General features: G+C 41.0%; 1 protein-coding gene and 1 long non-coding RNA gene across 3 annotated transcripts; one reads left to right on the top strand and one right to left on the bottom strand.

Moving 5' to 3' along the window:
• Window positions 1-7,467: 7,467 nt before the first annotated feature.
• ZNF326 (zinc finger protein 326) lies at window positions 7,468-28,958 on the top strand. 2 transcript variants are annotated; one of them, XM_077333064.1, is made up of 10 exons: window positions 7,468-7,634; window positions 10,395-10,487; window positions 12,210-12,631; window positions 14,975-15,170; window positions 20,634-20,748; window positions 23,384-23,531; window positions 24,036-24,135; window positions 25,880-26,010; window positions 27,507-27,602; window positions 28,223-28,958. In XM_077333064.1, exons 1-10 carry the CDS (start codon window positions 7,619-7,621, stop codon window positions 28,442-28,444), a joined length of 1,539 nt encoding a protein of 512 aa, XP_077189179.1. In that variant the 5' UTR covers window positions 7,468-7,618; the 3' UTR covers window positions 28,445-28,958. The 2 variants fall into 2 exon arrangements, with proteins under 2 accessions (XP_077189179.1, XP_077189178.1); XM_077333063.1 differs by lacking the exons at window positions 7,468-7,634; window positions 10,395-10,487 and having other exon boundaries at window positions 10,520-12,631; window positions 20,634-20,763.
• A 3,496-nt stretch (window positions 28,959-32,454) lies between these two features.
• LOC143835446 (uncharacterized) lies at window positions 32,455-35,387 on the bottom strand. The gene is made up of 2 exons (XR_013230151.1): window positions 34,902-35,387; window positions 32,455-34,096 (listed from the first exon to the last, which is right to left on the bottom strand). It is a non-coding gene; the product is annotated as an uncharacterized LOC143835446 (long non-coding RNA).
• Between the last annotated feature and the right edge of the window lie 17,343 nt (window positions 35,388-52,730).

Here is a 52,730-nt window from a genome sequence, read left to right as displayed (position 1 = left end):
CCAACTTGTCCCTCTCTCTACATCCTCTTGGAGACAAATGCTTTAATTAAAACCAACTCTCCTTACCCCATTTGCCAAACTCCTCCCTGCTTCCCCTCTCATAGTCAGCTATATGCTTTCCACTTGATCGTAGTTCCAGCTTTTTTTGAAACAGTGATGCCATGGAAAAATGTACATCTTCAGAGGTAGCGAGGTATGAGCAATAGTGATGTTATCAAACCTAAGCTTTATTCCTTTAAGAATAGAAAATGTATCATTTGCAACTTGCTGATATACAAAATTCTACTATTGGACACAGTTATGAAACATGTCCCCTTAGTTTTGTTCACATGAAACTGCAAATAACACTATGCCAGAGACAGCCGTAAACTTCTGGATCCACCATGTTACATGAGCCATGTGAGAAACAGGACTCCCAGAAACTATTTCAGGGGGTGACAGTGGGGGAGGGAAATGGCAAGTGCTGCTCTGTTTTGGGAGTGGATCTTGATGGATACAAGCCCAAATGTCAGAATAACTGTGAACAAATGTACCCACATTTGAGCAACAAACTTGAAAAACTTTCAAAATACTGAAAACATTATGTTTGCAGCATACACAGAGATTGTTACTGCAGAATGCTGGAAAGTTTTACATAAAAATAATCATAGAAAACATTTTGAATAATACCTTGGTTTTTAATCATTACATTTATTCCGTAAAATAACATATTTACTACATGGAAACATGCTTGTGCAGTTTCCCTCTTTCTTTCTTTCTTTCTTTCTTTCTTTCTTTCTTTCTTTCTTTCTTTCTTTCTTTCTTTCTTTCTTTCTTTCTTTCTTTCTTCTCTGTCCTACCTCTGCTAAAATAAAAGGGACTATCCAAAGGTAAGAATGCACATACACATAATTGAGATAACAGGGTAGACTTGCTTTACTATGTTGGGAATTGGAAGGAGATAGGAGGAGGTTGAGTATATATAATTGAGTATATGGGGGAAAGCATCTCCATATATTTAATGGGACAGGAAAGTGAGCAAGCGAGCGAGCAAGCAGAAGACTTGACACATATTTTGGTGTTCACATGAAACAGCAAATAAACACTACTGGAGACAGACATAAACTTCTGCACCCACTATGTTACGTGAGCCATCTAAGAAACAGGGCACCCTAGTCAAAAATTGGTCCTAGAAGCTACTAACAAATACAACTGAATTTTACTTTCATGAAGATTGACCCCCACTGATCTTTAAAACAGCACCAAACAAACCCAAAGGCTCTTAAAATGGTGGGGCACCACTACTCCATCTGGTGGAGAAAAGATTCCCCTTGCTGAATTTGCCTAGACTCTAGAAACAAGGGTTCTGTCTGTGCCTTTATTACGTGATTGTCATATTGGTGCTTTGTGGCTGTTGGTTAGCAAGAACAAAAAAAACCCTCCTGTGTTGAGTCAGTTAAGGTCAGAGGAAAAGTGGGTGAAGTATTACTCATGCCATTCTGGCAAGGTTCCTGTTAATTAAAAGCAGCCCTTTTATTCATGTGCCAATCAGATAACAGCTGTTGCTGGCGTTCAGAGTGGGCTCTAGCTCAAGTTGGAAATCTAAAATTATTATTGTTAGACATTTTATATGCAAAACTCGGGGCACTTAACATATGTCAGTTGTTCTTCCATTGCTTTGCAACGACTGCTTCCTCTGCCAGCCCAATGTAGCCTTTATCCTGCTATAGGGGATGATCTTTATTAGCACCAATTGGTCAGTGACTGTGACATTACTGCAAAAGCCCTGCCCCTGCCCTTTTGTCCCATCATCCATTTGCATCTGAAATGAAAACAAGGCTATCTTTCCACTTTGTGATTAGTGGCTTTGTTATCCTTATGTCCAGTGGCAGTGAGCAAACCAACATGTAAAACTGATCACCACTTTATAGCAGGACAAGCTTGTCCTTCCCTTTCTTGGAATGAGGAGTTGAGAGTAACTGGCTCACACATGGAAAACCCATGACAGTGATCATTTCCAAATAAAGAACCAATGTAGAAAGGACATTTAAAAAGTGGTGGACATGGCCAGGACTCATTTCATATCGCATCACACAAGACAAGTTAAAATCTTGAAGATACACCTGCAGAATGATTAAGGAATTTCTTGGATACACCCCCCCCCCCCGCACACACACTAAATTTTTATTTGGATAATTTCTTAGTCATCTTTCCAGCAAATTGCTTGAGGTGTTTTAGCATTCCAGCATGTGTAAAATGGTACAAACAACAATCCACAATGTATAATAAGCCAACAGAATGCAAAACAGTCAAGGACAGGCATATGCATGATATGGTACTGACTTTGTGGAACAGACCCCCTCCCCCCAATGTCATGATAATGTTTGTGTTGAATTAACAGTTAAAACACTATAGTAACACATATTTTTCTGGCTTTGTTATGGCTTATGAAGTAGACAAAGGCAAGCCGATTGGTTAACTTTGAAGATATTCATAAAAGGTGTTGGGAAAACAGCAGTTTAAAAGGATGAAAGGCCTTAGGGCAACTAATTTCTACAGGAGCCATTCTCTTTGTGGTTCAAACCCATAGTTTTGGTGCTAAGAGAAATGCAAAGTTGCTCCCCTTTTCTGATCCAGGGGATCCCCCGCTCTGCCCCTTCAGTTACTGGAATAAGGCTCAGACATAGAGCATGAGCAAAGTCAATATCCTGGGAAAGCTGCTCAGTTTAGTAATTTGTGGTGTGAGTCCTTTACCCTGCTGGCGAATACAATCCCGTTGTTATATTCCTTTTAGTCCTCCCATTTCTTTTCTTTCTCCTCCCTCGCCTTTCACTTTTTTTTAAGTCCTGAGGAGAGAAGGAGCCTTTGTTTTGCACAGCTTCCAACCAGCAGAAACCAGTTGATAGCTCCTAAGGCGAAAGCAATACACTTTTGCTGACCTGTTTGTCTCTGACAGTACACCTCCAACACCCTCCATCTGCCTGTGGATCCAGTTTCATGTCACTCTCTTTCTGCTTATCTCGGACAGCGATGCTTAATATCATAGTATGTTCTTGCTATTCTCCGTGCTGGCAACAGCAGAGATAAAATCGCCTCTTGTCCAGGACAATACTGCGTGTGCTGGCTTGCTTTTGCAGCAAGTTTTCTATTGCAGAAACTTTCCATTACTTGCCTAGTTATTCTGTCACCAAACTGCTATTTTTTTCTGCACACAGAATGTGATGATTACTTATGCTTTTGTATTTCATATAAATATCATTTATATCGACAGAACTGATGCATCATTAAAGATAATGGGTTGGATTCTAGACTCTGCTAATGGTAGAAGCTTCTGCCAGCACAAGCTTTTTGTTGGCAGACTACAATCCCACAAGAAAAACTTTCGTGCCTGCAGAAGGCTCTGAGATTTCTGAAATGGGAGTATAAGATCTAATCAAGTAAGTATCAATGATTCTAATGTTCTGATCGGACTCTGTAAGGAAACATGTCATGTGTGCAATCTTAATGAGGCATTTCTTTTTCCTGACATTGTTGGTTTATATATCTTGCCTCTAACTGCCCAAAGGAGTCTCAAAGCAGCTTGCAATCGACTTTCCTTCCTCTCCCACAACAGACACCCTGTGAGGTAGGTCAGGATGAGTGAGAGATAGACTGCTCTGCAAGAACAGCTTCTAAGCGGGGCTGTGACAAGCCCAAAGTCACCCAGCTGGCTTCATGAGGAAGAGTGGGGAATCAAACCAGGCTCTCCAGATTAGAAGTCACCACTCTTAACCACTACACCAAGTGATGGCTCTCAGCGATGAGGCAGCCTAAAGCTGAACCTTATATATGATTAATAGCACAGATCTATGTACTATGGAATTACGATAAAGTAGTAAAAGATTTATCTTGATATGTACTGGACCTAATGTTGATGTTCTTGTATAATTGGTGGTTTTGTCTATTTTATGGTATTTTGATTACAATTTGTTTACTATTTTGTTCTGGAATAAAGAGCCATCTCCATCTTATTATTTATTCACGCTGCCTTTCAATAGGAAAAGAGCATTTTATTGGCTCACCCATTCATCTCTAAGCTCCACTTCAGTGGTCTAGGAAGATTTTAGGTTGTTTTTTTTTTGGGTGGTCGTGGTTGGAAACATGGAGAGTTGAAGCCAGATGATTCCTACTGTACACAGTATATGTGAGGTAGTGGTGTGGTTAAAGAGTGAATACTAAGATGCAGGAGACTGGGGTGTATTATACATCATGGAAAACTCACAAAAAGACTGCCAAAAATGTTTTAATTTTTTAATTCTAGCGTGGCACCTTTTTAGCAGTGTGAATGCTGCTCAGAGTTCTGACAGTGTTTTATCAGCGAGTTTCTGAAATTAGCTTTACGACTTTTCTTGTGTTATGGCACTGAGAACGGTCTTTTTTGATACACAAATATCTGCATATTTTTGGTCTCCTCCCCTTTTCTGCTCACAGTCCTTCATTTACCAATGGGAGCTTGAGTGCCTGCTGCTGATACTTTGTCAGCGATCACGTAAACATACCATTTGCCCTGGTTATCCAGCCAACATTATTGCTATGTAAATTAGTAGAAATTACCCTCTGGTGTGCATTTCCTTCACAGTCTGCAATTTCCGGATCCGAGACAAGGGCAGGCCCATGTAGCGCAAGTTATAGAAGTCTAGTCTGGAGGTGACCATCACATGGATCACCATGGCTAAGTGCTCGGAGGACAGAAAGGGCACTAGTAGCCATGCTTGACAAAGATGCAAAAACACCTGGTGGGATACTTTCTTGACCAGTGCCTCCATGGTCAGTGAGGCATCAAAAGTCACCCCAAGTTCCTGGCCCAGGGCATGGTGGCCCGTCGCACCCCATCCAGGACAGGTAAACACGCTTCCTGTTCTGCCCCCTTCCTCCTCAGCCAAAGGACCGCCAACTTGGAGCGGTTGAGTTTTATCTGCTCAAGCCATCCAGCTATGGCTTCCAAACATCACCAGCCTAACCTTTCTCACAGGGTTATTATTAAAGTAAATCTGACCAAGGAAGAAAGTCAATGGACCTAGACCAAGCTTGTCAGAGGCATGAGGTCACTTCAAAATTTTTTGCATCAACAGCACAGCTGCAATGTGATACCATTTCTAGGGGCTTTCCGCATTCGTCCAAAATAGCACAATGGTTACTAATTGAAATCATTACAGTTTTGCCGTTATGCACAACGTCGTTGACAATCTGCAACACTCCTGAAACCGATCTGCAAAAAGCGCTTCGTTGTAGCGCTTTCAGGGAAATCCCAAAAGGTGGATTCACCCTCCGGAAAGCGCTACAGTCCTGCAACCAATCTGCAACACTAGCGGGAAAGTTCTGTGCGTTACCATTGTTGCGGTTTCTGCAAAGACCCTTCCCCTGGCTCTCTCCTCTGATCTTCCGGTTAAGCGATCGCCATTTTTTTTCTCCGAGCGAGCGGAGATCAATGCACCGGCGAGCCTTCGTTTACCCAGTGAGGCTTCCCCGGCTGCAGTCCCTCTGTTTAAAGTCACCAAGCACAAGCCCGTTTGCTGGTTTATTTTCACTTTATTTACACACTGTTTTCGGCTGAAAATCGCGCCCGTGAGGGGGGGGATTTTTTTTTTCACTCGGGGGGAGCGTGGCAACGATGAAACGGCAGCTCAAACACCACCTGCTAACTGGATGGGTCTCTCCGTTGCAACGAATCAATGCATATTCGTTGCAACGGGTGTGTTTTAAAAAAAAAAACCTTCCTTAAAGGGAAAGGGGCTGTTTGGGAGCATGATAACGGCCGCTGCTTGACGGCCAGGGGCGGGACACAGCTTGGCAATAGCGCTTCCTGGCTAGCGATTTTTGCAGAGACCAGAACCCTGTGGGAAACGATAGAAACGCAACTGGATTCCACTACAAAGGCAGGTATACGTTACGCCGAATTCCACTATTTAAAATGGCGATTTTTCGTTCAGCAAACAATTTGCTACATGGATCCCGGTGCGGAATGGCCCCTAGTATTTGCTGGAATAGTAGTGTCATCCCTGCCTCCCAAGGAGGTGGACTCTACAGATGCATCCCCATGGACCTCAAGGGGCAATATCATTTTAAAAAATTGCTGAGAGAGTTCACATCCATGACAGCCTGATCCCTCCTTGTGACACTTGCATGTATGAAGATAATGAAAAGCAAATGTCAAAAGACAGTATTTGGAACAATAATTCAGCATACGCAACTATCAACACATAAAGCTCTGAACTGTGTTCTTGTCAGGAATTTCTGGCACTCCTGAAATATTAACTCGTAGCTTGTAGAAAGGAGAGCTTCTCCCTGCAGCTTCAGGCCCTCCAACCCCTCACTTAAAATGGCGGCTTTTTAACTTATAAGGACCACCGAATAGACTCGGGGTTACACGAGGTCTCGCCCAAAGCGCCGGGAATTTCCCGAGCCAAAATTGGCAACCCTGACGAAGCTGGGCAAGGGCATCCGCAGGAAGAAACTTCTTGTAGAAGGCCCTACTTCAAAGGCGTTCCTGTCTAGCTCGGCCTTGAACCCGGAAGCGCGCCTCGTGGAGGAAAAGCGCCTTTCGGAGACGGGACGCGCGGGCGGGCGGAGAATCCCTGCCATGATGTCCTTTTCCGAACGAGTCTCTTGCTCCTACTCCCCCCCCCCTCTTATGTCGGTAAGTGCGGGATGGTGTTTGCTGAAGCAAGGAGCGGCCCAGCCCCGCGGCTTTCGGCCGGCCCTCTTCTCTGACGCCCACGACGTGCCCCATTGGCGTTCTTCGCAGCGTCCTGTGAATGAAGGGCCTCCGGGGGAAGAGGAGGTGGCCTGGCTCCCGGAAGACTGCCCCGCGAAGCACCCCCCTGAGGCAGCTGCATCGCAGCTCTACACCTACCCCCCCCCCTTTATTCACTGAGGTTTATCCAGAATCCATGTAGAGTCCAGCGGCACCTTTCAGGCCGCAGAAGTTTTATTCAAGGGTTGAGCTTTCGCGCGCACGCGCACCTCCTCAGGCACAATATCATGGGATGGAAGTCACCTCGTGCACTGAGGGAAGCGAGCGCCCAGTTGCCTCCTGAATAAGACCGGGGGAGCCCGAAGTCTGCCGCAGTGGCTCCGGCGGTGACTTTCTGGAATTGGGTTCCCGAGGGACACAAGACCTGCGCAAGCTCAAAAGTGACACACAATTAGGGTGCGCTTTTTTTGTGTGGGCTGATCATTTGTACTGATTGATGAGGAGCTCGCCCGGCCAGTAGGAGGCGTTTTGCAGGCTCGTAAGGAACAGGATGAAGAAGAAGATTTTGGAAGACGGGGCGGGGGAGCGAGTAGAGGCAGGTCTGCCGCGGCCACGAGGCACACATCTCTCCCTCTTTCTCCCCTGCGCGCGCGGTTCCAGGCTTGCGGCGCGTGTCCGTGGCCCTGACGCACAGCCGGGGCCGACGCAGCCAATCAGGCGGCCAGGAGCCGGGTGGGGGCGGCCGCTGCTGGCTCGACCGCCCCTTTGCCAGCCTCGTTGCGGAGGAAGCGGCGTCACAGAGGCCCGAGGCGGAGAAGCGGCCGCCGCAGCCACAGCAGTCTCCAGGAGGCCCAGGGCGCCGGCGCCGTCCCTACCCACGCTCGGACCGCGAGGGTCGTAGTCGCCATGGATTACGGGGAAGGTGAGCGGCGCCCCTCGTCCCTTCGGAAAGCCGAGCGGCCAGGGAGCGAACAGGCCCCGGGGGGGGGGAGGGGAGAGTTAAGAGGTGGCTCCGGCTCAAAATGGCGGCCGGCGGGAAGCGCTGCGGAGGCGGGAATGGCGGCCTAGGCAAGGCGAGCAGGGTCTCGCGGGTTCTGGGACCGGTTTCCTAGTAGCGGCCTTCTCTGCGGCAGGAGGCTGCAGAGCTCTGTTCTGGCGCCTCGCCTTACTGTTCCCAGCAGCCAGAATAGGCTTCGGGTCTTCATAAATCCCTCCCTTGCGCGACTGTAAATCCCGTGGGGTGTGTAATACGCACAAGGAGTGGAAACCCGCGAGATGGTCTTCTGGCTGCAGCTTCGATGCGCATTCGGCCTTTCAAGCCACGCCATGGTTCTTGATAGAAGCGGTCGGGCGACCGTAAGAGCCGAGGACTCGTAAGGAGAGAATTAAACGGGAGCAGAGGCACCTTCTCTTTGGAGGGGTAACCTCGCTAGCCCATGGGAACCCTTGTCCTGAATGTGCCTCAGCCCTGTGAAAACGGCTTCCTGTCTGCGTTCACTTCCCTTTCAAGGGCATGAGTAGCTTGTCATATTGAGCGTTTAAAAAAAATTCTTTACATGATTTATCTTCTGCCTTTCATTGGGACTCAGCAAAATGGGACATCAAGTAAACAGAACAGTCGGATTTGGGTTTCAGAAATCGAACCAAGAGAAATCTGAAGCGCATCATAATCATTGATATTTGTGGGAATTCTATAGTAGAGTCAGTACAAACTGCATAGAAATACTCTTCTCTTTTTTGAAATTATGCATTAAGGTAAAAGGTAAAGTTATCCCCTGTGCAAGCACCCGGTCATGTCTGACCCTTGAGGTGACGCCCTCTAGCGTTTTCATGGCACACTCAATACGGGGTGGTTTGCCAGTGCCTTCCCCAGTCATTCCCGTTTACCCCCCAGCAAGCTGGGTACTCATTTTACCGGCCTCGGGAGGATGGAAGGCTGAGTCAGCCTTGAGCCGGCTGCTGGGATTGAACTCCCAGCCTCATGGACAGAGCTTTCAGACTGCATGTCTGCTGCCTTACCACTCTGCACCACAAGATGCGCTAATTATGCATTAGAAAGGTGATATTACTTCTGTCCACCAGGTGGCAATCCAAAGCACAAAAGCAGACTAGTAAAGCCATTTTCTTCAGTCCAGGGGTAGCCAAACTGTGGCTCTCCAGATGTCCATGTCTAGATTGCATCTCTCCTCTCAACATGTAATTGAGTATGCCCGTTTGGCTGTTCTGTCCCCACACACCTATTCCATTCCTACCCTGGAACCCAAGGATCCCCAGTGTGGCACCACTAATACATTTTCCGGTGCCTGCCAAGTATTTTTAGAAAGCAGGTGGGGCATTGGCCAAGGAGGCATCTGATTGGTTGTGCAGTGTTATTTTTTAAATGGGAGCACAAAGGATCTCTGCCACTGCAGCACAAGGATCTCTGCACTACGCTACTAAAGCTGTAGTAATCATTTTGTGACTGGCTCTACCTACTGTGACAGCCTTTTTGTTGCTGTGCCCATCATTTTGTGTCAGAATTACAAGTGTGCCGATAGGCTTTAAACAGTTGGAGACCCCTCCTGTAACTGATGTCAGCATGAATCATTTCATTTCTTGTGCACCTGCACTACTGTTGTATTTTCCCTAGGGATGATAATGCCTTTAAACAACAGGCTTTTGTGTTATATTGCATTTAGGTATTTAGGTTACACACACATATACTGGTAACTTTAAAAAAAAAGACTTTTCCACCACAGTATTTAACTTGTAAGTATAAATATCTCAAACTAGTGTTGTAAGGTTTATGAACCTATATTTTTTGTGATTTATTGTAAAAAATGAAATAAAGGCTTACAGAATTGTGCAGCCAAATGCATTAAAAGGTGCATTGAGCAGCTAAAGGTATAGGAAGCTTAGTGCCAGGTAAAACCAAGCTGGTTTAGATTCTGGATATGCAACTGTTAGGGTTGATTATTTAAAAAAAACCCTCATCAAATATTGAACAGTTAATGCTTAAGTATTTTATTAGTTCAACTGAAAAGATTGGTTAACTTGGTACTTGTACTACTTGCTGAAACACATTTGTTAATGTTTGTTCTCTGATTTGTCAATGCCTTAGAAGTTTTAATATTGTAACATTTCTTTAAATATAAATGACTGAAGCATTATTTTGCATTTTTTACCTTGGAAAAAATTAAGCCAACCTACAATTTAAACATTTGGGGGGAAATGTAGAATGGCAATAAAGCCACATAGTGCAAAGGAATGTTTTCATTTTGTTATCAAGCAGAATGCAATTAGGGTAGACCTAGATAATGACAATTAGTAATAATAATTTCTTATGCTGTGCAGTTTGCACTACAGGTTTAGGTGGCAAGCAGCCATCATTGCTACACTTAATAGCAGATGGTATCATAAAGAAAAGACATAGGCAGCTACAGTCCGCAGAGTGGGATTCTTACCTTTGATATAATATTTGACTCTGATAAAACAATTAGATAGTCAATTGACTGACATGCTAGCCCTAGTTCCAATAAAGAAAGATAATGGGAATCTTGTAACATGAAGGTACAGGTTCTTTGCCTGTTGTTGGTGACATTGTATGTGGTGTCATATCATTGATTCTCTCCACTGAGGGAGATGTGTGGCTCCTAAGAATTTTATCTTGTCTTCTTGTTAAAATAAGACCTTTCCTTTTTAGAAATGGATCGTGACTATGGGCATGGTGCCTATGGTGGCCCAAGAGCTATGGACTCTTATATGAATCAGTCATACGGAATGGAGAGTCATGGAGGTGGCGGTGGAGGCGGGTAGCAGGTAAGATGCTGAATTAGTAGCCTTGAGTATTAATTGTAATTGAATTATGTAGTATATATCTTTGGCCCAATTTAAGTGTTCCTTGAGGATGCTGCATTGAGTGAGGCACTGTGCATGTGTTTTAGAATGGTTTTTGCTTTTTAAAATGTACACTGCCGCAGTGCATGTTTTGTTACTACTGTTAGTTTGAATTGATTATATCATTACCATTAATATATGAATATAGAATTTATAGTTTAATTGAATTCAGGTTGATTCAGCATTTTTTTTCTTTTAGCGTTCTGTTTGCAAGGAACACTTAAATTTAACTCAGTTAACGTTAAGTTGCAAGAATATTGGTTGATAGATTGTGTCTCATGTCCAGATTATTTCATTGGCAGGTACTAATTACACTAAAATACATATGTTTGGTCTACTTCACAAATTTTTGGCACAGTGATCTTACAGTTTATGTAGTTAGCGTTGTAGAGATATTTCTGATAAGCTTTTGAATTTGTACTGTGCCTGCAGTTTATCCAAAAGGAGAAATAAAACACTGGATGAAGTATTATAATTAGTTGTGTTCTTATCCCTATGGTTGTGAAAGACTAGATTGGTGATTAATTCTACAAGTTATATATCACTGCACAGTTCTATTCAACAGCTGATTGAAATATCTAATGCTTGGGGGTTTGCTTACCTAACTGTCCTGAAAACTACTGCTTATCTGTACCTACCATTTAGTAATCTGCATATGATTGAAACTGACTAGTCCTCCCGTAATTGACATTGTTTGTTGTAGTGTAGACAGTCTTTCAAAAATGCAAGTCTTGTTTCACTATAGTTTTTTTTTAATGGGGGGAAATTATTATACTATGGTAGGCAAGGGCAGTTCCCTTGGTAGTTTCCCTTTTCTTATTTACTGTGTGTTAATGCTTTGGATAGACTAATGGCCTCCCCTTTCTGCTGTAGTTGTACATGACAGTAATGTCCTCCTGGATGCTCCATTTTCTAATTCTCAGTGACTAAAATGTTGCATTTGACTTTTGGTAACAAGTGTTGCCTGTATATACACAACCAGTTATTATCACTATATTTCAGTCATACTGAAGACCTGTTTGCGTCTTTTCAGTTATGAAATAAGATACCAGCCTTATCCTCAAGCATATACATGTCCTAAATATAATAGTAAAGGATGGGGCATACTGTCAATTGTCACCCTTGCGTTTGGAGGATTATGTTTTGCAAAAATCTAAAATACAAATTAGCAATAAACCTTTCAAGGTTTAAAAGAAAAAGTATATAGTTTATTCATTGCCTCATTATTGGTATCTGTCACGACCTTCCCAGTTAAGGGATAAAGTTATTTTCAATGTTGAACTGTTGTTAGGCATGGCTTTAAAGATAAGAGACATTTAATGAACTTTTAAGTCTGTGCAGATGCCTGCATCTCTTAAGACTAGGTCTGGGCACAAACAATGAGGTTTAAATACTACTGAGAATTAAATTTAATAAAATTCAGGTATTCTGAACTGTAATGTTATATTTATGGAAAAGTGGCTCAGATAGCTTTCTGTCTGGTCACAACTTGGAATTGCCCAGACCTAATCAACATAAACCCTACCAAAGTAAAATATACATTGATTTTAGTTGATAAATGTCAACTGATAAACTGTCTTTTGAAATGTTTAACTTTAGTAAGCTTACTTTTTTTTTCCTCACTGCAACTTTTCCAGGTTTGGACCTTATGAGTCTTATGACTCCGGGTCTTCTCTGGGTGGGCGAGATCTGTACAGATCTGGCTATGGTTATAATGAACCCGAACAAAGCCGCTTCGGAGGTAGTTATGGTGGTCGATTTGACAGCAACTACCGGAATAGCCTTGACTCTTTCGGAGGTAGAAACCAGGGCGGGTCTAGCTGGGAAGCACCTTACTCACGCTCAAAATTGAGGCCTGGGTTTATGGAGGACAGAGGAAGAGAGAGTTACTCTTCCTACAGCAGTTTTTCTTCACCCCATATGAAGCCTGCACCTGTAGGCTCTCGGGGGAGGGGAACGCCTGCTTACCCTGACAGTGGATTTGGAAGCAGAAACTATGATGCTTTTGGAGGACCATCAACAGGCAGAGGCCGTGGCCGAGGAGTAAGTACAGAATCTTTTCAGATTCTTTTCACTAGTCACTCTTTTAAACCCTTTCAAGACCATAGCATTTAAAACAAATGGCACTGTACATCACAGTGCACTTTTGGCCAAACTGTTAGGGCTGATGACCTTCCAATCCCTTTTGGTGTTTACTTAGAACATCATACCCAGTCTCTCTTCATTTGCAAGACATTAGTTGCTAAGGTTTTATCAAATCTCTCCTTTTCTTTGAAAGGTGAAGATTAAGGCAATGGGTTTGGTCTAAAAGGGATTAAAAGGAATTGCATTTTTCCTTGTCAACACTAGCGTCTTGGCTAGTGGGAGAAGTTTTGAATCACTGTAAAGGTTAATTAGAACCTTTCTCAGTTTTGAGTAGGTTAAAGGTGCAATGTATGAATGCTATTAATTTTAAGGAGCGAATGCTACAGGGCAGATTTTGTCTAGGATGACAGGCAATTAGATCTTTATATACATTCCTAATCAAACTTAAGGTCCTCAGACTTATATGGAGGGGGTGGGTCCAATAAAGGTAGGTGATTAAAAAAAGAAGCTGGCTTAAAAATCACAGTTAATCGGACACCATCAACTTGAAATCATTACCAAATGCTAATTTATGAAACAATTTGTTTTTTATAATTGTTTAATGTTGAATGCGATATTTCAGTGAAGCCTCAGATTGTGTAATTGTGCACACCATTAAAAATTCAGATACTTGCAGCAAATTATTAAAAGGTGTTGTACACCTAATAGCATATTTCAGGTTTATGATGATGTCTCATTAACTTTTAAATTTTCTATCTGACTTAAAAGTACAAATAGTTCAGCTAATGAAGTTTTTATTAATCTTATGTATGCTATCTGAAAATTCATAGTATATTTCTTTAAGAAGTCTTAAAGAAAAACAGGTAGCTTACTAGAAGATAACATTTAGGTATTCTGCATGTCTAAGCTGCTTTTTAAAAAAAAAGTTGTACCTGTGTGGCTTTCATGAGGCTATAATTGGCATAATTAGATTTAACTCACAATGATATAAACAGACCCAGTAGCTTTCTTGTAGTTTGATAACAGACTGCTTTGCAGATCTGTGTAGCTCTTGGCTGTCAGACTTAAAAATATATATTTATGAGCTTGAGTAAGTTAAAAATCATAAGGAATACTGACCACTACTTAAACCTTAGCTTGCCTCTCTTGAACCCTGAATACTTTGAGGATACATATGCTAATTCTTACTGTATTTAAAATGCATTGCACCTTTAATAGATTATGGAAATATTTGCTTATGCAAAAATAAATCTAGAAAGTGTCCTTTGATTTATGTACATACTACATGGAGATATTTCTAAAATGTTCTTTACTTAAGGCCTTTTATCATACAATTTGTAGAGAAGCTGAAAGCTGAAATTTAGAACATATGCATGGATTTTGTTAATAGTATATATAATTATATTGTAATTACTTTTAATATGTTGACTGGTAGAATTAAAGGTTAATTACAGTAGAAAAATGTTTTACAGATCTGCTGCCTTAAGTGTTAGTAGGTTTAGCTTTTTAATATTAAAGATGTCTTCATGACATGATACATATTTCTGCTTATATCATTTCACTTATCCAGTCAGTTAAGTTTTCTTGTATAGTACGATCAGTTCCTTCTCCTCAGTTTTCTTCTGTGCCTTTTAAATTGGTTGGTTTTATGGCTTAAAGCATTTGTTTCATTACCTAGATGTCCAAGATGGGGATCAAAAGAGAGAAAATAAAGAGTTTTTATGTCTGTGGCTGCCAAATCTGAATCCTTAATGGCAAAGATCCCTCTACTGCTGCAGAAAGAACTGGATAGAAAATGGATTATATTTTACTGTGCTTACTGCTGACAATCTTCTTGTCCTGTCTTGATATATTAGGGGTGAACAGAAGGGTTTGGTAGTTAGCAGTCTGATATGGGCAATCAATGTATACTGTTCATGTCCAGCACTGGGGAGCTATGCTGTTGCCTCTAAACATACAAGATGGATTTTTACAGATTTACTTGGCACTCAACAGATAGCCCTGTAGAGATGTGGGAGGTGTATTTATTTGAAGAATCTGAAGCGAAGGACTACAACTAAAAAAGTACTGGTGTTTATGACCTGGACTAATGACTTTGAATAAGCAGAAATCAGTTTAATATAAAACATTTATGATCAAGTAACTGAAAAAACCTAATGAGCTTGCTATTTGGGTGTATGTTAATTTACTAGTTGATGTTTTCTTCTAAGTAAAAATGTTCATAAATATGACTATATAGTAATTGCATTGTATCCTGTCAGCCATATCATTTTCTAATACTTGCTATTCACCTATTTGCAGTACATGGGAGACTTTGGAGGCATGCATAGACCTGGAATTGTGGTAGACTATCATAACAAACCCAGTACTGCAGCAGTAGCTGCACGAGGAATAAAGAGAAAAATGATACAGCAGCCGTATAATAAACCAGGTGGGACATTTATCAAGAAACCCAAACTGACAAAACCTAATGTGAAGATGAACCAAAACAAACCTAGTAAGTAATTGAATGAAAGGTGCGAATTATAGAGCTATTTAACTTTTTTCTGAGAGGACACATTTATAATGCTTTGCCATTCTTCATTTTTCAGCCTGAAAGCCCTTCTAATGCCACCTCTTTATAATAGAGGTTGATCGTTGCACAAACTAGAAATTTTAATCTGGTATTTGGAAAATGAGATTATTTTGACAGATTTGTGCCTATTTCCTGTGTTGGTGAAAATTCAGTCCCTTTGGTTATGAATTGATGCATATATTTTGAAACCCATTCTAGCTTCTTTTATTGTGAAGACTGCTTGCTAAATGAAATGATGCAGTAAGGCTGTCAGGCACAGGTTGTTACCAAACATTAGTGAGATTAAATCTGAATGTTTAAGCATAGCTTTCAAGCTAATAATTTAGTGGAAGATGATGGAAAACAAATATCTGGCCTGGTTTTTTTTCCCTCCTGAAGGCATTAATATCTGAACCATATGCAGTGTGGTATGGAATAGGAGCAACCTCTGGACTCTGCTACTCTCTCTTTCTTAAAAGTTCATTGTGTGGAATTTCTTGGAAAAATAAGCTATTTCTAGTCTTACACTGAGAGCACTGCCATAAATGGCATCATCTGCTCATAGGATATGTCTGGCCTGATCACAGTTTAGCTAGAGTGGTTAAATCTGAGAGTTGTGATTAATTAAACATGAACAAACTGGCTTCCCATTAGCTGGCCTCGTGTTGGAAATTGGGTTCCAGTGCCACATGGTTTTTTACCATGCAAGCAGACTATGGCTTTGATATCGTAGAAAAACTTAATTGAAAGCTAGAATATTTCAAGAGCTTAATGAAAACTGAGATGGTAAAACTTGTTCAGATGTAATAGGCAGACCCTTAGGCTCATGATTCAAACAAAAACCTGTGTGGGTGTGTGTCTCTCAGAGAATGTACAGAATGTTTATCTTCAGTTTCACGTATTCTGTGGGAGGTAGGTTTGGCTAGTTAATGGAGATCAACAAAGTATGTGTATGAGTAGGCCCTACTGTGAGGACCAGGCATGCATATTGGTTGCAGCATGTAGTTGGGCACTCCATCATGTATCTCTGATTGTGGAGGCTCATTCCCCATTATAAGTGTTGTCAAGCTGGTGCTGTCCTTTATGATATGACCCCAACATGATTTTTTGAAATTTTACTCCTTTAAATTAATGGCAACTATTTGCTTATATGAATAAGTGAAATAATATTTTAAAGGACACTGAGAGCAAGACCCCAGGCTCTGTATTTAATCAACTTTCTTGTGCATTTGTGAATCATTCAGTAAAATGTTTAGTTTCTTGTTTCCTTCATAGATTCTGTGCCAGGAATAATGCATGTCATAAATGCATGGCCTGTGTAACCCTACTTAACATAGGGTTGGGAAACTTTATACATTCTTTTTGCAGTACGATATACCTGGCTAAGTTAAGAGGCTTCTCTTCTACAAGAAGCAATGTTTCTTCCTTTCTCCCTTAATTTTTCTTCTTAATGACCACAAGAAAAAAGCCTTCCACTTGTGCCTTATAGTTGTAATTTTTCCTTTAAATTTCTTTTTCCTGAAAATAACTTCAAAATTTGGCTTGAAATGTACACCTTTGCAGTGGGGACTAGCTGTTATGCGTTGACTTCAGATTTAAATATTATACTGTATTCAGACACATTGTAATTTTTAAGAGGTTCACTACTACTCCTACACATGTTCCTGTTTTCCTTGCATAGCAAGTTCAGAGAAGTTGTGAGCAAGATTCCATATTATCTGCTCTCACTAGGCTTGATGGTCTATGAAATTATGTTAATTGTTGCATATGATTTTACTGTTGGAATTTGAGATTAAGCATGAAAAATTAAACTGATCATTCCAAAAACAATATGAAGAGAAATGTTTTATGTGTAATACATATGATACTTGTGAATTGAAAATGAGTGGTGTGTATAACAAATGGAAAACCAATTACACAGTATGATGCTATAACCCCACAATTCTATGATGTTTTTTTGTTGTTTTGTTTTGTTTTCATAGACTTGCTTTTTGTAAAAGTTCTTGTGAAGAGAGCTTGGCTAAATCAAATTGTATGTAATTGTTTAATATGAACTGTTACCGCATGCCAACAGTCTTTCTTCACAGTATGTTCTGTTCTCTAAAATAAAGCTTCCTATTTTTCCAGTTTCTCAAGGATTTTAAACAAATTGTTAGGTGAGACAGAATGTGCAGTTTGATACTCTTTAAATTTCTTCCTCCTTTCATGCTAATAGACCCAAAGACGCCAAGCAAGAAAACTACTTATGAGGTAAAGATCTCTAGTTCTGCAAAATGTTTTGCATTCCAAGTACTGCTAGAATGCATCTACTTTATTACAGTAGCAGTCAGCATGCTTCATCTTTGCAGTCCCAGTAAGGCAAATATGTCTACAGGCATGGTAGTCATTGAGTGTCCTTTCTAAGAGCACTTTTCCTTGGAGAACTTGCAAAGCAGCTTTGCTAAACTAGTGTTGGAAACAAGACTGAGAATCCTTGTGTGTGGCTATACTCCAGAGGCTTTTAAACATTTAACATTTTAGAAATACCAGTAATCTTCAGTTATTGATAGCTGGCAGTTGTTAGATGTGCTTCGTGTTTATTTTTAGTAAGGGATTAACAAATACAAGATTAAGTCCATATTCAAAACAAGGTTTCATCTACTTAAAGCTGTAGGTATAAAGACTTAAGTCTGGATATCGTAAAGTATTTTATTGCATTTGTAGCTTCTAGTAGAAGTCAGGCTTCAGGGCCTTATAGTACCTTATGGGATTATAGTTGGATTCTATATAAATGTGTTGTTTTAAAATCTGAATTGTATTGTCAAATAACAGATGTTGAGTCATCGGCCGGATCAACAAATTAGCAGTTTGATTAGTTCCATCTGGTTTATTGAAACCATGTTGCTAGTGTTACCTTCTCTTGAATTATCAATCTAAATAGATCAGAAAATGGTGTATGCTTGATTGTCATTGTAACACATTGGAATTTGAAACACATGCTTATGTTTATGTGAAACTAGTGTCTTATAATATTGCACCCATGAATTCTGAACCATTTTCCAATTCTGTGTATTTTAAAAAATTATATTCCTTGAAATCAGTTTGGAGCTCTTAAGTAAGCAGCTCACACAGTTCTGAACAGCATGATTACAAATCTTAAATAGTCAGATCAGAACGGTGGCACACAGCTTAACTAACGGCATGAACATAATCTTTTCCAAGTTTGAAAGTATTTTAACTTAGTAGAATAAAACCATTTTCATGGTTTTTCTAAAAGCACCAGTTGAGAAAGAATGGTGCACCATGAGACTGACAGAAAAGATCTTTGTTCCAGAAGGATGCATCTGGTTTCATTTTACAGAGGAACAAGGGCTCACTACACCAAACTGTTTAACCATTCCCAGGAAATTGTTCCCTGTTTTTCTGCTGTAGGAAGCTGAGGCTTGGAGAAAGGTCAAAACTGGCTGGTTCAGTTCAGGAAAATTCTGGCTTAGTTTGGGAGTTGCCCCAAACCCCAGATTGGAATTTATGTTCATGCCTATTCCAGCTTACATTTGTACCTAATGAATATTGTATTGGTATTGATTTGAAAGTAGTGCAATAATCAGCTGTTTTTCACCATACATTGGTTGTTTGCACATACTGCGTATTAAAACAGGTAAACTACCTATTTCTAGGTGTAGGCTGAAATCTCATTTAAACCTTTCTCTTGATGTGCCTTAATATTGTATACCATCTGTATGATATAAGGAATACTGTAAGAATGTTACAAATTATATAGACTTTATTTTCTTGAAGAATTGTGGGTATATCTCATACTGTGTAATCGACTTTCCATTAAACTATCATGCACCTTTTGGTTTGTGCCACTATAATTGCTTGGCCAAGTGGAAACTTTTTTGTCCCAAAATTACACTATCCTGTGATCAGAACTTTGGTTTGGTTGAAATTCTAGTGTAGCAATAAACTTGTGGATTCATCAGTCATGGCACCTTAACAAATGCACAAGTCTTTATTTTTAAGTCTTCAAACAAATCATCATACTGGAAAAGAGGACTCTAAAGTTCAGATCTAGACTTAGACTTCCATTCCCCTCGTCTGTATAAGCTAGAAATTTAAAGATGTCTGCTGGCCTTGAGAGGCAGGATGCAGACCATATCTCTACAGAACTCCATGTCAGAAGGCTTATGCAGAAATAAAGCAAGAATTCATTTGCCTGTTCTTTGGGCTTTGGAGGTAAGGTGCCACATTACAAATTTGTCCCTATGGGGTAGTTTGGAGGGGGATGGATTCTTTCTGGTGATGTGGTTTGTGTGTGTGTCTGTCTGTGTGGGGAAAATGTAGTTCTTGTTCTATAAAGTTAGGGAAATAGTACTTGAACCCACCAATATCATTGTGGATGGTTCAGATGCTTAGTCGGTTGTCAGATGCTATTGAGCAGTTAGTGATTTAGTGATTCATAATAATCGGATACCTGTTTTTAATAAGGCAGACTTTTCTTTCAAAGTGAATGCAAAAGAGAACAGCTGTTTTGGCTGCTTGAAAATCAAGTCTGGATTGACACTTTTAAAATCCCATTTCAGCACATGGACTGAAAGCCTGCCACTCCTATAAATGTGGGGGATTCTATTCTGTAACAGTGTTTTGAGATTATTTTTCTACTCTAGTCACAAGTTTGGAAGAATAAGGAAAAGCATTCCGATATTTATGATAATGTCGTCAGACATACAAATGTAGCAAAGTAGGGAAACCATACTTTTGATATTAAATCATACTTGAATTAAAAAGTTGAGTAGTTTGCATACTTTCATGTCATCAGTACTGTGTTTTATTTCCCCAAATTATGCAAGTAGTCTTCACAATAAAGCCAGCATGTGTCTAGCATAGAAAATGTAAATTTTACACTCCAGTAAGCTTCGGAGATCTCCAAAAACATGTACAGCATCCACTTATAGCTCTTTCCCATTGTCTCTGCTAGGCATCTACTGAGAAATGCCTTGGCAATCTAGCCATTATTAGATTATGGTGGTTTAACTCTGGGTTCAACTTTTTCAAAACACAACCCTTAATCACACACTTATGCTAAAATGTTTGAGTGTTTGCTTTTAATTAAATATACCGCACCCCTTGTAGATGCCATTTATATTCATGGCTTGAGTTTATTCCCACTTATGAGACAATAAATCAGGGATAGTCAAACTGCAGCTTTCCAGATGTCCATGGACTACAATTCCCATGAGCCCCTGCTAGCGAATGCTGGCAAGGGCTCATGGAAATTGTAGTCCATGGACATCTGGAGGGCTTGCAGTTTAACTATCCCTGCCATAAAAGATTGTGAGGGAGAGGTAGGTAAGTTGAATTTTATATTTTCTCCCTTGCTAAATTTTGGAATTTACAAGTATTTATTCAGATCTTAACCATTTATAGGTGTCAAACCAGAAGTGAAAAATGAAGAGGAAGAAAAACGTCGGATTGAGGCAAGAAGAGAGAAGCAAAGGCGTAGGAGGGAAAAAAACAGTGAAAAGTATGGTGATGGTTACAGGTTGGTGATAGAAATGTAATTAATATTTTTTACACTATTTTTTATAGTTACAACAGCTACAAGTCCTTTCCCTTTGCTTTGCTTCCCTCCATACTGTCCCATTTCTGAATTCTGATACCACAGGTCTCATCAGTTTCAGACATTTAGGAACAATGTCGTATGGTACAATGTCGTATGGAAAGCATTAATTATGTACCACAATAACCTGTTATAAGAACAGCAGGTCTGTAGGCAGGCAGTGCTGTGGAATCTCCCAAATAGTTAAAACCATTTAGAGAGAGAACCATGACTTTGTCTTGGATAGCTTCCGAAGTGTGACTTAATCGTTGTGATCTGTGAACTGGTAGAATATAATAACAGAATATGAGAAGCTGCTAGCCCTTTTTGTGGACTCCATTCATAGATCTTAGGAGAGCGAACATTAAGAGAACATTTCACTACTGATTATAAATTTGTCAACATTTATATAGAATTCCAGATAAACTCACCAAATGCACTGTTTGTTACGTTGCCAAGCCAAAATTAGAAAAATAGATTACTTAAAAAAATTAGTTTTGATTAGCTGGAAGGTGAAGTAGACAAAAAGCTTTTTTTTTTTCCTTTATATAAAGTAGCTGTAAGGATGAGCCCTGACATGAATAGCCCAGGCCAGGCAGATCTCCTCTCAGACGCTCATCAGGGTTGGTCCTGGTCAGTATTTGGGTGGGAGACCACGAAGGAATACCAGGGTTGGCACGTAGAGGCTAGCAATGATAAACCACATCTGAACATCCCTTTTCTTGAAAACACTACAGGGTTGCTGTAAGTCCACTGTGACTTGGCAGCAGGGAAAAAAGATACTGAGTCAACCTGTCAAATTGTTTTTCTCCTGTTATGTTGTGATTATGACACATATCTTATTCTAGGAGGTGAATTTTGCTGTTCTCTGGTTTACTCAACCTCCAGATTGGAAGCTGTATTCTGTTTCAATAAAAATTTGCAAATTATTGGGGCATTGACTTTTATGACTTAAAATGGGAATTGTTGAGTTCTAGTCAATAAATAGCCTCTTGTGGTGCAGAGTGGTAATGCAGCAGACATGCCGTCTGAAGCTCTGACCATGAGGCTGGGAGTTCGATCCCAGCAGCCGGCTCAAGGTTGACTCAGCCTTGCATCCTTCCGAGGTCGGTAAAGTGAGTACCCAGCTTGCTAGGGGGTAAAACGGTAATGACTGGGGAAGGGAATGGCAAACCACCCCGTATTGAGTCTGCCACAAAAACACTAGAGGGCGTCACCCCAAGGGTCAGACATGACCCAATGCTTGCACAGGGGATATCTTTAATTTTAGTCAATAAATGTTTATGCATGTTAATCCAACAGCAGAAGAAAGAACCTACCTTAAGCTATAATTAACAGTTAAATAATTTAACAATGAATAAAAATAGAGTTTATCTTATCTCTTTTAATAGTAATCAAACAACCAAAATGGACTCCAGATATGTACGGTTTTCAGTGTGGCATTTTCATCAGTGGTTGTTCCAACCAATATGTGCTGAGGATCTATTCCTTCACTAATTCTGTGATCTATTATTCTCTACTTTTAACAATATATATTAACCTTTCGCTCAGAGGTATGGGGAGCAGTCTTTTGACCAAGCTTCCTCATACCTTTGAGCTAAAGGCCTAAGGACTAGATCCCCAGCACATATTAATTGGAACAACCACTGATGAAAATGCCACATTGAAAACGGTGCAAATCCGAGTCCGTTTTGTTTTATTACTATTAAGAGAAGAGATAAGATAAAACAATTTAACAATGAATTAAAATAAGTGTTTAACTGTTAATTCTAGCCTAGGGTAGGTTCTTTCTTCTTCGAATCATCCTTTTCATGGTATGCATGTTAATCCTGCAGATTTTTAAAGTACCCCAAGGCTCATTTTTCCCCCTCCTTCTATGTATAGTGTTCTTTCTATTCGCCTATTCTCAAAATGGTCTGGTATTCTGAGAGAAGCTTTAAGTACCCCTAGTAGGAGCTCCCTCCCATCTCCATAGGTCAGCAGGCCTCGTCGTTGATCTTGAATTGCCGTTGAAATTCATGCATCCAAACCAGTTTGGCTTATGGCATGTGGGATAGCACTTTGAGAAAGGAATTCCAAAGTCTCTGAGTTGTGGAACTAGTTGTAGAACTCTCCAGGACTTAGTTGGATCTCATGGAAAGATGCAAAGAACATGTGGAAAGGCAGTTTTTGCCACTTTTCCTCCTGCTCCAATAGCCCTTCATCTTAGCCCTCATGCTACCCATGGAGGTTCACTGTCCCCTAAAAGTAGCATTGGGGGGCATTTCAGGTTGCATTGGAAAATGGGTGGTTAGGAAATTGTGCTTCTGGGCATGGAATTTAGACAAACTCTAATCTTTTGTGTTATGGCATGATTTTAAGCTAGGTTTGTTCCAAAAGAAGTTCAGTTGTGGTCCATAAGGTTTGCTTCCAAGTGAATTAGAAAAGGATTGTATTAAGAGATCAAAATAATGTAAATCCATTTATATTAAAATGATTGCTTTTAACATTTTGATTAACGCCTAAGCAATTGCATGTAAGGTTAATGAAACAGATTTTGAAATGGAAGACTAATATTTGCGCATATGTCTTCTGCTAGAATGGCATTTACCTGCTCATTCTGTAAGTTTCGGACCTTTGAAGAAAAGGACATTGAAGCTCATCTGGAAAGTCCTGTGCACCAAGAAACTTTAGATCATATTCAGAAACAAACCAAATTTGATAAAGTTGTTATGGAGTTTCTGCATGTAAGTAGCTGTTTTGTGTGAAGTCTGTTAATGAGGATGCTATTTGCATATTACATAAAGAAACACACTGGGATTAACCTTCAGCTTTGAAAAGTGAACAAAGCTACAATGTAGACGGTTTTCCTAAATATAAGCATGGGTAATTATAACTTCTTGAACATGTTATTTATTTGCTTTTACATATCAGGATTAAAAAAATGAATTCAGGGGTCAAACGATTTCCTCAGGATTGTACAAGAGGCTTGTCAGTAGCCTAACTGCATTGAAATTGTTTCCCTTTGAACAGGAGACCTTTTTGTCACATCGCCTACAGCTTTTGATTCACCCTCTCAGTTTTAAAAGCAGCTGCTGTGTAGCCTGGGATGGTGGGACTAGGCTGTTTGAAAATAGTTATTTGGGTCATTTACTTGTTGGTTCATGGTTGATTATTTCAGGCTATAGGAAGTGAACTTTGTGTAAGTTAAGATATTTAATTCCTTAAAGTGGTGAATACTTTCATTCTAGGAATGTATGGTGAATAAATTCAAGAAGACGGCTATGCGTAAACAGCAAACTGCTAGCCAAATGGAAGCTGCCCTGATGGTTGAAAAAGATGTAATGGAAGGCAAGTGGCTTGTGGAAGTATCAGTTTTATGTCAGAAAAGTGATTTGATTGCATAGGCACTGTCCAAACTAGCATGTCATACAGACCAGCTAGTTTCTGTACCCTGCTACTTCAATAAAAGCAGCATTTGCAAGGAGCAATTTACAGAAGAGACTTGATGGCAAAGAGAAAGTATACTCAATCCTTACCCATGACTATTGATTTTTGCCTTGGGAGTTTTCTTTACCTCTTTTATTTACGATTAACACTAATGTTCCTATAAAAAGCTTTTAAAATTATACTTTTAAGACCTTTATTGGCCACATTTCTACCTTAAAGGAACTCAGAGTGGCTTGCAGTGTCAATAACAATGAAATACATTAAAACCACTAATTAAAATAAATAGTTGGGAACTGTTGGTAGGTAGAAGAAGTAATCAAATGCTGTCATAATTAAAACTGCCTTCTAAAGACAGAGGGAGGGGGCCTCACTGGGAATGTTGTTCCATTATCATGGGATTGCCACTGAAAAGACTCTTGTGTATCCATTCCTAGCCCCAAAGAAGTGTGACTGGCCTTGACCAGGGCCCCGGTCCCCAACTTGGTGGAATGAGCTCCTGAAAAACATCAGTGCCCGGATGGAGCTAACACAGTTGCACAGGTCGTGCAAAATGGAGCTCTTCCGGTTGAGGCTAGTATGCCTGGAAGATTAGAACATCCCATGAGCCTTTTTGACTGAGAGGGATCTCCTACATCTCTCTGTTACAGCAAAAAAGCTAGACATTTAATGTTAGCTTTTAGTAAATTTAACTTTTTTAGAAGGTTATATGCATTTTTCAGTGTTGTACTCCACCCCAAATGACGGACTCATAAGGGGGTGGGCTTATAAATTCAAATAATAAAGAATAAAGCATTTTTGGTCAGTAGGCAGTCAAGAGGGCCTCTTCCTGTGATCTTAGTTCCCAGGCTTATGGAAAACTGTGATCTTTCAGATACTCTGGGATCAAAACTACATAGGGCTTCCAGCACCCTGAGTTGGGATCAGGAGCAGATCAGAAGCCAGTGTAATTTGCTGTAGGATTGAGATCATATAACTGCCCCTGGCCAGCAGTCTAGCCACAACATTCTTCACTAGCTGCAGTCTCCAAACATTGTTCAAGGGTAGCCCCAAGTGGAAGGCATTGCAGGAGTCCTGTCCTGTATGGCAGTATTCCCCAACCTTTTTATCGCCGAGGACCACTCAACGCCTTTTACTGAGGCCTGGTGGGGGGGGGGGTAGTTTACTCCTCTACTCTCAACCACTGCCCTAACACTCTCTGATCGCTATGGTAATGTTTAAACATCCCTTCAAAATAAGATACAGATATGCCACAACAATGAAGTGTGTTGTAAAGGGCTGGGGGGGGGGGGGAGAAGGCGTCCTTCGGGGCCCACCTCCAATTAGTCGAAGGACCACAGGTTGGGGATTGCTAGTATCAACTAGTAAAGTTTGTATTTGTGACTATTCATATATGAGTTTTCTCAATCTATAATAGCCTATCCCTGCTGCAGTAACAGCAGCTTGGCAATCTGCTGCAAAGTTTCAGTGATTCACACTTAACTGATGCCTTTTGCAGGAAACTGATGCCTTTTTAGCATCGTTATTTCAGATGGAATTTGAAAGGATTATGTTTGTTTGTTTTATATTCATTGCTTTACATTTAGATTTCTAGTTTGCTTGAAGTTTTTCTCAATATTCTCTCATCATATCTTTATTTCTCTGTTAGGTGTTACGGCTGATGATCATATGATGAAAGTTGAGACTGTTCTTTGCTCTGCATGTAGTGTGTATGTTCCTGCACTACATAGTTCTGTTCAGCAGCACTTAAAATCTCCTGAACATACAAAGGGAAAACAGGTAAGACTTAGCTATTCAGTTGGCAATTCTGTTGATTGTTCATGAGGGACACATCTTCTGGCGTGCCTTGTCAAATGGAAATGTAGATGGACATGATATCTGTTGTCCTGCCCACAAAGCGCACCAGAAGATGGGGTGGGTCGAGCCAGTGGCCGCACTGGGGCCTGGGCAGCCGCTGTGTGACCCACGGAGGCCAAGGCAGCAACAGAGAAGCAGGTAAGCAGGAGGGGGAAGGGAAAGGAGGGAGAGTGTGTGCATGCATGCGTGCTGGAAAGGGGGGATAACGGGGAAGGGGGAGGGAGTCTTTGTGTCCGTGTTTGTGAATGAGGTAGGCGGGAGGAAGCAAGGAGAAGGTTCAGAAACCAACAGGTAAGGGAATCCTCTATGTCTCTGTGTGTGCGTGTCTGTGTGTCTGCAAGGGAGGGAGGAACGGGGCCCTGACCAGGTTGCTCCAGAGCAGGTATGTGTATCACATACCCTCAGAGTCAGACTGTCAGGACAATTTTTTTTTTTTTTGAAAATCAGGGCTTGGGTAAGCTACCCGCTAGTATGTTGTCTCACGGAAGTCATGTTGCTTTGCCAGAGGTCTAATCATTTTGAGACAGAATTAATGTGCAAAGTGGATAGAATGTTTGCAGTGTAAACATTTAAATACTGCTGGAAATAACATATAGCAACTGCATATTACAGATGCGAATTGCAATATTATATATTTTGCCTTTCTCCTGAGCAGTTCAAGGTGCACAACAGTTAAATAAAAAGACAACTCCTTAAATTATTTTAAATGTTACAATTTTAAAATGTAAGCATTAATAAGATCACCTGACTATATACATATTTATGTATATAGCTTGTTTTAAAACTTCTGACTGGATACTCTTAAAAGCATTTTCATATTATAAAAAATAATGCTCACAAAACTGCTTCCACTCAGAGGTGCAACCCAAATCCTGCTTGGCTGTTGTTCAGATGGGGGGAGGATTTGGAATCTGTTGCACGTTTGCACCGCTGTGTGTGCCCATTACCATTTTGAACTTGAGGGAGAACTTTGTCAGCTAACAAAGGGGAAGTGGAACTTGCAGATAATCTTACCAAATCATGGTGAATTTTTGCATAGGCAGAATGAAAACCCCAAAATTTTAGTGTATAATTTAGGATTGGATTGAAGCCTTTGTGTGTTCATCAGCATCTTTAGTTGTATCCTGTTGAACAAGATATAGATCTTGCATGAGCAGTAGTTGCAGAGAAGTGCCCAAATTTTCTGAAATAAAAGTCCACCTGCCATTGATTTGAAACTTAAGCCAGGACCTTTTATAGCTGAATTTAAAGCCAAATGTTTAAATGGCACACAGATTCAACTCTTCTAATTAATGTCTTTTTCTGTTTTCTTTAAGAAACTTGTTGCATGATTCTATAGCCTTTGTTGAAATTTATATTGAATGACACTTCAGAATAAATGTGTAATGTTTACTTTTGCTGTGTAATTTCATTCATAGACTTACAAAGAACAAATTAAGAGAGAGAGTGTCCTCACTGCCACCAGCATTCTGAATAACCCTATTGTGAAGGCACGTTACGAGCGCTATGTTAAGGTAAGTAGCAGTAGCAATTTGAGTTCATCATCACTGATTTGAAGGTGGTGTGATATTGGCTCCTACATGATTCTATTCAGATTTTCTTGAAAAGCAGTCCTTTCCTCTGGGCAGTCCTGTGCCGGTCAGCTCCCTTCACAATGAATATGAATGATTGATTAGCATCCTTGGGGTTCTAGCTATCAACACATGATGGTTTGCCATATCTGTGTTTATTAATTTGAAGACATGGGCAAACTGTGTCAGTCCTAAGCAACCAGTCCATGCAAGCATGATTGGTTCTTGTCTGTACATTGCAATTCATTATGTTTACCTATCTCTTCATTTTTACTGTGACTTAATTTTGGAATTAAATGCAAAGGAATGTATCATAATCATGTTCACTGGTGGGGAGAGATTCCAGGGTGTTCAGAAGACTGCAGTAGGAGCTGGATTCTGCTCACACCTAATCTGATCTGCTGTGATATATGAATGATAGAAAATACAAAATCGGAATAAATGTAAAATATAGACAAGAACCTATTTGTTCAATTTCATATTTCATTATTTTGTTAAATGCTCTGCATTTATAAGTTTTCCTGATAACTTAAAGGTTTTTTATCTCCTCCCCCCCCCCCCAGGGTGAAAATCCATTTGAAATTACTGATCAGAATCCAGAGCAGCAAGGAGAAGATGAAAAGGCTGATGAGCCTGTAGAGGAGGAGGAGGAGGAAGAGGAAGAAGAGGAGGAGGAGGAGGCAGAGGTGGAGGAGGCGGAGGAGGCAGAACCTGAGGAAGAGGAAGCTGAAGCTGAACCTGAAGAACAGCCCGACTTCACTCTTGACCAGACGGAAGATAATTAAACTGATCACGAGTAGAGGAAAATGCGCCATTATTTTTTCTGTTAACGTGGTTGTGTAAAGTTTCCAGTAGTTAAGCATGAGATTGTGTAATCATCTTTACCCTGTGCATGCATTCCATTCAGATTCATAGACATTTATATAATTTTTTTTAGCTTTGCTCAAAATGATAGTTAAGGCTGTTTTAGTTGTGTTTTTATAGTAACTAAGTGTTAGTACTGATACATTATTGTATTGTGTACGTTTTAAATGTTGTTTTCTCCTCTTGTGACATTAAGAATTTGATACAATAAAGTTGATTAGTCATTTCAGTACAAAGCTATGTCAGCTAAATGCTGTGTGATTTTAACAGCATATTTACTTCTAGACTGTGTAAACTAAACAGAATTATGCTGGGAGTGTGGCTGTCTTTTGGACTGCATTACTCGGTATAAAATATATGTTATGGTACACCTTGCAGCTTTTTTTTTGGTGAAAATATACATGTTTGTAGCAATAAAATCTTTTGGAAACTTCAGTGTCATGCAGTTTAATTAGGTACTTAGAGCTTTTGGGAGGGCTGCACATAAGAGTGGTGACTAGAACTTGTTGAATTTTTACCTTTATATTTTTATATTATATATTATATATTATATTTTTACCTTTATTATATATGCTCATGAACACATACTGTTATGGAAGTCATCGTGCTATTTTTCTAGCAGTAAAAACTAAATGAGTTGCCATTTTAGTGAAGAACTAATCCAATCAAGTTAATAATCAAGCACTTGTATGCAAAAGTCTACTGGAAACAGTAATTGTTGCATCCATGAGGTAAAAGGAAGGCTCTCTTGCTATAGCCATTGCTTTCCCAAGTACTGAATGTGGCTGTATTTCATTCTCTGCTCCACATATTTGCTACCCTTTCAGCTTCTTCTGCTCACATCTTACTGTTATCAGGTCCTTAGACCAGTGGGTACACTTCCATGTCTATCTGTTGTGTGGGTCTTAGTGACTAATTGATTTGTCTTTCTGTTGATCAGTAAGATCCGATTCTGCCTGAAGTAAGAAAAAGTGGTGCTAGATGGAAAATCCTTATGGCTAAGAGATTACTAATTTCAATTTTATATTCTGCCCTGCAGCTCCTCTAATTTACTGCCAATGTCAATCAGATATGTCTGGGAAGTGCTGATGGTCAGGGATCTTTCCCATGTTTCTTTTTCCCTCCACTACTAGCAGACTCTTAAGATTGGACTAATGTGGATTGTTTGCTAAGGGGAGGGGGAGAGATGGAGGTGATGTTATCCTTTTCCTCTCCCTCCCCCAACATGGTTTCTGCAACTGAGAGAATCAACTTTTCCAAGGTTGTTTGAGGGGAGGGGTAGGAGAATGTAGGAAGGATTTTCAACCCTTGTGAGAATCAGTTCTTACCGATATAACATTTTCCCAAGGAGGCCTCATTGGTGGATACTTAAAGCCAGAAACTGGGGGCATGAACAGGCAAGATGAATCTTCCTACAAACCTGAGAAAAGTCCTAAATTTGCGGAAAAATCAAATATTTAAGGGTGGTGGTGTCTAAAACGTGGAGAAACTGGGCCTGTAGCTTTAAGAAGTAAATGTCTGCTGGCTGTTGCTAGGCAACTGCACAATGTCAATGAAAGGCAGGGAGGGAGCAGGTCTTTTCAGGACTATTTTGGCCTCTGAGGTAGGACTCATCAGGGACATGTCCAGCAGTAATTGGGGCTCTGTAAGTTGCTAACATGCAACTTGCTTGACTCGCTCAGGAGTGACAGACTGCTGTTTAACAGCAGCCTCCCCCCCCCCCCCAAGCTGGTGTATTAATAGTGGGATGGGGGAGACCCAGGTTCCAATCAATACTTTGCTGTAGGAACTCACTGGATGACCCTGGCTGCTTTCATACATTCTCAGCCTAACTTCACAGGTTGGTTATGAGGAAATAATGGAGAACAGAATTATGCAAGCTGCTTTGAGTTCACGCCTTGAGAAAGGTGGGATATAAATTTAAATAAAATGGAAGATTGGAACAGATAAAAGGTGAGTTGGGTGTGAAGGAAAAGAAGGAAAGGTTGAGGATATGGGAACTGCTGGAAAAAGGAAATTGGGGGGGGGGGGGAGAAAATTTCCTAACATGCAATTGGGCCATTTTCCTGGGGAGAAGCTGAAGGAGGGCAAAAAGATTGGTTGCTGGACGGGAAAGAAGCAATATAAGGGAGCATCTATGGGGGCTTTAAGAAAATGAGGAAAGATGCCTCTGCACATCTTTGCAGGTTCTGTTTGTAGACTATGTACAGAACAAGGTGATTTATAGTATTTAAAACAGTATGTAAGCACCTACAGTACAAAACAATACAATTAAGCCCCCCTCAAAATCCTCTGGGTGCAGCTCCTTAGAAAACCTGGGATGCTTAGCAGTGTGAAAGCGAAAGGATTTAGTGGGGCTTTAAAGATATTTGATCTTTAAGGAGGTAGCATATATTTTATGCAGATAATTAGAATGAATGTTGCTTGATCGGCCCAGTTAAATCTGACAAAAAATGATTTTATACGGTGAAGGCTTTTATTTGTCTTGCATACTAAAATTAGGGTCCTACCAGCTTCCCGTATGTCTGTGTTGCACATAAAACTTTTGGTATGTAGTCCAATCTTCAAGGGAAAATCCAGTACTCAGGCTAAATCTAGTTGCTGAGGTAGGCATTGCCACTGAGAGTAACAAGCCCGCCCCCCCCTTGGGGTGCTAAGACAACTGCAATACAGGCTGTAACCAGAATGATTTTGGGGTGGTTTAAAAAAAATAAACATTGCTTTCCTGCTAAAATTCAACTCTTAAGAAGAAAAAAACCCCTCCAGAAGCACTTTCCCCTTAATCATCTCATATACCCTCTTTAGCTGATATTTTTGATAGCATTACTTTGATCCATTCAGTTTGCCTAGGATAATAAATGAAGTCCCGCTCCCCACTTCAAAATTCATTCATTTTTGAGATCATTCCTCTGGAGTACTAAAATCTTGGGAGGGTTTTAGGAATGCTCCAGAGGAATGCTGGCAAAAATTGCCCTCCCAGGTGGCTGTTGGGAGCTCACAGCACTGGAGATGGGCTGCATGCTGGCTCTATCCCGCTGCAAGTTTTCTGTGCTTCAACGTTATAAACTGTTGGAGAATGAGTGATTCGTTTTTTAAACAGGATAAAATGGCAACGTTAAGTGCTGGTGTAGTTTGTCATTTGCATGATCCCTGCCTATTATTACCTGCTAAATATTTTAACACAATATGTTGCTTTTGAAACTTAAAGAAGCCTTCTGTGCATTCTGTTCTCATCCTGCTTCCACTAAGGGGTTAATTTGTTTCCCTCCCCAGAGGTTTGTATTGCTTGTCTGCACTGAGGTCATTGTCACTCTTAAATGACAGATGTCTTCCTGGAAAACCCTTGCATCTTCCCTTGTGATGTAAAGTTCAGCGGCTGCAATAACAGGGTGGTGTTCTCTAATAACTGTTAAATTTATTCTTCAGAGATTTGGCAAAAATGTTCTATTGCTCCTAGAGGACTCCCTTGGTACCAAATTCTGCATATTCTTTTTGCATAATGCCTGTAGATTTAAAGTCACTGTACTCCCAGTAGTGCAGCTTCTGTAGCCCTGGTTCGCTGCTGCTGAAAGCCTCATAAATCTCCTTTCTTCTAACAGCTTTGTGCAGCAGCTGGGGTATGACAATAAGGTCCCTGATCTGTAATTCCATAAGGCCCCTGCGGGGTATATATAGAATGACCAATCGTGAGCGTCTGTGTTACCTTTAAATGATGAAGCTTGGAGAAGCATACGATCCCCAAGATATAATTATCTGATGCTTCCTATTTGTATTCTCTAGAAAACTCCTTCCCATGCCAGACCGATATTTGTTTGAAGTGCCAGCGAGTCTGAGGTATATGGTCCTATTGGGGGGGGGGGGCAGACACCAGTTCTTTATAAAGTGCATTTTAAATTAGTACCATTTTAACTAAGAAACCACACATTTCAAATTTTCAACCACACATTTCAGAACTTTGACTGCTTTAATAGTTTCCCTTCGTGGGCTCTGTGATGCAATATAACTGTAAATATTGTTTTGATAGTTAAAAGGAGAGCTCAGAGAATTTTTTAAAATACATTTCTGTGTTTTCAGGACCTTAGAATTAAGGGACCTTAGCTTCAAGTAAAAATAACCAGTGCATACTTGAGAAGAGTCTGAATTCTTCCGCTTCATAGAAGCATTATGGAAAACTGGTTTCTGAATCTAGGACTCTGCTAATGCCTGTAAGTCCATGAATGATGCTTTAATGGTACCTCCCAGTTATTCCTTTCATCCTGCAGCCTCAAAGGTATTCACTTGCTTTTCTGCACACACATGGGACTGTTTTCAGTATTCAAGTTAAGCAATTTGGGTAGCAGCTTTTCCGTAATTGCTTCGGGGATCTCATGTTTGCTCCTCACCAAAGGAATCTGCATTGTGGAAATGGGGCTGGTCTATCCTCTGTACATGGAATACAGGTTTTTATTAGTCACTTAAAAAAAATCTTGCAAATCAGAAGACACTACTTGCTTATTTTCAAATCTTGCTTTTTCCAGGCAATAAATACTTCAATTCATTACTTTCAGCTTTATCCTTGGGTATATATTGGCTGACAATTTCCCCTTTAAAAAAATTACTAAATCTATTTATTGTAGTTTTGCATGGTTGATTTCCTTGTCTTTACCCCTCCTCTGTCTTTTCCATCCACTGCGGAGTGTGTAGCCTGGTTGGCTCCGCCTACTTCCATGATGACCAGTGTAAACTGACCCCCGCAAGCCAAACAGGGAGTGGCAGGCAGGCTGTGGGTTGGAGCATTGTCTGCTTGGCCTGGGTGTCCAGGGTGTCATGGCTGGCAGGGTGATAAAATGGGTTGCCTCATAAGATGTTTTCACATCTTATACGACAATCCGATTCTCACAATTTTTGTTGTTATCTGCTTTAAGCCAAATGGGAAGGATGGGCAGTAAATTCAGGATGGAAGAAAGGAAATATTCCTTTACACAAAGAGCAGGTGTGTACCTAGCAATTTTGGGGTCTGAGGCAAGGGATGATGCTTGGGCATGTGGGGGTTGGGCCCTGAGCCCCACAGCCACCCCAGAGGGCCTACCTATGTCCTGGCCTACCCCATCACCTGATATCCTGCTGCCCCAGCTCTGGCGAGGGAGCAGGGTGGTAGGAACAAGGAGGGCGGTGGTGGGGGTCCCTCACCTTCCAAGCTAGATAGTATCAGTTTGAAGCTATCAAACTCAGTAAATGGCTTGGGGAGGGGCTTTTTAGATCCTGCACTGTTGCTAAAAGATCAAGCAATCACAGTAACAAAGAGAGTTTCCTTCTTGGGTTCTTCTGTCAAGGCTTTGTTTGTGTAACTTCAAGGCTGGATTACAGCAACACATTCTTTGTGCCTTTAAAAATGATATGAAAGCTGTTGTCTACAGAATACAGCTGCTAAAACTTGCATCTTCTGATGCTCTGCTTTGCAGGTGTCGGCCAACCTCAAGGTTACTCATCAAGGTCATCTGAGAACCAGCTGATTAGTTCACTCAGTTCAGCTGTGACTCTATTAGTGATGTGGGGAGCTCACTCTCACTCCAGGAAGTTCCATGAAGAGAGACCTGTGAATGGTAAGAAAGGTCAGGAGGTTATGACCAGCAACGTCTTTGTAGTATACACACTATGGTAGAGAGAACATTTCCCTTCTTAGCCCATTTCATCTACCTATGCACCCTTGCTGCCAGAAGTTACTCTGGAACATAATGCTTCAGTTGTAAGAACCGGTATTGCTGCTGTTAGGAGCACAGAGGTAGAACAGCCAGTTAGTTTTGTTATCTTATGTGCATCCTGACTGCACTGACTTCTGTGCTTTGCTTTGAAAAACTTTTCTTCCTTCCAGCTTTTTTTTTGTTGCTTCATTTTGTGCAGGGAAGTGACTTGAACCTACCCAGGCTTAAGTGTGATGACATTGCTGCACCAAGGCAGGGTGGGCCTTGACAGTGCCCAGAGTTAACTTCTATCCCCAAACAGCTTCATCGCTTGTTTAGTTAGAGAATTTTGTCACTTACCCAGATAACCTGCCAGAGGCAGCCCACAAGAGATATATAAAAAGACACATTAAAATTGTTAATTAAAAGCCAGGGTTAAAATGCTAGCTGGAGCACAAAAACATACATCAGACAACTTAATGTGATTTTAACACTTTTCAGACCAAAAACATACTATAAAATGGCATTAGAAGTCATTTAAAACCCCCTAACTAAACAGAAATGTTTCATCTTGGCTCCTAAAACAGAGCAGCATGGGCTCCTGGCAGGCTTCAGGGGGAAAGCAATCCATCCGGGAGATGTCATTACTGAAAAAGCCTTGCCTTTGGTTGCCATCTTTGTAACATCTAAAGGCGGGAGGATGAAGAACCGGACTTACAAGGCAGCTCTTACAGGCAATCTTCCAAGTACCACAGCCCTGAGCTATTGAGGGCTTTCAAGGCAAGGCTTCCCATTTGCTCTTAAATCCAAGCTTTGGTCTTGGAGGTGACTTTTCAAACAGCAACAGTAACCTGTAACCTGTGTCTTATAGGCTGGCCCAGTCAAGTCTCTTCTGGTGCAGTGTACTCCACTCTGGACAGATGCTGGCCAGGAAAAGGAAGCAAGAAAAGGGAGCTGGCACAGGGGCTCCTTCCTCGTGCACCAGTGGATCCAGCAGGCAGCTTCTGCAAGCCTCAGGTTACATAGCATGGGAAGCAATCAAGTCCAGCTGCCTTGCTGGTGGGTGTTGGGCTTCTGAGGCTGCACTGTGCTTTGGCCAGGATCCTGCAAAGAATTCTTGTTCCCATTCCCTGGCTTTGGGGTGATGTTGCATGCAGCCTTTCAAGGATTTCACCACATTTGGGCCCTCTGCTGTCCCCAAGGGGAGTTCCGGACCCACCCAGGGGAGCTCTGGTAACTCTTTCAGGGACTGGTGGCAAGGCATCCATTGCAGGCAGGATGGCTTATGGTACTTCTAAGCCATTGTCAGCAAATGTCTCGGCCATGCTAGGCTCTCCCTGGTCCTGCAGGTCCTCCTCAGCTGGTGGCCTTGGCTGCTTGGGCTCTTCCTCTGAGGCTGTATCCCTGAGCTGTCCAGTGGAGAACATGGCAACCTGCCTACTAGAGGCACCACCTACCGCCACAGGTAATTTGGCAGTTAGCGCCTGCTGTTTGAGATAACAGTCTACTTCTTTCCTCAACAAAAAGAATGGGTCCACTAAAAGATATTGCAATTCTCTAACTGATAGGCAGAGGGCAGCAAAGTCTCATTTAAAAATAATTCCCACTCTGCTGTCAAGATCCAGGCTCTACCCTTAACTAACAATGGGCCACTTTGACAAGAAATGCATTCTTAAATGGATTGATTTTAAAAATTAACAAAAGGAAGGCTAATAATAGAAAATCTCTTCAAACACAGATGGCCAATTAGGTGCCATAATAGAAACATCAGTAAAAGGATCCCTATATCAATATAATGGCTGTAGTAGAAAAGATCAGAAGCAGCAAGTGCAGCTTTGCAAGTATTGCTTGTGAGCAGTTTTCCTTCGTTGTCATGGGCTTGCAGGCTGGTCGAGGCAGCAAGTCTCATGGAAATGAATGGGCCTTGCATCGGAGCAATGCGAGGTGGATTGCTTGCAATTTCACAAAACGATTCTGGACGTATTCTCTCTCCTGCATCCTTTAAAATAAAAAGACAAAGTCTTGCCTCAGGCAGAGGATTGATTTTTAGATATAGACCATGTTGTCCTGTTACTTCTCTAGCGGTGTGAAATTATTCATAGTATGCAGTGGGCCAAACTCTTTCTTTCCACGCTTAACCTTAAGTGTATTTCAGAAATAAAAGCAACACATCTTAAAGGAGGGTGACCTAATATTCCAGCAAGAGCGTCTGAATGATAAACATTCCAGTGGAGATTGCCAAAATCGTTAAAGCAATTTTTAAAAAGTTACATGGAAGCTAATTTTTACCATTTCTTCCAAAAGGGAACGTCGTTTGTAGTGCTGGGGCTATTAATAATGCATTCCAGTCATTAAAGGATAGAGTCAACTTGCTTCATTTAGTGCAGTTCCTTTGCTAGCCAAGTGGCGTTGAGACTGTATTGTTTAAGCAGTATGTTTGAACTGCATGACTGCTAAAGTTCTGCAAAGGAAAGGTGAATTCATTTGCCCTTTGACTATGGGGCTAAAGATTATTATTGAACATCATAATTTTAATGAGAATTTGAATATTAGCATAGAATTATATTGTCCAGAATCCAGATATAAAAGTATCTTCCCAAGAGATGAAATTCAGAGTGGAGGCATATAAATTAGGGGATTGGGCTATGCAGATAGTTGTAAACTCAGTTCTCAGTTGTTCTCCCTACATTTCATGGGGTAAAATAAGAAAGCAGACAGATGGGTCACTGGAGGCAGATTAAGCCCCCACTGTAGAGCAGCCAAGTGTTTTTCCATGCATAAATTAATCGTTTTTCATGACTTGTGTGTCAGGGAAACAATATCAGATGGACAAAACCTGCCCATCAATCCAACAGTGAGTAGTCAGGCCTTCACCAATACGGGTTCTATATGATGGGTTTGATGTATTTCTGAGTTGCTATGGATTAAATAGAGAGTTTCTTCTCCTAGGCAGAATGAAATATTGGCCTCTGATGCACCTTCCTCCTGTTGGACATTATAACTCTGCATGCAAGGGGATCTGGGAGCACAAGTGTTACTTAGGTGCATTTGGCAGTTGGCCCCACACTCTCATCCCTTAGATGTTGAGCCTGTTTGGGTGCTACTTGCCTTCTGTTTTTCATCTTATATAGGACCTCTCTTCTTCTCTTTTACCTGGACTTGCAGTTGTAGCAAGTTAACCTTTTTGGAAATGAATCTGTTTACAATAGGAATTTTCTCACACACTAAATAGTGCTGTTTCAATCTACTTTGCAACTGGGTTTTTCTATGCGGAAATGGCAAATCCATTTGTGAGCAGTCAGTATAGTGGATTGAAACTGCATTATTTTGCATGTGTGAAGACGCCCATTAAGGTAAATGTACCTACATGAATAAATGTGCTTCTATTTTTGTAAGTAAAAAAAGATCTTTCTCTTCCATTGCCATATAGAAGATGGAGCAGAGTTGTTTTCTGTTGCCCCAGAGGGTCAGAACAGAACCAATAGACTGAAATTAATTCAAAAGAATTTTTGGCTAAACACGTGGAAGAAGTTCCTGACAGTTAGAATGGTTCCTCAGTGGAACAGGCTTCCTCGGGAGGTGGTGGTTCTTCTTCTTTGGGAGTTTTAAAGCAGAGTCATCTGACAGAAAGGCTGATTTTATGAACATAGGCAGATTGTGAGTAGATGGGCAGGAAGGGATGTCCCAGTGTTTGTTCCTTGTGGTCCTTCCTTGCATACCCAGGGAATTGCTGATCACCACTGTTGGGATGGTAGGTGAATTTCCCCCAGGCCAGGCTGGATTCTGGAGATTTTTGGTGTGTGTGGGAGAATCATTTGGGCATAAAATTGGGGTCACTGTGGGTAGGCAGGTAGTTGTGTATTCCAGCACTGTGCAGGGGGTTGGACTAGATGACCCTGGAGGTCCCTTCCAACTCTATGATTCTATGATTCTTGTTACCATTGGATTCAGATCATCTTTATAATTTGCTTGAACAGAATAGCACTTCCCTTTTAATCAGTCAGAGGAGTTCAGTAGTGGAATCTGCTGCCTAAGGAGGTGGTGAGCTCCCCCTCACTGGTGGTGTTTGAATAGCAACTGGATAATTATCCTGGATGCTTTAGGATGATCCTGCATTGAACAGGAGGTTGGACTAGATGGCCTGTGTGGCACCTTCCAACTCTATGATTTATTATATAAATCTATGGAGGAGTGGGGATAAATCAATATATATATACAATACCTCCAGACTTTCTGTACTGCAAGAATACTGTGAAATACACCTATTTAGGATTAGTGGCATGAGAATTCTCAATACAAAGTTATTCTGTAAACTGGACTGACCTCTCATATTCTATATATCAGCACACCTTTCTACCAAGGATCTCACAGTTCTTCTTTCCTCCATTTTATTCTTGCAACAGTCCTGTGAGGCTAAGAGAGTCACTGGGTCAAGGTAACCCAAATAATCTTTATGGCCATGTGGGGATTTGAACCTTTGTCTCCTAAGCCCCGGTCTGACACCCTAAGTCTAACCACTATTCATGTTGGCTCTCAGAGGACTGTATTGAAAGTGAATAAGCTAAAGAATGATGAAGGAAGGAAAGTGAAGAAGAGAAAATGAATACAGTTTAAGAACTAGATGTGAGTCCATACTGGATGCTGGATGTTATTTGTGTCTTGGAAAAATGAATGAGTATGTGAAGTAAATGAAGAAGCCAATAAAGCAAGGAGAGTAAATATGCTAATTAAGACATTAGAGACTGAGCAACTAATGAAAGTAAACTAACTCCAAGTAAAAGAAAGTTCAGTGAGTAAGCCAAGGGTAGTCAAACTGCAGCCCTCCAGATGTCCATGGATTACAATTCCCATGAGCTCCTGGCAGCGAATGCTGGAGGGCCACAGTTTGACTACCCCTGGAGTAAGCAGTGAAAGTCTGAAAAGTTCACATTAGATCAGAGGATACAGCAGAGCAAGCTCATCTGGGGCTTTCAAAAATTGCTCATCTGGGAAGAACAATCTTCCTTCTATATTGGAGAGAGTGGTCTAAACAAGGGTATATGATACTGCTGTCTCCTTCTCGTCATCCTCTGATATGGTGAACCAAGACAAGTGATTGGGGGAGGGGGGTACCTCTACATTTTGGCTGACAACAGGTTTGTAAAGGTTATCTTCAGAAACTCTCTTCAGGTAGCAGCTGAATACAGGCTTATCATCTTGTTGTGAACATTTCCAAATGGGAAATCTCTTGGCAGCCTGATTGACACCAGTTTTATTTACTGGGGCTTGTACATTTTAAATTATGCTATACAATTGATTTCTTGACCCTGTTGCTTTAACACTTTGTGTCTTGACACATCAATTGATATTGCATTGTTTGCAGAATTTTGGAAGCCTTGGACATCTTCAATGGAAAACTGGGATATATTACCGTAATTTTGTTAAAATAAATACATACTAAAAACACCCAACATGCTCTCCTCTTAAATGATTTACACAAAGGTCACTTTGCTTATTGTCTAAATATTGTCTTACTATAAAATGTTTTTTGACTGACATTCCCCACAATACTTTACAGAGCCGGTGGCCTATCTATATATATAAAAATTGCTTGATAAGAGTATAAGGAATCAACCACTGAAGAAAAATTGTCAAAACGGAGTATATCTAGAAACCGTTTTGGTTGGTCCTTAAAAAATTATTGATATATAAAATTTATTGTACCAATTGCCATGGAAAGGTTCTGTTTTTCTCTATGTTTTGAACCTTTCTTCCTTTTTCGCATTATAATATTACTATAAATACGGCTTTTGCATTTATCTGTGACTTCTGTGTCAGTCTGTCCAAATCTAAAATTATGCTTGGGAATCCTTATAGTACGAATATGTTTAAAAGCCATGTTTATTCCTTCCTTATTTCTTTATCTGTTGTCTTGTATCCTACATCAGGTGGTTTGAAGTACACTGAATCCCATCAAGTCTCAGACGTATGCCACCGGCTGTATTCACTGGGAATACAGCCAGTGTGCACACAGTGGCAGTCAGAAAGCTGTCCCAACACCTTTTGCTACTCTCCCTGAGAGAGCCAGTTTGGTGTAGAGGTTAAGAGCTGCAGACTCTAATCTGGACAACTGGGTTTGATTCCCCATTCCTCTTCCACATTCAGCCAGTTCTCCTAAAGCTGTTTTTGCAAAGCAGTTATCTTATAGCTCTCTCAACCCCACCTGAAGAGAGGGGAAGGCTGCTCTGGGGCATTTTTGAGCAGCGAAAAGTAAGGTAGAAAAAAACAGCTCTTCTTCTCCCCCTTGTAATGATTCATTTACTCCTAAGACATCATTGACCAGCTTGGAGAAGTGGTTAAGAGTGGTGACCTCTAATCTAGAGAACCAGTTTTGATTCCCCACTCTCCCACATGAAGCTAGCTGAGTGACCTTGGGCCATTCACAGTTCTCTCAGAGCTCTCTCAGCCTGACCTACCTCACAGGATGTCTCTTGTGGGGAAAGGAAGCGAAGGTGATCGGAAGCTGATCTGAGACTCCTTTGGGTAGTAAAAAGCAGGATACACAACAAACAGTTCTTCTTCAAAAGACATTATAGAAATAATTCCAGTTGCCAGGAATGCCTCATCCCACTTAGTTCTTTGGTTGATTTGAGGGTGTTTCGTATGTCTCAACAGGCAACACCAGGGAAACATAGCCGCATAATGAATGCATTCAATGCCTATAATTCTGATTCACTTTTAGAAAAATCAATGTGTTTTATTTCACTCTATCATCATCATAGTACATAAAGGTGAATATGTCCTCTGGAAGTCTCCCATATAGGTCCTGATCAAATGTGGACCTGCTTAGTTTCAGCAAGGATACTATCAGTCCTGTCTTGGTAGTAGTCCTGTCCTAATCAGAGCTCTACTGTCAAAGAAAGGCATGAAATAATATTTTGCAACTCGTGGATTCTTTATTTGTACTGTTGTTGAAGAAAGCAAAAGCAGAATCATGAAGAAGCGAGTCTTCAAGCCCAGTGACACTCCTCATAGATAATCAAGGGCAACTCAAGCCAATCTATGCAGTCCACTTACTCAATTGACTTCAATGGATTTATAAGGGTATAATGTTGATTAGGATTGGGCTGTAAATCATATATGCCATGTGCCTTCCCACCCTAGCTTGCAAACACATGTGGTCTTGTCTTCCATTTTATGATATCGTTTTAAAATAGTCTGCATGTAATGGGACCACTGGCACCTACAGACAGCGCTGGATTCAGATGTGCCCTTCTGTTCTCAGAAACAGCCTTTCCACTCAGAGATGGACTCTACTGAGTGGAAGGGCGTCTTTGGATCCAACCTGACACGAAGTTGTGGCTGATCAGAAGATATGATTTATGCACTGAATTTCATAGACTTAAGACCAGGGGTAGTCAAACTGCGGCCCTCCAGATGTTCATGGACTACAGTTCCCAGGAGCCCCTTCCAGCATTCACTGGCAGGGGCTCATGGGAACTGTAGTCCATGGACATCTGAAAGGCCACAGTTTGACTACCCCTGCTTAAGACCTTCAAGTTGACACATGCATGTTCAGTGACATACATGTACATTTAGCTAAGGACTTACCTATGTAGGGCATGCAATTCTTTGCTTAAAAAGGTCACAGGATGGAATACATTCTGATCCTGAGCCTGCTTGTCTAAAAGTAGCTCCAACTGAGTTCAATGGGATTCTTAAGTAAGACCGTGCAGGACTGTATCCTTTATTCTTTATCTTTTGAACTCCTTGGGGGGGACGGACACATGTAGTCCTGAGTGCAGGTATTGTAGAATATCCCTTTCTATTGAAGACCGTGGGGAGCCCCTGCCAGCCAAGGCACACAGTGGTGAGCCTGACAGGTCAGTGATCTGACGGTATAGGACAACTTCCCATGTCCATATGGGCAACTGCGAAAGTGCAGCAGCAAAGCGGGAAGTACTGTCATCCTTCTTAGGTGAAATCTGTTTGGCTGGATCGAGTGGACTTTGTCGATTCTCTCCCTTTTGTCTTATTTTAAGGAAAGGAAACTAGTTGCAATCTCTAAAAAGCAACATGGGCTGTAGAGCAGGTATTTCAGGTTTGATTTGCTTTCTTGCAGCAGCTGGCCTGATTTTTTTTTTGGGGGGGGGACCTACCTTTGATCATCGCATTATATAATGGCTCAAAATAAAAGCTGAACGGCAGCAATGATGCAATCAGAGCCAGGGCTCTCTGTAATGTGCCAAATATTGCATTTTTCATTGGCCAGCCTGGGCTGTGGTGCCGCCAGTGCATAACAGATTGACGTTTGGTCATTATTTCTTATCAAGGGTGTTTTACTTGTAATGCTATTTGACAGCTCTATTCTAGGTCTGACAGCACTGAACCAGCTTAATTCCCACTGAACTGCTCTAAATACGTGGTATTGCAATCAGTTTAACAACCCCTGGAGGCAATGAGATCTCTCCTTTGAACACACTCAAGGGGAAGAAATCTAAGATTTATAAAGGGCAGCCGGTATTCAAGAAAGGGGCAAAGTTTATGCGGGAGCCTAGAATTGATGTTTCCTTTGTTGGAAAAGAAAGCTTGAGTGTATGCTTTAAGAATTAATCTTTAACAAGTTCTAATCTTCGCTAACAAGATCTGTTCAAGATGACTGAGAGAGGGAGAGATGTGATACTCAGAGTTTTGTCAGTTCCAGCCTGCTAAGGACATTCAAAGGTAATGGGAGCTCATAGACACACCACTGAGGAGACACTAAGGGAAGAGGAAGCTTCACATACAGATGCTTCGACTCTGCCGCACCTGGTTACTTGCAGTAACAGAATAACTCCCCCCCCCCTCTCGGTTTTCTCCACTGTTCTTTGTGTGGCCTTATTCACTACTGGCTATGGTAGTTGTAGACTGGCCAAGTAATTCAGGATTAGGGAACTTTCACAAGGATTGTGAACAACACATTTTTTCCTTAATATTTTTAAAAGCCATATTTGTGGGAGCTGACAAAAAGCAGAACGAACTGTCAGAGAGATTCCTAGCTCAGAGCTTGCCTCAGTCACAAATTCACTTTCTTAGATGCCCTTAGACAAGGCACTCTCTCAGCCCCCACCTGCAATATTGGTTCAATTCCACAAGGCACCTTTTTCCATTCCAAGGGGTATTTTGGTGCGGAAGTTATTTTGTTATTTTGTATAAAGGAACGTCTCCTTATGTTTAAGAAAGGGCTCTGCACATTGCTGGGCACAGTGGCAAGAGTCAATTCAAGAATGCTGATCTACCTTATACAGTTGTTAAAAGAATAACACTAAGGTAGGGAACAGAAAGTGGTTTGAGACTGAAACTGGTAAATATTGTAATAGGGAGGGCATAGATTGTAACACAGGAAGCAGTCATTTTTGACAAAAACAAGATCTACATTTGATCAGGTTATATATGAGTGATCCAAAGCACTCTAGGATGTAAAATATTTTCTTTAACAATGTAAAAGCATCACTGTGTTCTCCAACTAGTTTCTGGGAATGACATAAGGGGTGCATCAGTGGACAGGGAGTCTTAAAGACAGGGAGTACTGATTTCTAATATATATATATATATATATATATATATATATATATATATTTGTCCCAGAGAAACAAAGCTTCTTGGGATCTCTTCCTGGAGCATTTAACCTTTCCCCACATTAAAACAGTGAAGAGTAATTAATTCAGTAGATGAACATATTCTCATCTAAATGTGAATAATATGGGGGCAGTTGTGAAATCCTCACAGAGATGTAGGACATTTTGAAAATAATTTTCTTCTGTCTTTCACGCTACATCCCCAGTCATTCTGTAACGCTAAATCTCCAAACAACAAGTACATTTAAGAAGGGATCAATTTTTTAAAGTGAATGTACTATAGTCGTAACTGTTCAGCCCAGATAGTCAGACAGATAGCTAGGTGAACATCTATTGCTAACAAATTTGACTTTACCAAGTTCTGAATCCTGTAATTTGTCTGTTAGTATCGCTGGATATATGAAAAGCATTCCAAGCCTTGATTCACACAAAGACTGGGGAGGTTCTTGAAAGAGGGCCACGTTCATCCACTCTGAGTGAGAACACGAAGCAGCGTTTGATTTTCATGAGGCTTCCTCCTCAAATTGCCCCTTTGTCCCCAGATTTTGACATTTACTTCCACAAAAGTACGTGATCATGATTGGCATCTAGCAATTTTTGTTCTAAGGAGTGAATAAATTGAGAATCAATGCAAAAGCAATTATACAGAAAATTGACAACAAACTGTCATTTGGAATGGAATTTTACCTTGCCTGGAAGGAACTGACATAGGTCTGGGAAAAAGAAAAACAACAACAACAACCGACTGTCATTGCCAGAAAAGTGTGGCTGTTGCTTAGGCGGTAAGATGGATTAAGTCTTACAAATCAGAAATGCAATGCAGGACGAATGCTTTGTTCTGCTGCTGACAATTTTGACTGTGCAGCCGTATGCTTATTCTAATAGCAAAATGGCAGGGTGCACAATTTCAGTTGTCCCAGTTGCTTTGTATATGTGGTGGTTTCTGTAACAGAGCATCCTATGACACTGTACATTTGAGTTATCCTCATGATTCTCGTTAGTGCCACAATCAAAGAGATTCCACAATGTGCAGGGGCTTTGATTTTTCACAGTGGTCCTTTGCTTTGGCTTGTGGCACATGAGCACTTTTCAGCTTTGCAACATAGTCAGTTGCTTAGTATCACCTCTCCCTCTCCTCTTAGAGCCTTCCCATAGCTCAGAAAGACTTTCCTCAGTGCTATCCAAATTATTCATGGCGACAAATGCTATTTTATCTGATAGAACATAAGTCATGACTCTTAAACCTGCAGCTCATTTGATGTCTCATTGATGAAGTCCATGGAACTGCATTGGAATATATACATACAGTCTGAAGAAGATCTCTTATGTGTAGCTACAAGATAGTAACTTGATAGTAGGTGGTTTGATAATTATTTGATAGTAATTACCATAGTGGGTACCAAGGCATTGTTACTTGATATTATTAAACTCCATGGGACTTATTTCTCTAGTAAATGTGCATAGCTAGCCTTTTTAGTCCAGTCCTGTACACATTTACTTGGAGGTAATTCCCACTAAACTCATGGGATTTTTTTTTCCTGAGTAAAACATGCATAGGCTCAGACTTCAGAGTAGTTACATAGTTTGTGCTGGCCCCATCCTAGGAGCAGGGGGGTGGGATGCTGGGTTTTTTCATTTCCTCCCCTCCCCCTCCCCCTCCCCTGCTATTCCTGAGCTGTTAGCTGGTCTTGCTCTTCCCATTCAGGTAAGTACTCCTTCCCTTCCCTCTGTGACCTCTGTTTATTCTGTTTTCCTCCCTTGTCTAACCCTGTGTTGTCTTTCTCAACATCGTCTTTCCCTTGTCTATTCCCCCCAACCCCACATCTGTCTTCCCCGTCTCTGCTTCTTTCCTCATCCCCATGGATCTGAATGCCTGACTGCCCCTTGTTATCCCCTGAGCTGCTTTCTTCAGAGCTGGGCAGGTGTCCGGGGATGTCCCTGTCAATCTTTCAGAGATTTTCTGGCTGTGAGACCCCCTGCAGACTCGGTTCTGGAGCCAGCTGCCATTTTGTTAGTTGTGTTGCTGCAGCTCCCAGTCTCCACGGAGGCACCCATTGGCCTGCCCTTCCTCCGCTGGCCCACCATCGCCGGACATACTGCCTTGAGTTCTAAAGAGTTCAATTACCTCGTAAACACTGGCAAATGATCCAGTTGCTATGTTACCAACCTCTTGCAAAGCAATTCCCCACTGCAATGTACACGTGTTTTGGACATGTTTGCATTTTTGGTAACACTTGCCTATCTGGAGTGAAGGTGGCAGACATCATCATCTTACTAGATAGGTTGCTAGAAAGTGCTGGGGAACAGCCTGCCGTCATGGAGCATTTTGGCACCACTGACATTGGGAAATATAGTCATGTGTTCCTAGAAGAAAAATGTAGGTTACTGGGCAGATCTTAAAGGTAGCATCCACAGAAATGAGGCCAGTTCCACGTACATGGCCAGCTAGACACAGACCAGGGGTCTCAATGCATGGATGAGAAATTGGTGCCAGAAGGAAGGGTTTAGATTTATTAGGCACTGGGTAACTTTCTGGGACATACCAAACCTGTACAAAAGTGATGAGCTTCACTTGAAACAAAAAGGAACCAGGCTGCTGGTGATTCATATCAAAAAGGAAGCTGAGAAGCTTTTAATCTAATCTGAGGAGGAAAGCTGATGTGTGTGTATGGGGAGCCTCATGACAAATTAAACCAAAAGGCTGATGGCATAAATACTCAGGGTAATAGTGACAGGAGTGTAATAGAACTTGGGAGTCAGAGCACGGTGGTGACTGAGGGCCTTGCGTGGTGACCAAAGCATTTTCCAAACTGCAACTACCTTTGGGGTTTTTTGTGGGTGGCACGGCAGTTCCGGTGATCATGCTATTGGTACAATCAGTTTGCACACACACCCCATCACATTTCCATCTGTTTACTATCAGGATTGATTTTCTAGGGGGAGGGTTGTAGTTTTTTGAATATGCCCTGAGGCATTGTGGCATTTCAGTAGTCTCAAATGGGAGGCTGCACAATCCCTGTTAAAATATATTCCCTGCCCATCACAATACAACTGGTGTATGTGTCTCACCTTTTATTGGTTGTCTGAACCTGTCCTGGAACACAAAGGCAGGGCACAGTTCCCTTATATAAAAGCTGCCCTACTGACTTCAGTATGTCTACTCTGGAGTAGTGAGAAGGTGGGGATGGGATCCAAGGCATTCAAAGAAGGCAGAATATTCATCTCTCTTCCCCCTCCCTCCCTCCCCTGCTGAGGTTTGGGATTAATATGTAATTCACTCTTCACTCATTCACTCTTTCTGTCTACTTGCCCTTTTTTGGAGGGCCCCCAATTTTTAATGTATTAAAATTAAAACATATTAGCAGGTATATATTTAAACTTCAAAGGACAGTGTTTATTAAGAAATAAATCTCATAGATTTTTGGATTCCAACTTTATCATCTGGTAGGCTAGATTCACAATCAATTTTGTAAAAATTGTTCTTAGCCTGTGTATATAGCCTAGTGCTTCTGAGAACTATAGTGGATGGGGGGGGGGAAGGCAGGGGTCTTTTCTTTGCCATGGTTGAACTGAAAATCCCCAGCTAATAGCAGCTGGAGTGGATTTAATAGGAAAGTGAGGAGTTAGGCCCCTAAAAATTATACTACTCATCTGCCCTGATTGTTCTTTAGAAGGCCAGATCCTGAAGATGAAACTGAAATACTTTGGCCACCTCATGGTAAGGAAGGACTCCCTGGAGAAGAGCCTAATGCTGGGAGCAATTGAAGGCAAAAGAAGAAGGGGATGACAGAGAATGAGGTGGCTGGATGGAGTCACTGAAGCAGTTGGTGCGAGCTTAAATGGACTCAGGGGAATGGTAGAGGACAGGAAGGCCTGGAGGATCATTGTCCATTGGGTCGCGATGGGTTGGACACAACTTTGCAACTAACAATAACAACAACAATTTCCATTTATTCAAGGATAACATTGAGGGGCTTTACGCACCGGGATCTTTGTAGCAAATTGGTCACTGAATGAAAAATCGCCATTTAAAATAGTGGAATTCGTCGTTATGCATACCTGCCTTTGTAGTGGAATCCAGTTGCGTTTTGTAGCGTTTCCCACAGGCTTCCGGTCTCGGCAGAAATCGCTAGAAAGGAAGCGCTATTGCCGAGCTCGTCCCGCCCCTGGCCGTCAAGCAGCCAATGGGCAGCCGTTAGCATGCTCCCAAACAGCCCCTTTCCCTTTAAGAAAGGTTTAAAAAAAAAAAAAAACAGACCCATTGCAACGAATCAGTGTTAATTTGTTGCAACAGAGAGACCCATCCAGCTGCCTGGTGTATTTGAGCTGTCGTTTGATCGTTGCCACGCTCCCTCCGAGTGAAAAAAAAAAATCCCCCCCCCCTCTCACGGGCCCGATTTTCGGCTGAATGAATGTGTAAAAAATAAAGGGACAATACATCAGCAAACGGGCTTCTCTGTTCTTTGTGCTTAGTGACTGAAGGGGAGGGACTGAAGCCAGGGAAGCCTCTAAACTGAAAGAGGCTCGCTGGTGCGTTTATCCCCGCTCGCTCGGAGAAAAAAAAATGGCGATCGCTTCGCCGGAAGATCAGAGAAGAGAGCCAGGGGGAGGGACTTTGTAGAAACCGCAACAATGTTAACGCACAGGTCTTTTTCGCTAGTGTTGCAGATTGGTTGCAGGAGTGTATCGCTTTCCGGAGGGTGAATCCACTTTTGGGGATTTCCCTGAAAGCGCTACAAGGAAGCGCTTTTTGCAGATTGGTTTCAGGTGTGTGGCAGATTGTCGATGACGTTGTGCATAACAGCAAATCAGTAGCGTTTTCAATTGGCAACCATTGTGCTATTTTGAAGGTGTGCAAAAAGCCCCTGAATCTCTGCAACTACTGCTCTTCTCTGAAAAAGGAAGTTCTGTTTCAAATAAATGAAAAATTTCATATGAGCACCGTGACTTTAATGACAAATGGACCACTGAATACTTCTTTGTTTTAAACAAGAATAAAGCAGTCTGCCTGATATGTCTTGAAACTGTCTCAGTATTATACAGTATTAAAAGGCACTTTGAATCCTGTCACAAGAGCTACTCGATATATCAAAGAGAGGTGCAAGTGAACAAGATAAACTCTCCTAAAAATCAATCTTTTTACAGCAAAATAGTTTTAGAAAGTATGTTGAAGAGAAGCTGTCTACTGTGACAACCAGCTATTGTGTTGCTAAATGTATTGCTGAGAGGGGTAAACCATTTTCTGATGGTGAATTTGTTAAAAAGTACATGGTTACAGTAATGGAGTGTGCCCTGAGAAGTTGTCTTGTGTTAGTTGGGTCAGTTTATCTGCATCTACAATCACCAGGCATGTTGAGAAACTAGGAGAAGAGCTGCATATGTCATTGGTTGTCAAGACAAAAAGTTTTGATTTTTTTCCCCTTTGGCTTTAGATGAGAGCAATGACATTAGAAACACTGCTCAACTACTCAGGGGGAATAGATTCCAACTTCAGATTTACAGAAGAGTTGTGTGCACTGCAAAGTTTGAAAGGCACCACAACTGCAGTAAACATATTCTTGAAGGTGTGTAAATCAGTAGAAAATATTGGTCTGAGTTTGGATAAATTGAAAAGCATCACAACTGATGGTGCAAGTAATATGGTGGGAAGTAAAACTGGTATAGTTGAAAAAATCGATGAAAAGATATTGAAATTAAACGGTACACTTCCCATGTAATTTCACTGCATCATCCATCAGCAAGCCTTGTTTAGTAAGATTCTTCAGTGGGAAAGCTTGATGTGTATTGATGTATCCAGCATTAATTATGCCAGACATTATGGCCATCATCAGTTTCCAAAATTCCTCTCAGAGATAAATGCAGAATATTAGGATGTATTGTCCCATGCAGAAGCCAGGTGGCTTAGAAGAGGCAAAGTTCCCAAACATTTTTTGAGTCTTCATCATGAAATTGATGTCTTTCTTAAGGAGAAAGTAAAAGCATTTTCTGACCCTGAATGGATTTTTCATTTGGCTTTCTTAATGGATATCACAGAGCATCTGAACACATTGAATCTAAGGTTGCAGGGTAAAGGAAAACTTATGTGTGAAATGTATACTGAACTGAAATCTTTTGAAGCTTTCTTCATTAACCTTTGAATGTTTACTTTTGGTCTAAATAAGTAGGGTAATAATTTTGTTACATTTTGGTTGTGGCTCTCTTTAGGCACTGGCCACGCTAATGCAGCCCCCATGTGCTAAAAGGTTGGAGACCCCTGTTCTAAATCCATTGCAGTTGATGATATTAGTAGGCTGTAACTCTCCACAGGATTGCCCTGGAAGGGTGTTGTTATAAGATAAGACCACAAGCAGAGCAATAATAGGAAATAATAGGAAACAATTCTAATTAATCAGTACTGTAAAGTGTAATAGATTATTTACACAATAGGAATAGGATAACAATTTAATGAATTTTCTCACTTCACCTTGTTGTAAATTCTGCACTTTCCTTTCTCTCCATCAGCCATATGCCCCAAAATGTTCTTATGGTCCAGTACATTCATGAAAGATTTGTTTGGATTCATTAATTTTGTTGTGTCTTCTGCTTTCAGTCTTCATTGGGGTGATCCTTACATTGGTTTTAATGGAAAGTACATTCTTATCCTACTGCAGTGTCTCTCACAAAAAGCTTATATAAGACCATTAGTACTTATGGAAGCACCAGTCAAGAATCATTGTGTGTCATATGAATAGTAGCTAAGTCTTCTGTTTGGATGGCATATCTATGGCCTGACTGGGAGGGAAAATAGTCCTGGACAAGCCCCACCCATACAAAAGAGGAAGGGAAGGGAAAAGAGCCAGCTGGCCCCATACGTTTGCACAGCTCACCTGGGCACCTCCAGCTCTACATGCTATGTTTGTCTTGGCTGAGCCAGGATTCACTTTCCCCAAGCCAGGTGTAGCTCTTCTATCCTGGCTTCAACCAGCCCAAGTGTTGGGGTAGGCCACTGGCCCACTGGGAAATTCACCAGCAGTTTCAATGACCAATTTGCCCACGAGCCTGTTGCCTATGAACCCAGTGAGGAATCTGTCTTTTCACTGACTTTCCACAATGCATCTTCACTCTGGAGGAATAGCAACTTAAAAACAGCAGAGAGAAATGAAAACTGAAAATATACTACAGCAGTATCAGACAAATAGCTAAACAACATAGGAAATTTCAGATTCTCTTGTTCCAACAAACAGGATATGTTCAGATTGAATTTTCATTAACTATTTAATGACTATCCGTCTCCACTCAATTGTACTGAAAGCTCCTAACAGCACCAGGTTGGATCCTGCCAACCCTCATTCCCTTCCTTCAGTTCCAGACCTGTTTATACCTATTCTGTGGGTCTTGTTAATGGATACAAATATACCAGTTAATGATACAATTCATTGACACCACTGATGGATATTATAATGATGCTAACACACATTCACCAGCTCCTTCTCAAAATATTTTGCAGAGCAAAACAGAAACTGTACTTATCAAATGGATTGCAAATGTTCAATTGAACTTGGTAGATCATTTTTCATTACTAATCTTGACCAGGTAAGCAAGACCGACTATAAATTGGATTAATTACTGTAGCTCAAGATTTAGCTCAACAGCTCCTAATATCAATTTCCAAAGGCTACACAAAGCAATTTTGTACTTTTAGATTATAATGAGGAGTCTTTATTCTTTAATCAGTTCATCCACTATCTAGCTGTCTAATGTAACACTCCTTTGAAGTCTAGAAAGATCTAACATAATTGAAGAAATGTCAAACTACTTGACTTTCTCTCTTTTTGAAAAAAATGTATAAAGGAATTAAACATTAATCAGACTTGTGCATCTCAATTAAACCAATTAAAATTATCACAGAGTGAACTACACACGGCAATAGGTAGCTTTAATGTTTGAATACATTATCAACTTTTACCTAATTTCCTTTAAGATGTTTGTTATTCAGAGAAAAATTAGGGACCTCCATCGCCAATAAACTCTACTTGGTAAGTGTTGAAAATGTTCATACTGTTGGCCTAATTAACATTTCTTCCACAGATGCCTTATATAAACATATTGTGTAATGTGTGGATTCGTTGACATCTAGCAGCTGCAGAATAATATCCTTTTTTTGGGGGGGGATAGTAGATAGGTTTGTACCCTGACCTGGATAGCCCAGGCTGGCACAATCTTGTCAGATCTCAGAAGCTAAGCAGGAGTACTAGGATCGTGACATGGAGGCAGGCAAACCGTCTCTGAAGTCTCTTGCCTTGAAAATCCCATGCCACCTTGATGGCACTTTCCATGACCATACAGTTACGTGCACTCAGGAAGCTTTCCTTTAGCAATACAACTACAAGAGTTAGTGAACTGAGTGCTACCCATGATGAGCTTGGTTTGGTCATGCTGCCTCATGATCCTGAACAAACTCATCTAGCTCAGTACTGCCTCTTGACTCTCAGTAGCTCTCCAGGGAATCCTGCTTTCTGAGACCCTTCAACTGGGAAGGCCTGGCATGGATCCTGGGTCTTTCTGCATCCAAAACCTGTGCTCTGTCATTGAGGTTCAGTCTGCCCTCCCAGCCTTGTAGGCACATATATATGCAAAGTCCATATATAATTACTAATAATTTTTAACAAGTGTTAATTGATAAACAGCTCCCTCTGGTAGCTTAATTAATGCAGAAGGATCACTAGGCAATTTACAACTGGGATTGATTGCAATTAGTCAACAAAAATGTGTGTAGTCTCTTCAAAGTAGAGGGGGAGGAATTTAGCCTTGTGAGGCTTTGGGGATTTTTGTCTTTATGGTTCCCTTTTTTTGAAACACGACTGCTGCAATCCTTATCTATTGTGAACCATCCACCCTCTACTACTGGGTCTTTCTTTGATCCTCTGGTGTCACTTATTCTTTGGTTTGCTCACTGCAGGTTATACAACAGT

The sequence above is a fragment of the Paroedura picta genome, chromosome 4 (assembly GCF_049243985.1).
Source record: "Paroedura picta isolate Pp20150507F chromosome 4, Ppicta_v3.0, whole genome shotgun sequence".
In the NCBI taxonomy this organism is placed as follows: domain Eukaryota; kingdom Metazoa; phylum Chordata; class Lepidosauria; order Squamata; family Gekkonidae; genus Paroedura; species Paroedura picta.
The sequence above is the reverse complement of the archived record's forward strand: the minus strand, read 5'-3'. Positions and strand labels throughout refer to the sequence as shown.

Bases quoted from the DNA above. Each gene is read 5' to 3' on its own strand.
- ZNF326 (XM_077333064.1), top strand. The intron at 10,488-12,209 runs GTGGCGGTGGAG...TTTTTTTTCCTC, and splicing joins CGGAATGGAGAGTCATGGAG to ACTGCAACTTTTCCAGGTTT. The intron at 20,749-23,383 runs GTTGGTGATAGA...GTCTTCTGCTAG, and splicing joins AAGTATGGTGATGGTTACAG to AATGGCATTTACCTGCTCAT.